Here is a 72,089-nt window from a genome sequence, read left to right as displayed (position 1 = left end):
GACTCCATCTCAAAAAAAATAAATAAGTGGGGAAAAAAAAAAAAAAAACTGGTACAAGGGAACAAATAAAAAGCAAACATTTCATTAAATAATATCTATAAATGGCCAACAAACATATGTAACATTGCTCAACTTTGTTTGAATTACAAATTCGAACTACCAATGAGATGAGTGACCAGATCTGCTAAAAATTACAAGGCTGTCAATAACAAGTGTTGATCAGGATAGGGAGGAATGAGAACTCTTACACAGTGCTGATGAGTTTGCACATTTTGACGACTGCTTTGAAAAACTAATTGGCCTTACCTACTAATATCAAACATATGCATATTCTATGAGTCATCTATTTTACACACACACACAGACACACACACACACAATGCTGCTATTTTCATAGCAGTGTTATTAATAACCAAAAACAGAGACTCTCGTACATTGTTGGTGTGAATATAAAATGGTAGACCACTTGGGAAAACAGTTTTTTGCAGGTTTTTATGTAAACAGATACTGTCAATGTGACTCTATTTCTATGTATTTATGCAAAAAAAGTGAACATATATGTTAATTTAAAAATATATAAAATGTTAGCAGAAGCCACAAACATCCTAGAAATGATCTAAATGACCATTGGGTAAAGAAATTGTGATAGTCATACAATGAAAACTGTACACTAATGAAATAAACTACAACTATAAGCAAAGGTATTTATAAATTTCTTAAGAGATAATTTTGACCAAGGATTCCATTTATAAAACATTCAACATGGACAAAACTTATCTATTGTATTAAACATGAAGATAGTGATTACTTTTAGAAAAAAAGAGAAAGAGTAGTTTTTGAAAGGGGTTATGTCATGGGATTCTTGGGACCTTCTTAATGTTCTGTTGTTCACATAATTGGTGATCACATAGATCTATTTTGATAATTCATTGAATTGTACTATACAATTTTTGTGCTTCTGTATATGTGTGATATATATAAATAAAATAGTTTAAAACATTTCAAATTAATTTAAAATAAGCTAATATGGGAAAATACTGTAAAAACCTCAGGACGTCAAAAAGTTTCCTGAATAAGTTACAGAAAACCCATATCACAAACAAAAATGTTGACAGATTCGACTTTTTACAAATTAAAAACTTTGATTTATCAAAATTGCATCAATATAGTAAAACCAAACAACAAAATGGGAAAAGAAACTCGCAACAATTAAAACAAACCTTGTTTTTGAAAATTGGTAGATTTTTTTCAAATTTATAATAAGAAGGCAACAGCCCAACTTAAAAATGAACAAAATTTTTGACATTTCAAAAAAGAGAAATTCCAAATGACCAGTAAACACATGCAAAGATGTTTAACGTCATTAGTTATCAGAGAAATTCAAGACAAAACTACAAAACCACAAGAAAATATAATTATATGCTCACCAGAATAATTCAAATTAAAAAAAAAAAAGCAAGGATCAGTGTTACTAAATTTTCCCCTGCCTCAGCCTTCAATATGAGTTGTCAGAGTTGGATTACTAATTCTGTTTTATGTAAAATTTTGATATTTTGATAATCATAGAATTTTAAAATTTTTATTTTAAGAAATATTTTATTAAAATATTCATCTTGCTTTTTGAGTTTTATCATGCCCCTTAAAACGTTAGTGTTTCACTTCCTTGCTCTAAATTGCAGCCCCTCTTGGCAGCAATATTTTGGCAAGTAAAGATTTAAAGGCATAACTATTATTTACAAAACAATTCCGAATGCTTTCTGAAAGACAAATAACAAATAGTAGAAGGATATGTCTCACAAGTACATTGCACTATACAGGACCTTAAGACAACATGTGTGTAATAATTTACAAAACACCAACACAAGGTATAAAAACAATTCAATGAGATAAAGAGGATGGTAGAGTAAAAAAATTAATTAAAAAGTAAAATATCGTCATCTAGAAGCAATAAATAAAAGAGGAAGAGAATAGGCACAACTGAAAACAAAATATAGACAAAGAGGGACAGCTTGAAGTAATCTGAGTGAATTCAGAGAAATGAAGAGAAAAAATTGAAAATAATAGTAGAGAAAATATTCAATATCTACAAAGACAAACATCTTTTTTTAGTTTACATAGTGAATTATATTAATAGATTCTCAAATATTAAAGTCACCTTGCAATGCCTGGATAAATCCCACTTTGTCAAAATGCATTATTCTTTTTATATATTTTGAATTTGATTTGCTAAAATTTTGGTTTTTTAGCTGTGATTATGAGAAGTTTTGGCCTGTAGATTTCTTTTTATATTTCATTGTCTACTTTTAGTATCAGGCTAATTATCAGGCTAATGCTAGCCTCATATAATGAGTTGGAAAGTGTTACCTTCTTTTCAATTTTCTGAAGAGTTTGTGTACATTTTATGTTATTTCTTCCTTAAATATCTATTAGAATTTACCAGTGAAGCTATGTAGGCCCAGAGTTTTCTTTGTAGGAAGTTTATTAACTACAGATTTAATTTTTCATTAATAATAGATACAGAGATATTCACATTACCTATTTCTTTTTTAGTGAGTTTTAATAGTTTGTTGCTTTCATAGAATTTGTTCATTTCATCTAGATTGTCACATTATTGGTATGATGTTGTTCATAGTATTCCTTTATCTTTTAATTTCTGTATACTGTAGTTATGACACTTCTCTCATTTTTATTATTAGGCATTGTGTCTTCTATCTTTTATTACTAGTTAATCAAGTTAGAGGTTTATCACCTGAAGACATGTGTGGAATAATGTAAAAATCACCAACATAAAGTATAAAACAATGGAGTAAGACAAAGAGAAAGATGGCAGAGTTTTAAAAAGTAAAATATCTTCATTTAGAAGACAATATCATACAGAATGGTCAAAAACTGGAAGCATTCCCTTCAAAAACCAGCACAAGACAAGGATGCCCTCTCTCACCACTCCTATTCAACATAGTATTGGAAGTTCTGGTCAGGGCAACCAGGCAAGAGAAAGAAATAAAGGGTATTCAATTAGGAAAAGAGGAAGTCAAATTGTATCTCTTTGCAGATGACATGTTTGTATATTTAGAAAACCCCATCATCTCAGCCCAAAATCTTCTTAAGCTGATAAGCAACTTCAGCAAAGTCTCAGGATACAAAATCAATGTGCACAAATCACAAGCATTTCTATACACCAAGAACAGAGATTCAAATCATGAGTGAACTCCCATTTACAATACTACAAAGAGAATAAAATACCTAGGAATCCAGCTTACAAGGGATGTGAAGGGCCTCTTCAAGGAGAACTACAAACCACTGCTCAACAAAATAAAAGAGGACACAAACAAATGGAACAACATTCTAGGATCATGGATAGGAAGAATCAATATCGTGAAAATGGCCATACTGCCCAAGGTAGTTTATAGATTCAATGCTACCCCCATCAAGCTACCATTGACTTTCTTCATAGAATTGGAAAAAAACGACTTTAAAGTTCATATGGAACCAAAAAAGAGCCCGTATAGCCAAGACAATCCTAAGCAAAAAGAACAAAGCTGGAAGCATCACGTTATCTGACTTCAAACTATCCTACAAGGCTACAGTAACAAAAACAATACGGTACTGGTACTGAAACAGATATATAGACCAATGGAACAGAATATAGGCCTCAGAAATAACACCATACATCTACAACCATCTGATCTCCAACAAACCTGACAAGAGCAAGCAATGGAGAAAGGATTCCCTATTTAGTAAATGGTGCTGGGAAAACTGGCTAGCCATATGTAGAAAGCTGAAAGTGGGTCCCTTTCTTACATCTTATACAAAAGTTAACTCAAGATGAATTAAAGACTTAAATGTGAGACCTAAAACTGTAAAAACTCTAGAAGAAAACCTAAGCAATACCATTTAGGACACAGGCATGGGCAGACTTCATAACTAAAACACCAAAAGCAATGGCAACAAAAGTCAAAATAGACAAATTGGATTTAATTAAATTAAAGAGCTTCTGCACAGCAAAAAAATATCATTAGAGTGAACAAGCAACCTATAGAATTTTTGTAATCTATCCATCTGACAAAGGGCTAATATCCAGAATCTACAAAGAACTTAAACAAATTTACAAGAAAAAAACAACCCCATCAAAAAGTGGGAGAAGGGTATGAACAGACACTTCCGAAAAGAAGACATTTATGTGGCCAACAAACATATGAAAAAATGCTCATCATCACTGGTCATCAGAAAAATGCAAATCAAAACCACAATGAGATACCATCTCACGCCAGATAGAATGGTGATCATTAAAAAGTCAGGAAACAACAGATGCAGGAGATGATGTGGAGAACATCCTGTTCTCCCACCAACATACACTGGAAATACATACTAGAAATACCATTTGACCCAACAATCCTGTTACTGGGTATATACCCAAAGGATTATAAATCATGCTACTATAAAGACACATGTACATGTATGTTTATTGTGGCACTATTCACAATATCAAAGACTTGGAGCCAACCCAAATGTCTATCAATAATAGACTGGATAAAGAAAATGTGATACATATACACCATGGAATACTATGCAGCCATAAAAAAGGATGAACTCATGTCCTTTGCAGGGACATGGAAGAAGCTGGAAACCATGAATCTCAGCAAAGTATCACAAGGACAGAAAACCAAACACTGCATGTTCTCACTCGTAAGTGGGAGCTGAACAATGAGAACACATGGAGACAAGGAACATCACACACCGGGGCCTGTTGGGGATAGGAGGCTGCGGGAGGGATAGCATTAGGAGAAATACTTAATGTAAATGATGAGTTGATGGGTGCAGCAAACCAACATGGCACATGTATACCTATGTAACAAGCCTACATGTTGTGCGCATGTACTCTAGAACTTAAAGTATAATTTTAAAAAGAAGCAATAAATAAAAGAGGAACAGAGTCAGAACATCTGAAAATAAAATATTTTGACTGATTTTAGGATCAATAAATATTATCAATTTTAAAGACCAAGTTTTTTAATTCATTGATTTTCTCTACTGCTTTTCTGTTTTCTGTTCCATTGCTTTCTGCTCAGATATTTTTTATTTTGTCTCCTGCTTACATTAGGTTTAATTTGCTCTACATTTTTTAGTTTCTTATGATGACATCAGAAGTCTCTGATTTGAGACATTTCTTATTTTCTAATATGTACATTTAGTGCTATAATTTTTCTCTCAGTGCTGCTTTAGTTCATCTCACAAATTTTGATATGTTGTATTTTTATTTTCATTAAGTGAAAAAAGTGTTCTAATTTCCCTTCTAATTCTGTCTCTGACCAATGGGCTAGGTGTGTTCTTTAGTTTCCAGATATTTGGGGATTTTTAAAGGGTTATTTTATTACTTATTTTAACTTAGTTCCATTGTCATCAGAAAACAGGCACTATATAACTTGAATCATTTTAAACTTAGTATCACTTATTTTATGGCCCAGAACATGATCAATTTTAATAAATATTTTGTGTGACTTTGAAAATGATGTATATTCTGTTGGTGGGCAGAGGGTTTTATAGGTGTTAAATCGACCAAGTTGGTTGATAGTACATATCAAATCTTCTTTCTCCTTATTGACTTTGTCTACTTATTTTAACAATAGTTGGGAAGGGATTATCAGACTTCCTAAAAACATTTGTGGATTTGACTATTTCCGCTTGAAGTTCTATTCATTTTGCTTCAGATGTTTTGAAACTCTATTACGAGGTAGGCATATAAACATTTAACATTGTTGTATCCTCACGATGAATCATGAAGTCAATATGAAATCACCTTCCTCATTATTAGAAATATATTTTCCTTGAGATGTACTTCTGATATTAATATCTTTTCAATTATTTTAAAACTTAGTGTTATAATAGTATGGCATATTTTCCCCATTCTTTTAGTCTATTTGTATCTTATATTTAAAGGGCATTTCTTACAGACAGCAAACAGTTAGATCTTGCTTTTGTATCCAATTTCAAATTCATTCCCTTTTAAATTGGATATTTAAATCATTTGTACTTAGTGTGATTACTACTGTAGTTAGTTTTGAATCTAACATCTTGCTGTTTATTTTCCATTTAACTCATCTGAAATTTTTCCCTTTTTTCTATTTGCCTTCTTTGGGGTTAATTGAACTTTATGATTCCATTTTATTTCCTTTGTTGGCTTATTAACTATAATTTGTTGTTGTATTATTTTAGTCGTTGCTTTATGGTATAGTATATATCTTTAAATTATTGTAGTCTATCTTTAAGTGACATAACCACTTTGTATATAACAAGTTTACAATACTATGCTTTCTTTACTCTCTTCCTGATTTGTGCTATATTTGTTATACATTTTACTTTTACATATATGATCTGAAAAACATTATTATTTTCTTAGTCAATTATATTTTTAAAGGATTTTTAAAAAATATATATTGTCTATTCACCCACATAGTTATTATTTCCAATGCTCTTCATTGTTTTTTGTAGAGCTATATTTTTATCTGGAATCATTTTCCTTACACCTGATGAACTTCCTTGTCGTGAGGGTTTGGTCCTGATGAATGCTTTCACCTTTTTTATTCCTGCAAAACATTTATTTCACCTTTCTTTTTTGAATATTGTTCACATGTATAAAATTATACGTTAATAATTTTATGTTTTCTTTTCTTATTTTCAGAAATTTTAAAAAATTTAATTATTGTGGGTATATAGTAGGTGTATTTATTTGTATATTATGAGGTACAGGAGATGTTTTGATACAGGCATACAATGTGAAATAAGCATGTCATGGAGAATGGGGTATTTATCCCCTCATGTACTTATATTTTGAGTCACAAACAATCCAATTACATTTTTAAGTTATTTTAAAATAATACAATTAAATTATTGACTGTAGTAACCCTACTGTGCTATCAAATAGTAGGTCTTACTCATTCTATTTTGTTACACCTACTAACCATCGCACCTCCCCTCCAGTCCCCTACTACCGTTCCCAGCCTCTGGTAATCATCCTTCTACTCTCTATGGCCATGAGTTCAATTGTTTTAAATTTTAGATCCCACAAACAAGTAACAACATGAGATATTTGTCTTTCTGTTTTCAGTAATTTAAAAATGTTGCTGCACTGTTTTATCATTTGCAGTATTGTTGACAAGCACTTTGCTCCCATTCTTATCTTTGTTCCTCCTTGTGTAATATGTTTTTTTTTTCTCTAGCTGTTTTTAAGATTTTCTCTTTCTCACTGGTTTTGGACAATTTGGTTTAATTTGACTTGATGTAATAGTCTCTTCATACTTCCTAGAGTTGGAATTCATTGATGTTCTTGCATCCCCAAGGTTGTATTTTTTATAAAATTTGGAACCCTTTCACCCAGAATTTTTTCAATTTCTTTTTGTTTTCTGCTTTCCAGTGCTTTAGAAATTCTAATTACGTGTATATTTCACTGTTTTAAGTTATTCTACATCTTACTGCTTCTATGTGCATTTAAACTTTTTCCTGTATTTTCCATCTTGTATAGTTTTAAATACCATATTTTCAAGTTGACTAATCTTTTCTTCTACAGTATATAATCTGCAATTATTCCCATTCAGTATAATTTTTATCTCCAACATTGTAGTTTTCATCTCTCTAAGTTTGATTTGGAACTTTTATTCTCTTTTTTAATTTTTTAAGTTTTACTTTATTCTAGATCCAGAAGGTACATATACATGTTTGTTTCATGGGTATATTGTATATTGGTGGGGACTGGGCTTCTAGTGCCCATTATTCAAATAGTGAACCTTATACCCAATGGGTAATTTTTCAGCCCTCACCCCCTGTCACTCTTCCCCTTTTCTGAGTCTCCAGTGTCTATTATTTCTATTTTGAGGTTCATGTGTACCCATTGTTTAACTCTACTTATAAGTAAGAACATGTGGTATGTGATTTTCTGTTTCTGACTTAATTTATTAAGGATAATGACCTCCAGCTCCATCCATGTTCCTGCAAAGGACACACTTTCATTCTTTTTTATATGGTATAGTATTCTGTGTGGATGTATATCACAATGTATATCACATTTTCTTTATCTAGTCAACCACTGATGAACACTTAGGCTGGATCCATGGCTTTGCTATTGTGAACAATGTGTAATAAGTATACGAGTGTAGGTGTCTTATTTATATAGTGATTTTGTTGCTTTTGGGTAGATACCCAGCAGTGGATGTGCTGAGTTGAATGGTAGTTCTATCTTTTGTTCTTTGAGAAATCACCATACTGTTGTCCAGACAGCTTGAACTAATTTACATTCCTACCAATAGTGTATATGCATTCCCTTTTCTCTGCGTCCATGTGGATATGTTATTTTTTGACATCTTAGTAATAGCCATTCTGACTGGTGTAAGATTTTAACTTGTGATTTTAATTTGCATTTCTCTGATGCTTAGTGATGTTGAGCACTTTTTATGTGTTTGTTGGTTGCTCGGTTGCTTGTATTTTTTCTTTTAAGACATATTTGTTCATGTCCTTTGCCCAGTTTTTAATTGGGTTGGTGTGTATTTTTTGTTGTTGAATTGTTTTAGTTTCTTGTAGATTCTAGATATTGGTCCTTTGTCAGAGGCATAATTTGCAAACATTGTTTCCCATTTGTAGGTTCTCTTCTCACTCTGCTGATGATTTCTTTTGCTACGCGGAAGCTTTGTTAAGTCCCATTTTATTATTTTTGTTTCTATTGCATTTGCTTTTAGGGTATTTGTCATAAATCTTTGCCTAGACCAATGTCCGGAAGAGTTTTTCCTAGGTTTTCTCCTTGAATTTTTAGTTTCAGGTCTTACATTTAAGTCTTTAATCCATCTTGAGATCTTGAGTTAATTTTTATATATGGTGAGAAATAGGGTTCCATTTTCATTCTGTAGTTCTCAGAATAACTGTAGAACATGCTGGGAATGCAATATCTTAAGATAAGAAGGAACTGTTTGGAACAGCCTGGGCTCTATTCCTGTCCACCCCAGAACAGGATGTCCTTCAATGCTTTACCCCCACTGTATCACTTCCCCCAGATCATAAAATTCAGGATAGGCTGCTTTCTGGGTTCTTTCACCTTCATTGCAAGTGGGGCACGTGCAAATGAGATTCCCTCTACTCTAGGCAGCTTTCCTGAGCACTGGGGGACTGACTAGTCGTAAATCCTAGGCTTCTGTTGTCCCATGCTGCCTATCTATAAGTAATAAACCCACTTCATGGAACCTGTGTGTGATTATTGTGTCTAACTGTACTTGTGCAAGCAGTAAAAGTATAGTCCAAGATACAGAAATGAAGTGGCAACCAGTGCAAAAGTGAACCCGGTTTGCACTTTTTTGTTGTACCGGTCCGTTTCTCCAGTGATATATCAGTCCCTTGCCTGGTGTTACAAACTTGGCTACGATGATTCTAAGGCCAAGTTGGAAAAGGAAGATGAAAGTCATAATTAAATGTGAAGAATTCATGTTTTTATTTTCAACTCAACACCTCACTTTACTGTGTTTGGGACTTCTAAGATCAAAGTCACTACCTCTCCATAGAATACACCTTGAATCTATCTTCTGCAAAGACAAGAGAATAAATATGTGTTTTCTAAGTGCTCCTAACAGATTGTAAATGAACTACCCTGTTTTCAAACCAACTTCACGTTGTTGCTTTCAGATGTGTGTGGAGCTCCAGCATATCCTTCAGTTACTGATCCTCTCTGGAATTCTCCAATGCAAATTTCCTTATTCATTATTGGCTTCTCTCACTACAGAGTGTGAAGTATTTCCTTTCTCCATTTTGCTTGTTCATAAAAATTTTATCTTCCAAAATTCAGTTTACTTCTTAAGTTTTCAGTCGTTTCCTTCCTGTCCTGTTCTTGCCTTTGTGTGTTCATTACATTACTGCCATTTTAGTACAGTTTGGGAAGCTTTTATACTGAAATGCAAATTATCACTTTAAAGTTGGAACAAAAACATTTTTTGCTTGCAAAACCCTAGTTATTAAGAAAAGGTTAAACAGATCATGAGAATTCAGAAGAGTAAAATAAACTAATGAATGTCTAGCACCCTCACGTGTGTGTGTATAAGTGTGTCTGCATGCATGGGTGCACTCATACGTGCACACACATATGCGAATGCATGTGAGAGAGAGTACAATTAGGAAAAACAGGTTTGTTCTAAAGGTTTGATCACAATTATGCATTGCCTCTCTGGTGTACTACATCTACTTAGAGACTTCATATTACAGTGGAGATTGGTCCCCATTCAGACTTCCAGTGGAGCTGGGTTCTTTCCTGTGCAGTGGAGAAACAGTAATATCTTTTCCTTAATCATTGCAAGGTTAATGGCTGAGACACCTACAATAAAAGACAGATTAACAAGAGAAAATCACATGTATTTATTTAATATATGTTTTACATAGCACGGGAACTTTAAAAAATGAAGACTCAAAGATATAAGGGAAACTATTTGTTTTGCTTAGGTTTAATAAAGAGTAGACAGTCATGCAAAAGTATGATTAGACAAAGGAGTATAATCTAATGGTAATAAGCTGAGAGGTACTTTGCAAGGCTTGGTTTTTCAGCTTCTTCTCTGTGTCCCTGTGTCCTTCGGAGACAAGGATATTCCTTTCCTCTGGTTCTACAGAGGGCACGTCTGAAATAAGAGTCTGAGGACCTCCATCAGGGAAAGACCAACTATGTTTTACGACTACTCAGGGGAAAAGGGGCAAGGGAAAGGTTAGAGTACGTTGTTGCTTTCATTATTTTTCAAATGCTAAGGTGCCATATTTTGGTGTAGCATATCCTGACCTCCATCACTTGTCTCAGAATTTAGTAGAAACTCAAGAATGGCAAACAGAAGGTAAATTTCCCTGGTTGCAGGGATTGGTTCAGGAAGGAACATGAGAAACCAGCAGAGCCTATGAAATATCAGGAAATTTTTGCTGAGATTGCTAGAAAGCCCCATGTTCCTTCCCACTGGACTTGAGATGCTGGAGCTGCCACAAACACTGATACACAAGAGGGCAAATATCTGCAAATGAAGCCATGTTAAACAGAAAACAAGGGTCCATACAGGAAAAGAGGGGCTGGTTCTAGAAACAGTGTTTAAATCCTTGTCTACAACAATGTCTGAGCCATATTTTCCCTAGACTGTTCAGTTGTTTTCCAATAAGCTTCCCTGGATTGGATTTTCTATAACTGGCATCTAAAGGAATCCTAATTAATCCATAATGCTCTACTCAGGAAGCTCTCAAGCTTCTCAAGACGAATTATTCTGAACAGAATGAAAAGGAAGTAAGTATTAAGAGAAATATCACCAAACGGTATAGTGTTAAAAAACAAAAGTTAAGGCTGGGTGCAGTGGCTAACACCTGTAATCCCAGCACTTTGGGAGGCTGAGGCAGGTGGATCATGAGGTCAGGAGATTGAGACCATCCTGGCCAACATGGTGAAACCCCAACTCTACTAAAAATACAAAAATTAGCTGGGCATGGTGGCACGTACCTGTAGTCCCCGCTACTTGGAAGGTTGAGGCAGGAGAATCACTTGAACCTAGGAGGCAGAGGTTGCAATGAGCCGAGATCATGCCACGGCACTCTAGCCTGGCAACAGAGTAAGACTCCATCTCAATTAAAAAAAAAAAAATGTTAAGAGAAATTTGAAACCCAAACCAGTGACCATATGGATAGGACCATTTAAATTCTGTCACCAGCAGATGTCCTGACCCGATCAATAACTGCCCAAGTGAATGTGAAAACCGTGGGAAGAAAATAGGAAGAAATCATTTGATCACCAGCAATAGTCTTTCAGGAACAATGGTGTGCAGTGCAGGCGACAAGAAATGGGGAATAAACAGAATGGTGCAGTGCACCATGTCAGTAAACTTGACATCAATTTGGAAAAGATTTGAGAACAAATTATTATGAGACTGTAAGGTCTTAGAAAGAAAAGTCGTAATCATCAGAAACCAGAATAACATCAGGAGGAATGAATTAGGTCAGAATAAAACTAATTATTTTCCATTTTTTGTGAACAAGATGTAGATATGAGGTCCAGAAAACAATATTAGATGAATGTTTATATATTTGAATAACATGGTGCAAGGAATGTTGAATAAAAAATACAAAAAAAAAAAAGTCACTACTTGACTAGAGATCACTAGTTTTATACTTGAGATTCACACCTCAACCCTTTTCTGTTAAAATATTTTATCATGGGCCTAGACAAAAAATGGACAACTTCTTTATCTCTTTAGGGGAGTAGCAAATACAGTCAAAGATGGAGTTAGGGCAATAACAATAACTACTCTCCATTGACCACTCACTCCATTCCAGATGTCCTATCAGTGACTGAGCATATGTCAATTCTATAAATAGCTCACACAATAATATTAAGCGATTTAGTATTACCCTTACTTTATAGATGAGAGAATCAAGGCTTTAAAATCCTATAACTGACTTTATTATACTGATGTCCCAAAGCCAGAAATATCAGAGTCAGGATTTAATCACAGGTCCTACAATCAAAATTTGTGCTCTGAACCCTAAATGTGTGTTCCTCTTAAAATGGACATACAGTATGTAAATAAGGTAAAAATATCTGTGCTTAAATCCAAAAAGAGGTCCAATATAAAAGTAAAAAGTGAGCTTAGAAGACACAGTACTGAAAGGTAACATGGGTTAAAATGATTTGGTACTTTGGGTTGACTTCAAGCTTAACAAAAATCAAGACAATTATGGAATGGCAAAAAAATTAAAGCTACTCTGAATTGACTGGACTACATCTGCAACATCACGTATAATTGTTGTAGCCATGGTTCAAGAAGCAGTTAGATATTCTTGAGCATGTTCAGGCTCATTTAACTAGAAAATGAGTCATGAGAAAAAAGAAGAGAGAATATGGGCTTAAAAGAGGAAATATAAAGAATGAGCACAGGTGCAGTCTTTAAATGTCGGAAAGGCTATCAAATAAAAGAGGGATTAAAGTCATCCTACATTGATTCAGCATTATGAGTACAGTGTACTGATTTCAGCTCAAGGGAATGCGCATAGAATCTATTTTAACCTGATTCTCTCATGTTGCAGAAGTAAAATGAAACTGAAAAATATAAGCAATTTGTTCACAGTCACATTAGATATTGGTAAAGCTGAGACTAGAATTCATGTCTCAAAAATTCCAGTTGAAGAGGCAAAATTTCCTCCTCATTAGACTATTAAAAGGGAAAATAGGCAACAATATCCTTTTCTAAAACCACCACTACCTTTGAACTTCTTAGTAAGCAGGGCCCAGGATTAAGGAAAGGGTAAGTCATTTAAAATAATTAATAAAAACTCAGTTAATTGAGAGAATTTATTTGTAGGTGGTAAATCAGCAATTTCCATACTTACTTCATTGTTTCATTTTAAAAGACTAGAATGCTTAACAGTGTATCTTAAATAAAGGTTCCTCTTCAGATATTAGAAGAACGTGGTTTTTTCTAATCCTACCCCTGGACTTTTACATGGCAAAACCATTCATTTCTTCCCCCCTGTACCTAAAGCTATAGGACTGACTGTCCTCCCTTTGAGGCCACTTCTAGGAACTCAGCCTTCCACTCCGCTCCTTTTGCGTGGGAGTAGGAGCAGCTGAGGGGAAGCAGCGATGGCATGGCTCAGAACACACCCACCCGATTGCCTTCCTGCTCCTGAACATCAGCTGTTGAGCGGGGGAATGAAGCCAGAATTATCACCAGCTGTTTCCCAAGCTGTTTTGGCAGAGACTCACAGAAGAATAGACTCCCCAGGCATATTCTTGAGTAATGTTACTGAAACTAAAGCTCTGTCTCCAGAAACATACAATACAGAGAAGAAATAAATGGGCTTCATCTCTTTATCTTTCTACATACCAGAAAGATTTTTCAAACACTGACTACCAAGTTTACAATCTCTAATATTTTCAACAGTCACCAACACTTTAGTGATCCTATTTTCAATCCTAATTTCCATAAATTTTGGTACCATTTTTATTAACTAAGACCAACTGGAATTGGTTTTGATATAGTGAGAGGGAGTCAAAACAACTGAAATCAAACCAGCTGGATTTTTATTTTTATTTTGTAGCCCCAGTATACTATACAAAGAATTACTTTGAATTTGACTAGAGAGATGTTATCCCAAGCAGTAAATGATGTGTCAGATTGCAAAGTCACTTTTCAATTTTGGCTTCCGTGTATGTAGCTTGAAGAAGATTGTAGAGCAGAGCTGCAGTACAATTGATGGCTTAAGTTGCTAATTGTAGTCAACCAAAATAAGAAATTGTATTTATTATGAGGTTCTAATTATACATGCACCTCCATGAACATTGCTATCCATCATGTGCCTCATACTATTTTTACACAATTGGGAGAAATGTCCCCAACATCATAATATATAAAATAATCATTGTTCAGTGTATATGAATTCATCTGAAAATCTAAATCACCCAGTTTTTTTTAATGACAAAGAACACTTGGAAAGTGAAGAATGTTTAATGAAAGTTCATGTAGAAAGGAAGCCAGTCAAGTAAAATGCAAATGTTGTACCAAAAGTTTATTGAGAAGTCAGAGCTAAGAGAAATGTTAGTAGCTCTTAAATTATTTTCCTTTGAGGGTTTTTCCAAAAGGATTCAAGATATCTCACATGTTTTAGTGCATGACTGTTTTCTTGCCAAATCTAACTTGAAATATTATATTCTAAATATACATGTCACATAATCATGAATATCCTTTCCCTTACTTGAATGAGGTCTGGCCAAACATTTTCCTGGCAGTTATTACGTCTATAAGAATATACTAGATATTATAGAGCTAGCCAAAAAATTGGTAGGCTAACTGCCATATAAGAATATGAAAATACTTATTTGATCAATATTAACAGGCTTTATGAAACAGGCTGTATAACATAGATATTATTTGACATCAGCCTTTCAAAAGCATTCACTGGTAGAAGGAAAAAAAGGTTGATTTGGCAAAGTACCACTATGAAGTTCATTTATCTCTTTATTTTATCTAATGAGAAAGAGGAAATTTAAACATGCAAAAATAAAAAGAAAACTGCATTCATCTTCCACTAGAAACAAATTAGGGTTTCATTAAACAAAAGTACTTGCTATCCTTATGCTCATTTCTTTAAGAATGTTGATACTCTGCATCTGAATGCCTTCTATTTCTTTTAATTGTCTTACAGCACCAGCAAGGACCTTCACTATAATGGTAAATAGAAATGGTGAAAGCACACTTTCTTGCCTTGTTCCAAATAGTGACAGAAAGGTTTTAATCTGATCATGTATAACATTTGTAGATCCCATTTATCAGATTGAGGAAATTCCCTCCTATTCCTAGTTTACTGAGAGATTAAAAAAAAGAGTGGATATTAAATTTTCTCAAAAGAGTCTCCTGCATCAATTGAAATGATCTTATGATTTTTCTCTTTTAGTCTTTTAGTATAGCGAATTGTATTGATTGATTTACAAATGTTAACCCTGCCTTGCATTTCTGGGATAGACCCTACTTGGTCATTATCTATTATTCTTTTTATATATTGTGGAATTTAATTTAATATTTTGCATCTAGGTTTATGAAGGATATTATCCTATAATTTTTTTAGACTTATAATATCTTTCTCTGGTTTTGATTCCCAGCCACATGTGGGCTCTGCCTGATCCCTTCTGGTGGGTCTTTTCCATGCCTCGTGTAATTTCTTCACATGCATGTGAAGCATGAACAATATTTAGCTCAAAACTTCACTCCAGATTTCAATCTCTCTCTGTGCAGCTCTCTTCTTTTCAGTACACTGCCCAAAGTCTAGCCGCTGTATGCATTTTAAACTCTATCTCCTCAACTTATAGAGAACACTGAGCTTTGGGGGTTTTCTTCTCCTTGGATTGCTGCAGTTCTAATGCAGTGAGAAACTGAGGACAGTTTATCTGAGGGCTCACTCTCCAGAGTTGCCTGCTTTTCACTATCTAAATCCACTTTTTTCACAAATTTTGTCTGGGTCTTTTCAGTTGTTTAATCCAGGAGGATAAATCTTATCCCCATTACTCCTTCCCTCAAAAATTCTTAACAGTCTTTAAAATGCTTAGCAAAGTTCTGGTAAGCAAGCCAAAGTGTATAGGGTCAAGAAGAAATGAAAAACCTTTTCTTGTAGCTTCTTTTATGTAATTTTTTTTTTTTTTTTAAGACAGAGTGTTGCTATGTTGTCTAGTCTGGACTGGAACATCTGGGCTTAAGCAATCCTTTTGCCTCAGCCTCTCAAGTAGCTAGGATGACAGGCATGTGCCACCATGACCAGCTTACAAAATTTCACTTTAGAAAAACATATTTTTAAAAATTATTCTTTAGACCATAAATTTACAAAATAAATCTCATCTAGTTTCTCTTTACATATTTTAAAGTCATGCCTCAAGAACAGTTATAAAAACATTTGTCCCTTAAAACAATACACACATTTTTTTTTTGAAAATGCAGCATTCCTGAAGAACTTTTCAAAAATAAATTATTTTTCAATTCTAATAGGTCTCTTTGAAACTTTGCTCAATCACATAATTTGTTAATTTGAAACTGATATTATACCAGTGTTTCTCCAAGCTTGATTCAAAGCTAATTGTGGTATGCTGAACAGTGTTATGAGAAATTATACTGATAATGCAGAGTGTGTAGAAGCCAGTTATCAAATGGTAATAACTGTACTCATTTTACAAGAAAAATATTAGTTTTAATAATAATCTTTTCTATAAACTCAAATGTGAAGTGAACATAACAAAGGTCTTTGAGTATATTAACATTTACAAGAAGCTTAGATGTCCAGTTTCTAATGTTGAACAAGTTTTATAAACAATAAGATGCAAGAATCTTTTAGTTACTAATTAAACAGTATTTACATTATATTAGACAATAAATTAAGTAATTAAATCATTGTTCTAGTTTTAATTCCATACTTTTCCAAATATAAATTCTGAATTTAATCAGCTCTAAATGATTTTGGTTTAAATTTCACTATCTTTTCATGATTGCTAGATAGTTAGATATTAATCTAACAAACATTCAGAACAGTATTTCCAAGAGTACTGGAAAAGTACAGATATTCTTCCATCATCTATAAAATTAATACTGCTGAAAACCAGGACAAGTATATTTCAAGACTTCTGGTTAATGCTTAAGGGTTATGGGAGTAAATGAGAGAAGTTGACCATATAAACACCAAAAACTGGTTTTCATTTGCTCTAACACCACAACCAGCTTAGGGAAGAAGTTCAGTTATTCCTGGTTCTTGGGGGAAAAGTCTATATAAAAGTGGGCTAAAAATTATCTTTGGAAGATGAAGTTGAAAAAAGCTCAGCAAGTAATGTTGGAAGTATGGAGACAGTATTCTGTGAAGTAAAGAAATATTTAATATTTTCCTAACTTGCAATAATTTCATAATTAACAGTTAGGCATTAAACCCACCAACATGACAATAACTGAAACTTGAACTTAAACATTCAATAAAATTTGTTGTAAGAGTCACTTGCCTTTCAGGAAAAGAACTGTTTATACTTTTATCCTCTAATAAAAAGTGCTTTACATTTTTCATTATAATTGGGCTATTTTAAGAGCACTATCACTTGGCTAATTCCTTGTCACTTGCTGAATTTAAAAGTTGCTCCAATAACATAAAGTTAATTTAACCTAAAAATCTCATTTTAACCTGCAAATACTCAGGCACACTTCCCATCTGAGAAATGTTGATCAGATTTGGCAGGGAGGGGTGCTTAGGGAGTGGGGAGTGCATATTCTAAAGGTACTCAAACTCATATTTGAGTCCATGGCTTCAATGGGAAACATGTTGAATTTTCTAGAGAAACATATGCTCAAGCACCCCATTCACAGCATGCACCCTGGGGCTGAAATATGTTTTCTGGTGGATTGTAAGCAAAAGAAACGTTAAATATTATTGACGGTAATGGAGTAGTCAAAGATAACTTTTATCACAGTGTTTTGCATTTTTCTCATATAATTTACTATCTAATAATTATTTTGCTTTCAATTATTAACCTGTTTTATTGGATTCCTGTGCATTACTTCAAACGTTCTTGGGATCAACATTCTTATCCTACCTGCTTCTATGGTGATCAATTATACATCTGCTTTGACTCCTTTTACTTAGATCTAACCTGACAGCACCTGATCAGATGCATCTTGCTTGTTTCTCTAGAGTTTCACTGGTGCCTTGAGAACCTTTGACACCTATTTGCTGCTCAAAAGTCCATGGAGCACCTTTATGACCAATAAAGAGAAGGACCAATGTATAAATATTTTTTTCTTCTCTGAGGATGGGCAATTCTGAGATGTATTGCATAAAGCATCAAGTTAATATTTAATCAGTTGAAGTATAAGATATTGCAACTCCTACATAACTGGCTTAAGGCAGGATGCAAAGGCATAGAATAGAAATTGAATCTGAGAACATCCAAAAAGATGTCATGAGTCTCATTGTTTTATGGACTCTGGCCATATAACAATGAGACTCGTGAAAGTATAAAAATCATGAATAATTTTCATAATTCTCCTTCTCCAAGGCCCCAAACAAATCTTTTCACTTCCTAAAGGAACCAATTGACTTTTTCTTTTTCTCAGGATTGTCAAGAGAGATTTCTATCCTCTCAGACTTGAATGTCTCCTGATTAGAGAAATATCTGCCAAAAAAACGTCAAAAAAGGAGAAAAAGAAGAACCTAAGGAACATGAACGTGTCATAGAAATTTCTCTTGGTGGTAACCCAGCCTCAAACGGACCAACTGTGTGCAAAGCTGTTCCCCATTTTCCTAAAGGAACAATGCTGCTCTTAATAGTATTTCTGTTTCAGGGGGCCCAATTTCAGATATGTTGGATTTGGCAGGCTTCTGCTCAAGCTGTATTTTTTCCTACTGAATTACAGTAAGAACTAAGTATTAGAGGCTATAATGAAAGGTTGGTGAGGCAAAACTAGAAATGTGCTCAATGACCTACACTCAGATCCAACTGATCCAGATACATCAAAATATTGGTCAAAACTTGCTGTTTATGAATCAGCTCAGTTCTGGACTGAAGAGAAGCTTTTGAGACCCTCTGGATGCTCTCTCCCGGGTTCTCTGTTATGGGTTAAATTGTCATAGGTCTTCATAAAGGTTATTAAGTTTTAATAAGGCCAATAGGGTGAGGCCCTAATTCAGTACGTCTAGTATTGCTAGACGTAAGAACAAAAGACACCAGGATGGGCACACACAGAGGAACGGCCATGTGAAGACACAGGAAGAAGTGGTCATCTGTGAGCCAAGGAGAGATGCCCCAAGAGGAACCAAACCTAATGACACTATGATCGTGGACTTCTAGTCTTTGAACTGTGAAACAATAAATCTTTGTTGTTTCAGCCACCCAGTCTGAGGTAGTTTGTTGTGGCAGCCCTAGCTAACTTGGGTAGTCTCCCATGGTGAAGGTGCCTTCTGGGTCAGGCAGAGATTCTTACAGTTCTCTGCATTTCCTGGCATGGCAGAGCATGGCACGGCCTTTCCTGTCTACTGGCTTTTGCATGTGATACTCATGTCAGCAGGAAACCCTCCTTTATTTCTTCACATAACCAAATCCTACTATCTTTCCATGGAAAGGGAAAGCCCCTACACTACTGGTAAACTGGTAAGCATAAGCTTTTATAGACCTTATGAGGAAGAAATTTGATAATACCTATTAAGAGCCTTAGAATGTTTATCCTCAGATACAGTGACTCCATTTTCTGGAATTTATCCTAAAAAAGTATTAAAGATATGTCCAAAGATTATATGGATGCTCATCAAAACATTGTTTTGAGTACTGCAAAACTGGAAATATCTAAATGGTCAACAGAAGATAAAGTAACAAACTCATTAAAATGATGCTGCTTAAATGTATTATTGCAGAAATATGCTAAATAAAACATAGTATTAAGCAAAAAAGTAATATAATTTTAATACATATATTCATATAGAAATAGTTCTGTAAAAATACATGCTATCAACACTTTGTATGTATAATAAACATCACATTTGATTTTATTTATTATTTATTTATTACATTTTTTGTAGCAACAGGGTCTCCCTATGTTGCCCAGGCTGATCTCAAATCCCTGAGCTCAAATGATCCTCTTGCCTGAGCCTCCCAATATGCTGGGATTACAGGAAACAAATATACATCAAGTTATCAACAAAGATAGCAGTAGCTTGGTTTGCTTATGAGGTTTTTGTTTTGCTTTGTTTTTGCCTTCCTTGATATAATTTTTCTGCAATAAACATTTGTTGCTTTAAGAAAAGTAGTTCTCCTTTCCAAAAAATAGAAAAAGATTTTCTGTCTTTCAAGTCTAACTTACTTCATTACTACATTTTTAAACAAATATTATTTAGAGTCTGCTACATATCAGACACTCTTCTAGGTACTTGGCTACATACATCAGTGAGATAAAGATGCCACTGTAGTATAATGTACATTCTAACCGGGGAATAATATTATAATAATAAATTACATCATATGCTAGAAAGTTATTAGTGCCATGGAAAAAATAAAACAATGAATAGAATAAAGGGAATTGGAAATACTGTGATCAGGTTACAATTTGTTTTATTGAATAGAATGATCAGAGTAAACCTTATTGAGAAGGCAAGGTATGGGCAAAGAATGGAAGTATCTAAATGAAGATATGTGAAGAAAGAGCATCCCAAGCAGAAAGAACAGTTCCAAGGTGAGAGCATGTCTAGCCTGCTGGAGGAACATTACAGAAGGTTTGGTTAGAGGAGCTGTATTGTGGAAAAGTATGAGAAGAGGAGATCAGGGAGTTGACAGGAAGAGAAGATCACAGAGGCCTTTGTAGATCATTGCTAGGAGTTGGTTTAACATCATCTCACATTCCCAAAAGAATCTGGCTGCTGTGATGAGACTGGATTGCAGAACGGCAGGGGCAGAAGTAGGGACACAACTGGCAAAATCAATGCAGCATTCCAGGAAAGAGACGATTGTGGCACAGCCGGGGAGTTGCAGAGGAGGTAGTACAAAGCTGGTTAGATTCTGGAGTTTTTCCTAACATTTTTAATGTAAATTTTAACACATAGAGTAAATTTCAGAAAATTTTGCAGGAAATATTCATATATGCATCACTAGATTCTCTGATTAAAACTTGATATACTTGTTTTATCACATATTCATACATCTGTTTATACTTCTATCCATCTATCAATGCACATTACTTTAATGCTTTTCAAAGTTTCAAGCATCAGTACATTGCCCCAAAAATACTTTTGCATTTATCACAGTTTAATATTTTTACAGTACTTTTTTTGAAGTTAAATTTATATAAAATGAAATGCACAAATTTTAAGTGTACCATTTGACAAATGTATACATTTGTGAAACTAAATTTTAATAATGATAAAGAACATGACTGTAACCTCAGGGAGTTCCCTTATGTCTGTTTCCAGTGATTTGCTATCCCTAGGCTCAAAGCAGCCATCATTCAAATTTCTTTCACTGAATATTAGCTTCGCCTCTTTTAGAACTTCATGTAAATGAAATATATCGTATGTGTTATTTTTGTAAATATTCAGAGTAAAACTTCTGATATTCATCTATATTACTGCATATATCAGTAGTGCTTCCATTTTAGTGCTAAATAATTGTCCACTGTATGAATATACTACAGTTTTTTCATATTTTCTCCTGTTGATGAACAACTGGGCAGTTCAGAGTTTGGTGCTATTATGAATAAAGCTTTATGAACATTTTATACAGGGGTTTCAGTGGATACATTTTTTTCATCTCTCTTTGGCAAATACATAAGGGTAGAACTGCTAGCTCAAAAGATAACTACATATTTTATAAGTATATGTTTTATAAGAAACTGCCAGATATATTTTCCAAAGTGTTTTACCATTTTACATTCCTACTAACAACATATAAAAGTTCCAGTTGCTCTAAATCCTTGCCAATATTTGGTGTTATCGGTCTTTTTTAATATTAGCCATTCTAGTGGGTACATAGTAGTATCTCAATTTGTTTCAAGGTGAATTTCCATACATTTATTTTTAAGGTCATTTTTCTGTATTAACTCTTCCCAGAGCATTCCAGGTCATAGTGTTCTCTCTCTTTCTACTTGCATTTATTACATTAATGAATGTGCCTCATCTGACCATTTTTCACCTATTGCCTCACATATTTAATTTTTTTACTATAGTAACCCTTGTTTTTCAATAAGTTTATATTTACCCTGAGAGTAGAGTCTTTTTTCTTCTTCTGTGTTCCCTGTAAAACTAACACAATACTGGGCTTAGAATAGCCACTCCATAAATGTTGGTGGATGGGAAAAAGTTAAAAATCAACCTTGGAGATGAATGAGCTGTGGCATATTTATACAATGGTATGCTGCTCATCAAGAAGGAACGAGCTAGCAAGTCAGGCAAAGACATGGGTGGATCGTAAATGCATATAGGTACGGGAAAGAAACCAGTCTTAAAAGGCTGTATACTCTATTTTGCCATTAATGTGAAATGTGGGAAAAGCAAAACTATGCAGAGTATACTCAGATCATTGGTTTCCAGGGCTCAATGTGGGGAGGTAAGTCAGTGGGAAGAATGAACAGGTGAAGCACAGGGGTTGTTTTGACAGTGGTATAACTGTTATGTATGATACTATAATGGTGGATACTTGACACTGTGTATTTGTCAAAATCCACAGAATTTACAACCCAAAAAAATTGAACCTTAATGCACGCCAATTTTTTTTTTAAAAAAAGCATTTAGGATGTCAGAGTAACCCACAATGGAATGAAAACTGTGATAAAAGATCTAATTACATTAGAAATACATGAAACAACCAACAACATGGTGCTGGGAAAAGTAAGTGAAGTCTATATGACTCTTATTTATTTATTTAAAGCCACAAAATAGCATGTTTATTTCACTTAAATTCTTAAAAATACTTTTTTGGCACTTGTTCCATAAAATGTCCTAACATTAAAAAAAATTCAATGAAAAGAAAAGTATTTTTTAAAAAACCCAAAATGTTAAGATTTTATTTACAACACTTTTTTATGTATAGCAAGTAAAAACGCTGTTACAATCTTGTTGTAAGTGGTAGCCACTATCTACAATGCATGTAAACACCATGCTCTACTTGATGAAATTGTTTGCAATTGAGGATATGGGTTAATATTTCTCAAACCACTACATAGGCACACAGGAATTGAACAATTAAGGAATTGAAAGATGAATGGTGGAAGCCAGGTTTCTTACTTTTGGAGTAGAAGGCTGTAGACAAACAAGATGGGAAGGTTAGAATGATCCATGTTGTAATGGATTAGAGTTGGAGAAATCAGTATGAACCCATGTTTAGCTTCATATAGATAAAGATCATAACATATAGGCATACTTATGTTTTTTTGCTTATACATGGTTCATACACACACATACATTCCTTACTCTATCAATTAATGAGGTCTAAAAGCAATGATAACCCAATAGCAATGGGCATACCCGTCACCCGGATCTAATACCATTCTCCAATAAAATAAACCAGGGCTCCCAGGGGAAATGGCTGATTCTAAGATTAGAGCAAGAAATATGCACGAGGAGCCTGAGGCATCTTGTAGTGCCAAAAATAAAATTCTCAAACACACACACACACACACCAATGATGATATGTCAAAGGGGCATAGAAGCCAATTGAAAAGACTTTTAATGTACCAATGATGGAACAATTTCAGTAAAAAAGTAGCACTGGATTATAATTCAAAGTATAAAATAAATATTGTTGGCTTCATGCTGAGATGAATAATTGAATCAATTCAATAAATGAGGGAGAATAGACAGAGTTCTCATACAGAAGAATTCCAAAAAATTTATGAAGATATTTTACCCTCGAGGAGGTGGATAACTCCCTACTCCTTAAATATTGACTGTACCTCCTGACTTCCCTCCAAAAAGTACTGTATTGAAAGGAGGGGAGGGGAAGAAAAACTTCACAGTGTAGAAACCTGGCAAATGCTACCCCTGCCAAGTGATCAACATTAATATCAACAGTGATAGGTCATTTTGAGAGTATGTACACTTGGTATGATGTGATGAGAATGAAAATTTTCTTCTGTGGTTTTCCTCCCAAAAACCCATAACCCCAATCTCAGCATGAGAAAAACATCAGACAATTCCCTATAGAGTAGTATTCAACAAAATACCTGACCATTAATCTGCAAAAATGTCAAGATCATCAAAAACAAGGAAAGTCTGAGAAACTGTCACAGACAGGAGGAGTCTAGGAAGACATGATGACTAAACATAATGTGAAATTTTGGATGGGATCCTAGAACAGAAAAGGGATGTTAGATAAAACTATGGAAATAAGAATAATAATAGGCTTTAGTTAATAATAATGGGTAAATATTGGTTCATTAATAGAGACAAATATATCATAATGTAGGATGATAATGGGGGAACTAGGTACTGTGTATATGAAAAATCTCTGTACTATTTTTGTAACTCTCCATAAACATAAAACTGTTCTAAAATTTTTAAAGTGTATTAAAACGAGTAGATTAAAGCTATGTGCACTAATAGGAATGAAACCCACAAATACACTGTTTGTTTGTTTGTTTGTTTGTTTTGAGACAGGGTTTTGCTCTTGTTGACCAGGCTGGAGTGCAATGGTGCAATCTTGGCTGACTGCAACCTCTGCCTCCCGAGTTCACGTGATTCTCCTGTCTCAGCCTCCCGAGTAGCTGAGATTACAGGCATGCACCACCACACCTGGCTAACTTTTTGTATTTAGTAGAGACGGAGTTTCTGAGCTGGTCTCGAACTCCTGACCTCAGGTGATCCACACACCTCAGCCTCCCAAAGTGCTGGTATTACAGGCGTGCGCCACCGCAACAGGCCCGGCAAATACACCATTGAATGAGAGAAATAAAAGAGAAAATGATGGATAATGTATGACATTGTTTACTTAATTATGAAAATGGACTTATACATGCTAATTGATTTCTAATTACCGGGCACAGTGGCTCACACCTGTAATCCCAGCACTTTGGGAGGCTGAGGCAGGCAGATTCACTTGAGGTCAGTTCAAGACCAGCCTGGCCAACATGGTAAAACCCAGTCGGTCTCTATTAAAAATTCTAAAAATTACCTGGGTGTAATGGTGGGCACCTGTAATCCCAGCTACTAGGGAGGCTGAGGCCGGAGAATCACTTGAGCCCAGGAGGCGGAGGTTGCAGTGAGCCAAGATCGCACCACTGTGCTCCAGACTGGGTGACAGAGTGAGATTCTGTCTCAAAAAAAATAAAAATAAAAATAAAAATTTAAATCTGCAAAAAAATTTTAATTTTTAAAAAAATTACAAAATAAAAAAAAAATCAAGAGAGTGGTTTCCTGGAGAAATAGTCCTAGACAGGAAGACAAGTACTTCTAAGGTGTTAGTGATACTCTGCATTTTGATCTGAGTGGGGGTTACACTAGCGTGTTCACTTTGTGTTTATTATTGAGCAGTATACTTATGAATCACTCACTTGTATGTATGTATACATTTAATATGTCAATACAATATTTTAATTAAATGTTGTACATGTTCTGATATCTCCAGGATTTCCACATAGTTTGTTTTCAAGCATTGTGATTGCTGATTTTTAGGAAAAAAATATTTTTTATACCTAGTATTATTTCATTAGCTATTTTTGCAACATTCTATTTTTTAAAAGATGAAGGTTGTCTTTCTACTATGATTTATGGATTGTCTCATTTTTAGAGGAATTAGTTCCAAATTGTAAGTCAGAATAGATCAGAATAAAGTTCTTTTTTTTCTTATGAAGATGTGAAATTATGAATTCACAAAATAAAATTTCTGAAAAAAAAGATCTAATATAATCAAAGACTAGATAAGAAAGAAATCTGATTTCCAATGATGAAATTTGGCTAATGAAGAACAATAATAACATAATGGTTTCTTACACATTTCTAATGAGTTCATGTAATTTAATGCTTTATTATTTTCTTTAGCCATCCTTGCTCTTGTATAGCCACATATTGACTGACAGGGCTTTGAAAGCTAGTCAAGAACTTATCTATAAAAAAAAAAAAAATGCCTAGACATTTAAAATAGAGTATTAGCATTTGTGAGAAACATGTAAGTAAAACCACTAATAGTATGGATTTTTATTATACATGCTATTTGTATGTACCTATTTGCCATGTTAACTAAGTGAATCAGTCAGCAATGTTTCCTCTTCTGGTAACTAAAGGGAAGTTTCAGTGGCCAATACAAAGCTAAAGATATCCCTATCACATAGATATTTAACCTTTGCCTAGACTGTTTGATGTCGACAAGCATGTCATTTTAAAATGCCTCAGTTTGGCTGGCATGTCATCAATTGATGTCCAAGAAACAGGCACAATTATACTTTGTCACTGTTTATCATTTATCCTCCTTTCTGCCCAATGATTAACAAAGGAGTGGTTTTCACTGTTTAGTCTCTTGTTAAGATGGGATGCAAGATCTAAAGCCCCAGGGTAAGTGTTCTCCAATAGACTCTGTTTAGTCCACTGGTGAAATTACAGTATGTGGTTTAAAAAAAAATCTTTGAATGTTCATCTTTATTCAAATATATATAATCTCCTGCCAGAGAAGATTTGAGAAAGTGCATTAAAGAGAAAGTTCTCAACATTTTCACAAAGAAAAAATAAAATGTTTCTAATTCAATATTTTTTTCCAGGTTGAATTGCATTTGACTAGTTTCCTAATATTGAAAACCCTGCTTGCTGACCAAAGAACAAGGAAATTTTATTTACAGTAATTTTATACATAAAAAATTGGGCAGAGAATTAATAATTTAAATAATTCCATCCAAACTGAAGATACATAACAAACAAGATTGGGACTTAAAATTACACTGTAGGTCAGAAAATATTTTTAATGTCATTTCCCATAATTTTGGTTACAAATAGCATATGATTTGAAGTCCTCCACCAAAACTTTGTTGCTTAGATTCAAAAGAATACCAACAGTTTGTTCCCTTCCCAACTAGTCATTAGAGTTCCTTCTTTAGAGAAAAAAACCTTCTTCTTCAAGTACGCTAGTGTCTCCCTTCACTATAAAAATAAAATGTGCATCTTTTTTATCTCCCAAGGAGATGTGGACAATATAAGAAGGGTCAGAGTTTCTTGGTTCTTCTTGGAAGCATTAAGTAACTGTGGCTTACACAATTCACAAAAAAAATCTATAATTTTTTCTTAATAGAAATTAAATTTGTAGATCACAATAACATTGTTACACACAATATTGGTTACACACAATATTGGTTACACACAATAACCTTGACTATAATGTCACTGGGAACAAAGAATGCTTCAAATGAAGTAATTTATTCCTAGCAGAAAAAATAAATAAATAAATATCCCATTGCAGATGGGCTTTTTAAAACAAAACGCTTTGTGCCCCAATTCTCACTTGCACAAGTCTGCTGCAGCATCTACATATTTGATATAAGGACAATTCCCATGGATTCAGGCAGTATTTCCCAGTGTTTTTCTGTAGACTGGTGCCTTGGGGTTAAAAAGAAAGTTTTCAGGCTCAAATAAATTTGAGAAACACCACATATTATTTGTAATTCTTGTAACTCTTGGAGAGTCAAACTGTACATTGACATAATATGAGCTTTAAGAAATATTTTAAAAGAGAAATCTTTAATTTGGTTTACATCAGTGGTTCCCAAATTTAGGGGGTCTTAGTAAGTTTATGCACATATGTGTGTCTATGTATGTATGTTTTTGTGCATCTGTGTGAAAGAAACACTTATTAACATTTCATGGCAATCAGTGCTTTTTGGGAGGCACTAGGGGAAACAGCTTAAGAAATTATAACTCCAGAAAGCCAATGTTAAAACACAAGGAGGAGTAAATACCCATTCATGTCAATATCCATTACTAGGTGGGACAAGCATGAAAGCCCAGAATGAAGTTCCTTAGATAGCCAGGAGGGAATGCTAAGACAATGGGCACCCGCTTCAGGCAGGAAGTTCAGCAACTTGTGAACCCCTTAGAAAGATGCAGAAGACAGAATTCTTAAAAAAAAAAAAAAAAAAAAAAAAAAAAAAAAAATCATCAGTAAGTTCACAATCTGCCCTAAGATTACCACAACTACTTCCACATAAGGAACACCCATTATCCTGTGAAAGAAAAGTTCTCATTCTTATCAGAAGTTGAGAATATACATGTTTTACTAGGTAAGAGGGCTGTCATTAAAATATTTACAAAGACTGGATTCTGAAGTTATTTCATCTGAAGCTCATACTGTAATATAAAGATACTATAAAGGTAAAATTTAATGAAAAATGTTCAATATCAAAACAATAAGCAGTTTCCAAATCCAAGATGAGTGCCTATAGTAGAAAATATCTAGTTTTCCTATTTTCCTTTATTTTAGGAATACAACTAGACATTTCCCAGCCTCCCTTATCAGTAGGTGAAGATGTAAGTCCAAGTTTAGACCGATTGAACGTGGGTGTAGGTGATAAGCCTCTCTTGTAGGCTTGGTCCATAAATATCCTCCCATAGAATCACACACTCTGCCTCTTCACCCATTTGTTGGCTGGAGGTAAAGGATTAGGCAGAGGCCTATGAGACTCTAAAGGATAGTAGCACCAAAGATTAGAAAGAAGTTGAATTCCTAAATCAATATATAAAAGGCTGCCCCCAAAAAACTTACATTAAACTGTCGTACAAGCAAGACATAAAATTGCATGATCCTAATTAATTGAGATTTGGTACATGTTGTAGCAATTAGACTACCCCAACTTATAGAATGCCCAAAGAAGAGATTAAGAAATTGAATATAGTAACTTTTAATCTTCCTCGAGAACTGGGCTTTTGGAGTATTTCTTACAATAAATATAGAAAGCACTTTACTTTGAAAAGTCTCCTTTAAATTTGAAAGAATAGTTATTAACCATAACAATGAAATATCAGTTAACACTGAAAATATCAATATCACAAAAAGACAATTTAGATAGCATATGTCAGCCAGTAAGCTTAACATTCTTGAATAATGTTAAAAGGCCTGCATAATGTGCCTTGATGTATTAAAGAGTATACATGAGGAGCATAAGAGAAATCTTTTGAAATTATATATTCCATAGTTACAAAAATACAAACAATTGAAGGAAGGCTTTATGGAAGGCAGAATGGCAAACTAGAATAGCAGCTGGAGAGAACACAATCATCTTCATAACTGGCCCCGAGGAGCTTCTGTCACCTAGATGGCTGTTGGAGTAACCTGGTGCAGGTGCTATTTGCCAGAAGTCTAACCCACATGGCTTCTGCAACTTGTTTCCTATGATTTGGCCTGGTTAGGATTAGAAAAAGTATACTTGACTGCTAAAGACAAATTGTGGCTAAGAACAGATTTCCCACTTCTATAATAGTCAATAGCTTCATATAATCAGGCAAAAGATGATTATGTGAAGTCAGTTGGAATTAGTCTCTTTCTGCTGTATGCTCCAATATAACTAAGTTAACACTTCAGTGCTAGCATGTATCACTTTTGGAGATCCACTGCTAGATTCATGAATAGACTGAAAGTTCCTGGTGGTCAATTAATCCCTGAAACTTCTGAATCAACATATCCTGACAGCCGTTAGAACTTCTTGCTTACAGAAAATTGCTTTATGTAACTTCTGTAGCATGTACATCTCCTTTAAAATTACGATTTTAAAACCCACCTTAAATTTTTTCTTGAAGAAACCATATCTATTCAGTTTTCACAGAAGGTGACCTTCCCAGCAAGATTATGGCAGTTGCAAAAAAAACTAAACATTCAGTTCTTGAAATGATACTTGGCAAGGTTGAATGTGTACAAAGGAAAAAATATATCTGGACATATATTGCTCAAACAGTCCTTTGTAGAAAAGGTTCTTAAACTTCTCGAAGGGCTCCGGAATCCCACAGAAAAGTAAGGTAAGGCTGCCTTGCTCAGGAGATCAAATGCTGATGGTATCCACATTATCAGCACTAAAGGAAATAGTAAAAAAAGGGCTTCAAATAATTTCAATAGTTGAAATGAGGACTCTTGCTCTTTCCAAGTATAGTAATATCTAACACCTCTTTTGCACTTCGTGGCTACAAAAGTTGCCAAGGGAGATTTTTTCAGTGCCATTATATCATGCTGTCTGCTTTGCAAAGGACTGGAATCATCAGTCTGATTCATCTCATGCCAGTTGCTGATGCTACAATCCCACAGAAAATGACTAAAATTTAACACATTTTTATACAAAGATTTACCACTGAGCAACATTCATCATATCTCTTAAATGCATATTTTTTAAGTCCTTTATAGAAAACAGTCCTCAGTATCTCACAATAAAGGCCAGGAAGAGAGTATTCTTTGCAATGTCCAAGTTTGTGAGATTTTTGGCTAGGACAGAAGAAGAAGGCATCACACTAAGAGACAGAAAATGAGGTATAGCATTTTCATTTCATCACAAGTTAAATAGAAGAGGCTGTTGCCATTGGAAACTGTGACAAATGTTAACCTGAATTTCCTGTGTTACTTTAAAGTTGCTTGGAATTGGCTTTATGTGCATACATATCTGAGGTGTAGACTATATTAGGCACAAATTATGAACTCGATCCAAATAGCGTAGCTTGGGCATCTTTTTATAAAATCAAGTTGCTTCAAGATATAGAATGTGAAACCAAAATTATCCTTTTCCTCATCTTTGATCTTTCATCAACCAAACAACCGTAAAATAGATAATATGGAACTAAATTCACCTTCCTCTCAATGGAAATGAAAAAATAAGTGAGAGATAGGTAAGAGAATAAGAGAAATGTGTTTAAAAGTACATAAACTCATCGTAATTTAGGCTAAACTTCACTTTCCAAATATATTTTTCATTTGGTTCTACACATAAGCTCTCCTACCACCAGGCTTGTCTATTCATGGCCCTCAATATTCCTTCTCTACCCCAACCTCTAGTATCTTTCTGCTTCCCTTCCCTATTTATCTAATTCTTCACTGCCCAATATGAGACTTAAATCTTTGACAGTCTCAGTTTGCAGTGAACACTTTTTCCTTTGAAACTTGATAAATGCAAGATTGTCTTACTTTAGATAAGTGACCTGACCTCCTCCTGTGGAAATGAAGGTACATACTAACACCAGTATTTTACAAATATTGTAATAATTAAATGAGATAATTCAAGGAGAGATGCCTAGAATATTAACAAGCACACAGTAGCTGCTCAGTAAATGCTAAAGAACTTAGTTCTTACTTTTATAACACTCTCTGATTAGCTCAGTGAAAATACTCATGCACTGACATATATAATAAAACAGAAGCCATTTATTTTATACATTTTTATCTCTCACAGTTTTTATTTATAACACATAGATGCTCAGCAAATATCTACAGATTGAGAAATGGAATAATTTTGCCTTTTTCATATGTAGGCTATATCTATCCTTTAATCTTTATTTTTACTGCTAAATTTCAGAAATTGAGTTTCTCATTGCATCCATTTTCTGGGGCTCATCTGGCTCTCAGAAGCACTGAAGATTCAATTGTCCACTGTCATTGCCAAGTGCAACAGGTACAGCTGCCCCAGACCTGCAGCTTGGTCTCACATCCAGGCATATTCCAAACATATCACCAACACATCTTGAAAGATACTCTTTATTCTGATAGATTTCCTTAGTTGTTCACATGTCCTAACACTCCTGACATTATCAGTCACTGGAAGTCCTAAACTTTTTAACTCTAAGACAATCTGTAGCTTCAGGAATTTTTCCACTCGCTTGTAGTATACTTATGACAGAATTATCCATTATTTTATGCCATTCACTTAAAAACCTCTTATCTTCACCTTTATCAAAGTAATAGTATATTTTTCAGGAGTATTTTCCCATGTCTATTTGAGCAGAGATATGAAGAAACATCTGACATGGTGATTTTATTTTGCCTCTCAATGCAAATTTTTATTGATATATTACACCTACAAGAATCAATCACTCAAACTTAAAGTCTTTTTTCATCCCTAATGCACTAAAAGGCCTTATCACTTTTACCAGTCCCAAATGTCAACATATTTACTTCTTTTATGTACATCATCTTTCTCACAAATAAATCATGTTGTCATTTTCTCTCTATCTACCCTATCTAATGATTGGATCAATACATGGCAGGGAAAGTGTGAACAGGGAGAAATAAGAACAACTTTGTATGAAGAGAGTTAAAAATAATAAGCAAAAGAAGGAGGGAAGAATTTCTGGAACAATGTCTTTTGTAGGGAAGAAGTCATGAATTGGTTTTAGACAGGAGCAGGGGAAGTTCATATGTAGAAGAAAACAAAAAGGTAGAGCATAGGGATAAAGATAAGTTTATTTGTTGGAGATTGTGGACAAGTATTTAATACTTGAACTAATTGTTAGTGGCACACATTAATTACAAAAACAAAAACAAAAACAAATAGTTGTGCATGACCAAGTTGGCTGATAACAACTGGCAATACAATCTAAGTTACTATTCAATTGTTATAGTCAAAATGATATCACCCTATCGATATCACCCAATATCAAGGGCGACATTATGACACCTCACTGGAGCCCTTCAAAACAATCTTATCTTTTTGATCTTGCCCGGAAAATGCTCCCTCACTCTTCCATAGAGGACATCCCTCTCTTCAGCCCACCTTAAATCATGCTTATACAGTTTTCTTGGTTTCTTCCACGAACTTTTTGATACAAGCTTCTAAAAGATTAAAACACCTTAGTTTTCCATTGTGTGTGTGTGTGTGTGTGTGCATTGACAGAATATCCACAGCATGCAACTCACTAATTATTAAACAAGTCAAGTTTATGTAATTCGCAGAATCTTCTTTTGCCCCATTGGAAATGCAAAAGGCAGTTGCTGCAGATTATTTTGATTATGGAATATAATTTAAATCGCCAGCCCCATTTACAAATAAGGCTAACACAGCCGCTTTCTTCACGAAAATGAATTTGAACTAAGTTTAGATTTCTAAAAATGAGAGATCTACAACTAAATTTAGTAGGAATTCAGCTTAATGTAATTAAGAGTGTGCATTTTCAAGTAAGATAATCCTAGATTTGAAGTCCAACACCATTATTCACTAATTTATGTGACCAAGCCTCAAGTGCCTTGTGGATAAAATGAAAATGACACTACCTTATAGGGTTATTATAGCTAAATAAGTACACACACACACACACACACACACACACACATAAAACTTATAATACGTAATATTACAGGGTACCTGACATGATCAATACTATCACCATTTAGCAGCACCCTATATATAGTTTTCTGTTGGAATCTCATATAATTGTGTCCACTTTGACAGCAAAAACCTATATGCCAAGCTGCAAATTTAACTAATTTCTAGAGAAACAGGAAATTATTATGTAAGACTATTTTCTCTTTTGACAATAAGGAAACTCATTTATAGCAAGCCTAACTTAAAACTGCAGACCTCATGGTTTAGGACCTGACAAAGTGAAATGATTGTTGGCCCATTATTGAGTGCATTCCTTTCATGGGCAGCGGCTTTGCAGTAAATGTATGACATTGACTCCAAGCTGAGCTAGGCTCTCACGCTATCAAGTGGAAGAAACACTGACTAGCTACTTCAACTCCATAGATAGAGCATATCTACCATTAACCTTTGCCTTAGATTGCAGAACTATATCCAAGAGATATATGTTCCTAGAAAGGGAGCAGGAATGTTAAGATGAGAAGGAGCACATGTGGTAGAAATAAGACAACCCTACAAATGATGATAACACAAGGCAGAAGATATCATAGCATATACAAATTTGGGGTCATATTGAACACAGATAACAGGAAAGCTCCTTAAAGGAGGTGAATTTGAGATATGCCCTGAAGTATGTACCCAAGATGCTTCATATTCTAATACAATCGTGGTGGTATAGAAATGGGCCTTGACTCTCAGTATGAATGTATGTCAAGCATATGGCATAGAGTGCATGACAGAGTAGAAGTTTATCTACTGAAGATGTCATTTAGCCATGTTCATTGAACTTTATACAGGCCCTAAATCACTGGAAAGGATGCATAAATAATGTTACTAATGGCATCCATGAGTTAAGGAATGATAACAATGGGAGTTTTCTTGTTAGATGGTTTATTCTGCATGCTTGTTCATCTTAATGAGCCCTTTGACAGACAAATGCCCTGTAAATTTTGTTTTTCCTTGTTTGACAGCTATAAATTAGACACAAGCATTGCTAATATAGTGGAGGAAAAAAATCTAAGACAGCTAAATACTGCCTGTTCATATGTAAGGCATGCAGCTGTTTCACTTTTTAAAATCCAACTCTAATACAACTTCAAAAAAAAAAAAAGAAAGAAAGAAAGAAAAGAGAGAAGAAACCCGAATGTTTCATCAAATAAAAGCCCAGAGCTCAAAGACAAAATATTTGAAGACAATGTACAATAAAAGCTTTTTTCAAGCATAAAAGCTGATTTATGAAATTAAGCTGGAAATATTATAAGTAGGAAATGGCCACAAAATAAATAAGAACCTTTTAGAAAGACAGCAAACATGTGTTATTTATTTTCCTAGTAAACAGAAGTGGCAGATTCAATCAGCAAGAAACACTGGATAGTTATGACCGTTTTAATCATGTAAAAAAATTCATAAGATTTGTTTATGGTGCATTAAACATCATCTTCAGGTTAGTATTAAAGAAAGTGAATAAATTCTATTTATCTGATAAAAAGACCAGAGATAAGAAGGAACCAGTTCTCTTATGTGGCTAGTGATGTAAAGGGACATACAACATTTCAGCATCTCTGTGGCTACGTCCTTTTACTCTTTATAAACATATGGAAATAGTTATACTCAATTGCATAAAAAATATTTAAGACTATAAAACAGTTCCAAAGCATGTACTGTGCCATATTTCATGTGGAGAGAGACTGCCTTTAGTTCCGTTTTGAAAGGCCTAAAAAGTGCAAAGCAATAGTACTTTAAGTATTTATATCTACTTAGATTCTCTAATGTTTAAAGTCATGTTGAAAAATGTTAATTTTAGATGTTAATTATAGAGCTGGAATAAAGCATTGGTTATAAAATAGCTAGCTGAGGTTAAATCTCTACATAATGATCAGTTTTCTGGTACTCCCTGTTATTTAAAATACTACCAAAGAAATACATTACAAAAAACACACTAGCATGTGGCATATCTCTTCATTCGGAATTTTTATGAATGATAAAACTAAACACAAGGAAATCAAATATTTATCTGGCCCCAACTCTACTTTATTCCCTAACATGTGACATGGATAAATCTTATAATTTATTTAGAATTAATGATTAAAGACAATTTCATAACATAAAGATATCAAATGTTTTTTGAAGGATAGAGACTCAGTTCCACACAACTCTTAACTTAATGTCATTTTTTGCCTTGAAACTTATTATGGAGTTTTTGAAAGAGGGTTATACAAACAAAAAATGTTAAGAACCACAAAGAGTTGGTAAAATTCTAGAGAACTCTATATAAGTAAATAGTTTCTCTAACCATGAACCAGTTTACTTCAGAAAGTCAACGTACAGAATTTCCCAATACACTGATGTCTCCTTGACAAAGCAGACTGAAACGGGTCAACTTACTGATGAAGAATTCTCCCTGGTGTTCTATGCAATACAGTTATCAAAGAAGGAATTTGATTTCCTTTGCATATGTAGCAGAGTTCAGTCTAGTAAATTCACACTCACCTTATTATTTTTACACCAATATATGAAGAAAGATCTAAAACAATATTGACTGCTTTCCAGTTTCTATCCACTGACATTTTTATCTTTTAACCTTTTTTCTTCCTTTCCACCCCAAATTACCCAAGTCTCATGCCATATTTCTTACATGCCAATAATACTTACTTTTGAAATATAGTCTGTGAGCCTTTAGTCTACCTTTCTCCTGATTGAAAATATAGCTGAGCAACTTTGCAAGCCATTAGAAACTTCTCTGCCCATTTTCTAATATAACAGCTATAATAGCAGCCTCATTCATAAAATTATTGTAAGACAATCACAAATAATAAAGGCTTACTATAGCAACCTTCCATGAATACACATACACACACAAACATACACACACACATATATATATATGTAAAGTTTTTCTAGGCACTTAAATTTCAGTGCCTAATCTGAAAGTCACCTGTCACTGGACCTACACAAAGCCTCGCCCCACTGCTAACAGTACAGAGAATGCCATTGATTTTAAGTCACATCATTATTTTATGAACCACTAAGAAAGAAAAAAAATTCTGCTATTTAAACCATGACATGATGCCTTAATGATAATCCTGTACAACATGAATTGAGAATATCAGTTCCTCATTGCTTTGAAATGATTTCATCTATTCCAAAGAATTTGGCAATCTACCCTACCTTCAGTTGCAGTACTTGGAGTGTGAGAGTAAGCTCGTTGCAAGTATTTTAGGAACAAAATATAACACATCTTCATCTAGTTGTGGATATCTTCCTTTTTTAGGTCCCATAAAACCCTTGTTGTTAATTTGCAAGAAAATATGAAATTCTGATTATTTCTACAATGATGCTTTATTAACATCAAATTTATTTTTCACCCAGGGATATAAAGAACTCAAAAGAATGTCATTTCCACCCATATAATGTAACAGAGACAAATAAATTCATGATTCTTGAAACCATTGAAAGATGAAATTGCAGGGCAACCAACTAGCCCCAAATCAAAGAAAAGACAGGTGCCTGCAGGAAGTGATAAAACATGTGCAATGGCTCACCTAAGACAGATGCAACTGTAAACCAGTAAAAAGGGTTCAACTGATGGAGTTGGCAAATTGGTGGAGGCCAAGTATACTCTAGAAAGAGTGCGAAGTTCCTAAGAGATGATAAAATTAAGGAGTTCTATATTATCCTTATGGTTTTTCTCCATGAACCAAGGGCAATCACAAAAATGATTCAAGGAAGGAAAGGGTTTCTTATGGTACACATCAGCCCCTGCTGGAGGAACACAGAGCCCTACCTGCACCCTACTACTCTATCTCCACTGGGGAACAGAGCCTTAAACTACAGAGGCAAGTGCAATCACACCCTTAACACACCAGTGAAAATCAATTGCAGCTAGAAGAAGAGAACAACAATTTTTAAAATCCTTCCCCTGAGAGAGGGGCAGCATTGCATGCAGAGTCCAGGCCTAGAGCCTGAGGAGGGAAACCACTCAGGAGTTTACACTGCAGGACCCAGAAACATAACACCATGCCAGCCTAGGACTAAGTTTAATGTAAACAAGAAAGAATGCCCAGTACCACTCCTTGCTGACAAGCTAATAAGAAGTAGTAAGTAACAACACTGGAATATGACCTGGAGTGTCATATGACCTGGAGTGGCATAGGAGAGGAACCAATGCATGAAAAGAAATTTTCTGAGGTACAACACAAAGGAAGATCTAGAATTGGTATAGGATAACCCACTAAGTTAAAAAAAAAAAAAAAATCCTCTGGCAAACCAACCTAACACAAGGTATTGCTGGAGGAATTTGAAGCCAGTGGTGCCCTAAAGGTCACCATAGCAACAATAAACCTAAAACCAAGATGATACTCTTACTACCTAAGGGTATTACATTAACTTAACTTAAACTTAAATCTCCTACATAATAGTTCTAATAGAAAGAGAGACATTAATTTCCAGGGATAAAAATTATATAAAATGGCTGACTTTCTTTTCCAAGATGCCTGACTTTCAACAAAAATTACAAAGCATACAAAAAGGCAAGTAAAAACAACACACTCCTAAGAGCCAAAACAGTCATAAAAACCAGACTTAGGTATGACACAGGTGGTGAAATTAAAAAACAAAAAAGTTAAAATAACTGTGATTCATGTGTTAGAGTCTCTAATGGAACAGGCGGACAATATGCAAGATCAGTTAGGTAATTCCAGGAAAGAGATGAAAACTGTAAGAATCAATTGCAAATGCTAGAAATTAAAATATGACAGACATGATTAATGTCCGTTACAGGCTCATCCTTAGACTTGTCATAGGCAAAGAAGCGATCAGTGAACTTGTTGATATTTTGATGACAGGTCAATAGAAACTACCTAAACTGAACAAACAAACAAAAAGAATGGAAAAGTTAATAAATAAAACAACAACGTACAAAAGCAGTGTAAAAATATCAACATATCAATTGATCTAAGATACATATTCATTAGAATTCATAAGTCTAATCCCAAAAGGAAAAGAAAGAAAGAGAAAACAGAATTTTAAAAAATTTGAGGAAATAATGGCCAAGAATTTTCCAATGTTAATGACCGATACCAAGCCACAGATTGAATAAGCTCAAGACTATCCATCAGATAAATACAAAGAAACAAACTATGTAGGAATTTTATATTAAAAATACCAAAATCAAAAGCTCAAGAGAAAACTTGGAAGGCAGCCAGAGCAAAAAAGACAAATTACTAACAGCAGAACAAAGATAAAAATTACAATAACCAGATGTGGTGGCTCGTGCTTATAATCCCAACACTTTGGGAGGCTGAGGCTGGATCACTTGAGCCCAGGAGTTCAAAAGTAACCTGGGCAATGTAGGAAGATCTCATTTCCACAAAAAGATTTAAACATTAGCCAAACATGGTAGTGCACACCTGTGGTTCCAGCTATCTGGGGGCTGAGGTTGGAGGATCACTTGGGCCTGGGAGGTCAAGGCTGCAGTGAGCCATGATTGCATGACTGCACTCCAGCCTGGGTGACAAAGTAAGACCCTGTCTCAAAAATAATGATAATAATAATAACAAATAATTATAGCAAGTTTCTCTTTAGAAATCTTGCAAACTAGTAGATAATAACTACATCTTTAAAATGTAGAGTTTTAAACAACAACAAAAAATGTCAATCAGAATTCTATATCAAAAAAATATATATTTCCAAAAAAGAGTAAAAATTATTTCAGGTAAATAAGTACTGAGAAAATTCAGTGCCAAGAAGACCAACCTTATAACAATTATAAAAAGTAGTTTTTCAGACAGAAATATACCATTGTAATTCATTGTATTTTTATGGAAAATACACAACTAAAATATATGACAAAAGTATGACAATAGCAAAAAGAATAGGAGAAAGAAATGAAGTATACTGTTATAAGTTCCTTACAATATACATAAAGCAGCATAATATTCGAAGATAGACTCTGATTCATTAAGTATATTTATTATTAACTTCAGGGCAACCATTAATTTTTAAAAGAGATATAAATATTATAAGTCAATAGAGAAGATAAAAATCATGAAGATGTTCAGTTAAATCAAGTTTTCTTTTTTAAAAAAAGGAAATAAGAAAGAATAGATGGCAGAAAATAGAAAATAGCTAGCAAGGTAATTGTTTTAATTCAATTATATCAATAATCACATTATATGTGAATGGGTTAAACTACCAGTTTAAAGATAGAGATTACTGTCAGATTAAATAAAAATGTAAGATCCAACTAAGTGCTGACTACAAGAGACCTATTTTAAATATAAAGATAAGCTAACAGTAAAAGAATAGAAATATATACATAGACATATATATAATGAGCACAAATACTAATAAAAGAAAGCTGGAGTAATTAATATCAAATAAAATGACTTCAGAATAAGAAATATTATGAGAGACAAAAATGGACATTACATAATGACAAAGTGGTCAATTATCCAAGAAGTCATATGAATCCTACATGAGTATGCACATAATGATAGAGCGCTAAAATATGTGAAGAAAAGACTTATGGAACTTAAATGAGAAATAGACAAATTCCAAATTAAGACTTCGATAATTCTCTTTAAGCAATTGGCAGAACAAATAAAAAGAGAATCAGTCAGTTTAGAGATGATTTGGACAACACAGTCAACCAGTTTGTCTGATTGATAATTACAGAGTACACCACCTAAAAACATCAAAATATACATCTATTTAAGTGAACATTAAACAATAAGTAAGATAACCCATATTCTGTGCCAAAAATAAAATACCTAAAATATTTCAAAGAATAGAAACCTTACAAAGTATGTTCATGGACTGCAATATAATTAAACTAAAAATTATTAAAAGAAAAAGGAAGTGAAAATTTTCCAAATATTTGATGATTAAACTACATACTTCTAGATAACCCGTGGATCAAAAATGAAATTTGTAGTATAAAGTACTCACCTTAGGAAAATGGGGGTTTCAAATCAGCATCTGTTCTAAGAAAATAGAAAAAGAAGAGCAAATTAAATTCAAATCCAACAGAAGAGAGGAAATAATAAAAGTAAAAATCAAAATTCATGAGAGTGAAAATAGACAAAAATCAATGAAACCAAACACTGATTCTTCCCACTGCACTATTCATTGCTAAATACACAATAACTTTGCATTGTAACACTAAATCACAGAGTAATCTTTTAGAAGATATTTTAAGTGGTGACTAAACTCAATATATGTAGTTTCAACAATGCACATAACTCAATCAAAACAGAAAAAATAGATTCACAGATAGTTCAGAAAAAGGAGTCATCAGATGGGGGGAATTAAATAGCTATGATTAATATATTAAAACAAATTTAAAATATGTATAATATAGATGAAAACATGGAGAATTCAAACAGAAAATTTCAGTTAAATGGAAATTCTAGAACTGGACAACAAAAAATCTGAAATGTGGAACTCACTGAATGAGTTTAACAGCACACAACAGAAGACTGAAGAAGTAAGCTCAAAGACAAGCAAATAAAATATTATTTTTAAGAAGAACATAGCTTAGGTAACACATAGAATACAAACTTTAACCTTCATTTATTCATTTCCTGGAGAAGGAAAGATTGAGATACAAGCAATATTTAAAGAGATAATGGCAAAGATGTGGATCAACTGGAATTCTCAGGCATTGCAGGAAGGATTATACATCAGCCCAACCCCTTTGGAAAAACTGTGTAGCAATAGTTACCAAAATTAAACAAGTATGTATTCCATAGCCTAACAATTCCATTCCTGGTTATATACTCCAAAATGAGTGCGTATGCTCACCAAAAGCTTGTTGCAAGATGTATTATAAAAGCTTTATTCAAAATAACTTAAAAGCAAGAACAATTCAATTGTCCATTAACAAGAAAATGGATAAATAAATTGATATATGTACAATGCAATACATCACACTGGTAAAAGAGAACACACAGAAAAATCAATATATCTCAAAAGATGTTCAGCCAGACACACAAAATTTCATTTTGCATGATTCCATTAATATAAAGTTCAATAATGGTTACCTTTGCAAGGAGTATTAACTGGGAGAAACACAAAGAAGCTTCTTAGTGCTAGAAATGTTCTATATCTTAATTCAGATGATGGCTACACTAGTTATATCTATATTTATCTATCTAACATGTAAGATTCACATACTTAATGTATGCAAGTTATATTTCAATTTCAAACAGTTTTTAAACATATTGTTAAGATTTCTATTTTGTTCCTGGTTTCAGTCAGGTTCAGTCAAGAGACAGAAACCACACCAGTTTTTGTACATATAAAATTTAATATAAAGAATTGACAAAGGTACAAAGTTGTTAACTACATAATTGAAAGAATAAAAAGAGAACTGTATGGTATCTCAGAAACAGCAACTGTAGAAAGCCGCTATCAGCCTAGGGACTGGGGAACAAAAATTTAAAGGTTGAGATTATTAAAATCTTAGAGGAAGGACCCAGTGGGGCTCAAATGCAGATGTCTGTTGAGGAGTGCTGTTTAGCTGAGGTATCTCTGCATTGGGACATCCAAAAGCTGGTTCTGTACGTGTTGGAAGAGTTGCAAACTGGATTTGGATGTTACTAGAGCAGGAAGCTCACAGGGAAATAGAAAGTTCCTTCCCTCCCCTCCAGCTTCCCGGTCTTCCTATAGCACCCTCTACAGGCAGAGTCTTACAGGGCAAAACTGGGTATAAAGCTGAGGGACAGGAACTTCAGTAATAAGCACACCTTATTTTTAGTTTTTGTTAAAATATATACAACTTTTTGATTAGGGGTAAAATTTTCCACTTTTATGCTTTTATGGAAAAATTTAAAAGCAAGTAAAAATTGTGGGATGGTCTATGTTCTAGTGGCCATAAACACAACAAATCTGGATTTTCTCTCATATCAATCAACAAGACTAACATTTCTGAAGAATAAAATAAAATAGTATGTTTTTGTTTTAAATATGATTTATTTTCTCTTTCTCTGCTGCCGCTTCTTGGTCTGTGTCCTTGTTACCACAGATTTTACTTCTTTGTCTTCCCACTGCACTGTAGGTACCCTATGGGAATGGGCTTTTATCTGTTAGTCCTCAGAATCTACCACAGTATCAGGAATGATGTAGATCCTCAAGAAACATCCCAAATACATATTATATTCCTTGTCTTTGTATAAAACAGTGTATTCTTACTTAAAATATTATCACTGCTATTCTTTCTCACAAAACTACTCACCATTTAAACTTTCTCACCATTTAAACTACTAACGCATTTTAAAAAGTCATTCATTAACAATTGTGACATGAGATCAGTTTGCCTATTCAAAGTACTTTGATACTAAGGTATAGGTTTAGACATAATGAATTTTCAAAGTATGCAGCTCCTACAGATCATCTTGTTCAACCAAGACCTCACTTACTGATGAAGAAACTGAATTCCAGGGAGGCTCCACGGTTGGCCCATCGTCATACAATCTGAATCTGGGTTTACCATTCCCTATAGCCCACTATTCCTATATTATTTAATGATTTTGCAATTGATACAAGCCTTTGAAAAATATCTAGAAAATAAATAAGCAATTGATCATGGTCAGAAAACTCACCCCTATTTGAAGTTCTATATTGTGTTCTGAAGCTTGCTACATAGTAATGACTTGATGTTACTCTATTTTATGCCTCACCTGTTACACAATACTAGCTAACATTATTGACTGCTTATTAAGTGTCAAAACTCATCTAAGTACATATAGATGGATATAGATATAGATATAATTTCCTCATAATTTTCATGGCCATCAACCATCAATAGGTATTCCAATTTTACAGATGAAAAAAGGAATGATAGACAGATGATTAAGTAAATTGATCAAGATCACACAGCTTTTAAGGTTTGTAACCAGAACTCTAGCCCATATGATTTTCCTCTAGAGCCTATGTTTTACCAAGACAATACACTGACTCTGAAAATTCTCTCATTTTCTCAGATTATTTTATTCCTTTTGAAAATAAACTTACTTTTAATTTCCATTTCAACTTTTCACATGTATGCCTCTCCTCTACTGAAAATTGTTGAAAAATATAAAATGTAAATTCACTATGTACTTGCAATAAATTGGAGACTTCACCATAGTCTTGTAGAAAAATTAGCCACTGTATCAGTCACCTATTGCTACAATAATACTGTGTCCTAAGCATTATGGCTTAAAACAACAATCATTCATTATTTTTCACAAAGCTATGGCTCTGCTCAGAAGTTCTGCTGATCAAGGCTTAGTTTAATAAATATTGGCTGTGCTCACTCTTGTGTCTAGTCAGCTGAGGGTGGACTGGCAGTGGCTGGTCTGGTACAGCCTCAGCTAGGACAGCCCTGACCTCCTCTACCCTCTAACATCCTCCAGCAGGCTAGTCTAAGTGTGTTCTCTTGGTAATGACAAATGTCCAAGTGAATACATGGAAATCCACAAAGACTTTTCAAGCCACTTCTGTCAAATTGTCTCACTGGCCAAAGAAAATTCTGTGGCCAAGTTCTAGATAAGTGTGGGAGAGTGGTTTTGTGGATCGGATATTTGTCCCCTCCAAATCTTATGCTGATATGTGATTCCCAGTGTTGAAAGTGGGACCTGTTGGAGGTGATTGGATCATGGGGCAGATCCCTCATGAATGGTTTAACATCAGTCCCTCAGAGATAAGTGAGTTCTTGCTCAGATAGTTCACATGAGAACTGGTTGCTTAAAAGAGTCTGGAACTTCCCTCTTCTTTCTGTTGCTCTCTCTCCCACCATGTGATGTGCCTGCTCCCACTTTGCCTCCTTCCACCATGAGTAAAAGTTCCCTGAGGCCTCACTAGAAGCTAAGCAAGTAACAGCACCAGGCTTCCTGTACAGCCTGCAGAACTGTGAGCCAATTAAACCTTTTTTCTTTATAAATTGCCCAGCCTCAGATATTCCCTTATAGGGATGTAAAATGGACTAACAGTGATGACAATGGGTATGGCTACAGAAAGATGTGGAAAATTAGGGTCATCAATTCCATTGATCAACTGCATATACATTTCCCATTTTCTCTGGACTCTATCTTCAAACCTATTAGAAGAAATCCTTTATTTGAATAACGTGTAAGATGCTTACATCTCAAAGCTTACACCTTTCCCTTGAGGAATCTTGGAACTCAAGTGGTATATCCTTAAGGGAATTAGCAAATGTCTCCTCAGTAATGAAGATTAATGCTTTATAAGGCTTTCTGTAATACATAACCACTTTAAATTTTTTCCACATATAGTAATATTTAACTCGGCTTTATTTTGTGATAAAGTAAATGAGCTAAGATAAATGAAAGGCAATGTCTGCAAATATTAATGTTAATTTGAATCATTGTGAATTAACACCTTCTGCGGAACAGTCTGTACATGGTAAGTTCATTTGGTTGGTGAATGGAGCTAATACAGATAGAATTATGCATTTAATTCTTATTTATTTTGCCTCATGGCCAGAGAAACAGTTCCTCATTCTAAATATTCATTATATTAATTAATAGAAAGAACAGACAAACAAGTCTCAATTAACTGATTGGTGGATTATTCCACTTATGCAGGAAATATTTAACAAGTTTTTGCCATGTCCTTAGTTCTGGGAATACAAAGAGGCTTCAGGCTTGGTCTCTACCTATTCTCCCCTTGAAGGAGAGAAGGTGGTGCATGGTGAGTTCTGCAGATGCCTTCTGTGGTCGGGTGTGAGAAGTTAGACCAGTGACCTCAAGTTGGTCTCCTGTAGTAACAACTTGGGCAGAGCCAACTGAGAAGAGTCCAAGCAGTTGCCAGGATGAGGTCTAGGTTGAGAAGTTTTGTTTTGTATTAGCCTCTGATTCATAGGTGAAGTAGACCAATGACAAAGCCAAATTAGGTCAAACAGACCTACTCTTCCAAAACTTCTAGTGCAGAGTCCTGTAAATGGCCAGGTGCTCTAACAGTGATCTGAACAACACGCTATGAGAACGCTGAAGAAATAGGAGCAAAAAGAAAAGACAAAAAATAATAATTAAAAGTTCAATTCAAACTAACAAGACCTGGGAGCCTAAGAGGTATTAAATCTGCATATACATAAGGCAATGAGCTATGTCACTAGGATTTTAAAGCTAGGGAAACTCATTTAAGCCCCTGTCTTCAAAAGCAAGAATAAGAGGCTGGATGTGGTGGCTCATGCCTGTAATCCCAGCACTTTGGGAGGACTAGGCAGGCGGATCACCTGAAGTCAAGAGTTCAAGACCAGCCTGGCCAACATGGTGAAGCCCCATCTCTATTAAAAATACAAAAATTAGCTGGGCCTGGTGGTGCTTGCCTGTAATCCCAGCTATCGGGAAGCTGACACAGGAGAATTGCTTGAACCCAGAGGTAGAGGTTACAGTGAGCCAAGATCACGCCAATGCACTCCAGCCTGGGTGACAGAGTGAGACTCCATCTCAGGAAGAAAAAAAAAAAAAAGCAGGAATAAGAAAAGTAGGAAAATGTGTGTTAAAAACAAACAAATCTCAATAATAGAAAGGGCTTTATGGTTTTAGGGAAGTGGCTCTTTCAATTGAGAGGATTAAACGGGGGGAAACTTCATAGAATGATGGTTTTTGAAACAGGAAAATAGGAGAATAGTCTGGAGAAAGTCTAGGTAAAGAGAAGAATGTAGCAACAAAGGAAATGTGCTGATTCTCTTTTGGGGCACAGTCAAGAGTCTCGTAATTGGATAAGTTGTTTCCCCCATAAGACACCCATGACATGGATCCAAGGACACAAGTAACTCTTTGTTGCTTATTTATTTTTGTCTGCAAGTGTGTTTCAGTAACAATAGGCATTTGAAGTGACCCTCACAGTAAGGAAATTGGCCCTCCTTTTGTGCCTGTCTACTACTGAGAAATGTCAAATCTGACTAAGAAAAATCACTTTTTAAAAATTGCTCTGGTTGAAAGCTCAAAAACCACATGAAATCCTAATAAAAATCTTTTGATCAAGTTACATTTTTGAAATAGGAACACATTATGAAAATGCTGACATAGTTTTAACCGTAAAAATCTTGACTTTTATAGTACCTATACTATTATCTATTTTATACATGCATTTGGAATTTTCATATAATGTTGATACATTTCATCAGAGTAAAACATATGTATTTGGTTAGTGTGAATTTTATGTGAATATGAATCACAGTAACAACTATGTAATAACAAGCTAAATGTAAGTCAGTTTATCAGAGCAAAAGAAGTCTAGTGATTTAAAACACCTTAATATATTTTACTCTTTAAATCAGAAAATATGGGCGCAACAACTAAAAGAATACCTGAGACCAAAAGGAAAGGGCAAAGTTTCTGTTTAAGTGGCTTCAATTACATTATAATTATACAATTGTCCTAGATATTTTGAAACATACATTTTGGTTAATAGCATTAATTATGTTGCATTTGTGTATTGGGCTAATTACATGACTACTATTTATAAACCATGAAAGCTATTTTCAATATATATCCACTTCCCATTTACTTTCTTTGTTTTGCATGTTGCACTGTGTTTCAAATGCGCCCTTCAAATCAGAAAAATAAATTTGTTCTACATTGAGCTATAGCTTCATTTTATAACCATAATCAGATATGATCACAAATAACAAGCATTGGATTTAAATAATTAAAAGGCAGAGAGCTTCAAAATATTTGGAGATTTTCATTCTCGACTGCAAGGCCTGTTCATGTCCCACAATCATGCCACCATCGAACCTTGGGAAATGTTCTTCCCATTCTGGAACCACTCTGGGCATCAGGAAGTCACACCTTTACCCCACCCAACCCCCAAAGTTTTCTGTACTTCCTGCACCATGGTATGTTACAGGGAACTCTGAGAAGCAGAGCTGTACCACATATGCGCACTCCTGCCTCATCGTCATTACGGTGCAGTAAAACCGGTGTCCTTTTCGTTCCACAGACCTCACCTGGGCAAGCAGAAGCTGACTCCATCTGACATCATATTCTGTTTTTACCCTGGCTCAGTAATGCTTAGGCTTCTTTCTCTGCATTTTTGAGACAATGGAAATAAAAGTCTTACCAAGATAGAGGTGTGTTAGAGAGTGGAAACAAACACCAGGAGAAAACATATGAGTGCATCAAAAATATGTTTGTGGAATTATGAATAAAATGATATGGTTGCTCTCCTTTACATAATCACAATGCATGCTGTGAGGAGAGTCACTCTATTAATATTTACTCAGTCCTTGCTTCAGAACACTGCATTCAACATCATTGGTATTTCTGACTTTGATTTTGAACTTGTACCAAAAATAAGTCCACATCCCTACAGTTGAGCAGCAGGATATTACCTAAATGTTATCAGGAGTAACATCCCTTCTGGTGTAAGGGGGTGGAAAGGACACTATATCTTGGACCAGAGGCCAAGCCTGGGAGAAAGAGCTTGAACCCCAAAGGCAGAATGAGGTAGAAGTAGGTGTTGGGGTTGGATGCTGAATGAATGGGGGTCCCTGGAGGGCTTTTTTTTTTCAATTCTAAAATTTCATGTGGTTGGATAGGAGCCAGTTAGCTGTGGAAGAATAAGAAAGACAAATTTCCAGACTCTTGTATGTGCTTTTTCAATCCTCTTAAGTATTTAGTAAAGCCATCTGATGTATGAGGTACCTCAGCTACAAGGGAAGAATTTTAACCCCAGTTAGATCATAATCTACATAGAAGAAACATACCACACCCCTTAAAACCAGCATGGAGTCGACGCTGCAAGGAGCCCAAGAACTCAGGAGGCTCAGAATTATGTTTATTTCAACTAGAATTTCTCCCTCTAAGGCAAATCTGGGAGCAGCATTTCCACAGCTAGGCCTCCTTTTCATAAATGTAAATACTATATGAACACACACACACACACACACACACACACATACATACACACTGCCTGTACTCAATCTCCTATTCTGTAACCTGTCCAGTGTGGCCTACCCTACTGAAGACACATCAGGCCACTACCACCACCCAAGATAATTTGTCAAACTGCACCTTCTATAATTTTCATCTTCTTCACTTTCTAAACATAAAATTATGTTACAACACAAAATATGCCCCCTTTTTTTTTGACAAGAGTCACATTCTGTTGCTCAGGCTGGAGTGCAGTGGCACAATCTCAACTCACTACAACCTCTGCCTCCCGGGTTCAAGCAATTCTCCTGCCTCAACCTCCCTGGGATTACAGGCACCCACCATCATGCCTGGCTAAGTTTTGTATTTTTAGTAGAGATGGGGTTTCACCATATTGGCCAGAGTGGTCTCAAACTCCTGCCCTCAACTGATCTGCCCACCTCAGCCATTAAAAGTGCTAGGATTACAAGCATGAGGCACCGTGCCTAGCCAGAATATGCCTTTTTAATACCACAAATACTTGTCCATCTACCACCTACTAAAAGTTGTTACTTTAGATCAAAGCCTTTAATCCACCTTGAGTTTATTTTTATATATGATATAAGGAAGATGTCCAGTTTCAATATACTCCATATGGCTAACCAGTTATCCCAGCACCATTTTTGAATAGGGAGTTCTTTCTCATTGCTTGTTTTCATCAGCTTTGTCAGAAATCAGATGGTCATAGATGTGTGGCCTTATTTCTGGGCTCTCTATTCTGTTCCATTGATCTATGTATCTGTTTCTGTACCAATGCTAGGCTGTTTTGGTTAGTGTAGCCCTGTAGTATAGTTTGAAGTTGAGTAATGTAAAGCCTCCAGCTCTGTTCTTTTTGTTTAGGATTGCCTTGGATATTTGAGATCTTTTTTTAGTTCCATATAAATTATAAAATAGTTTTTTCTAGCTCTGTAAAGAATGTTATTGGTAGTTTGATAGGAATAGCATTGAATCTATACATTTCTTTGGGCAGCATGGCAATTTTAATGATATTGATTCTTTCTATCCATAAGCATGGGATGTTTTCCATTTGTTTGTGTCTTAAATGTGAAACCCAAAACTATGAAAACTCTGGAAGACAACCTAGGCAATACCATCCTGGACATAAGAACAAGCAAAGATTTCATGACAAAGATGCAACAAGCAATTATAACAAAAGCAAAAATTGATAAATTTGATCTAATTAAACTAAAGAGCTTCTGCACAGCAAAAGAAACTGTCAAAACAGTAAACTGACAACCTACAAAATGGCAGAAAAATTCTGCAAACTATGCATCTTACAGAGGTTTAATATCCAGCATCTATAAGGAACTTAAATGAATGTACAAGAAAACAACAAACAATTCCATTAAAAAGTGAGCAAAGAACATGAACAGACACTTTTCCAAAAACACATACATGAAGCCAACAAGCATATGAAAAAAAAGCTCAATATCACTGATCACTAGAAAAATGTAAATCAAAACCACAATGAGATACCATCTCACACCAGTCAGAATGACTACTCTTAAAAAGTAAAAATAAATAAATAAATAAATAAATAAATAACAGATGCTAGTGAGGTTGAGGAGAAAGGGGAACACTTAAATACTGTTGGTGGGAATGTAAATTAGTTCAACCATTGTGGAAAGCAGTATGGCAATTCCTCAAAGAGCTAAAAAGAGAACTACCATCTGACCCAGCAATCCCATTACTGGATATGTATCCAGATAAATAAAAATCAATTTACCATAAAGATACATGCATGAAAATGTTCACTGCAGCACTATTCACAATAGCAAAGACATGATATCAACCTAAATGCCCATCAATGACAGACTGGATAAAGAAAATGTGGTACATATACACAATGGAATACTATGCAGCTATTAAAAAGAATGAGATCATGTCTTTTGAGGGAAAATGGGTGGAGTTGGAGCCCATTATTCTTAGTAAACTAATTCAGAAACAGAAAACCAAATACTGCATGCTCTCACTTATAAATGGGAGCTAAATGATGAGAACTCATGAGCACAAAGAAGGGAACAACAGACATTGGAGCCTACCTGAGGGTGGAAGATAGGAGGAGGGAGAGAAGCAGAAAATAAAAGGTTGGGATCAGGCTTAGTACCTGTGTGACAAAATAATCTATACAGCAAACTCCTGTAACATGAATTTACCTATATAACAAAACTGTAGATGTACCCCTGAACCTAAAATACAAGTTAAAACAAATGAAATTTGCTTCTATAGGGGTTCTGAGTTTTACCTTATTAAGGGTTCTTTTAATACCCAACAATTCTATTCTATGTCAGACAGTGGGGACATAAAATTAAACAAAACTTGGTAACTACTTTGAAGGAGCTCAGAGTAGAGTGGTAGAGAAAGAAAAATGTAAACTAATCATAAGGATTTCCTAATAGAAATTATGGCAGAGTGAAGGAAACAATTAACTTTGAGAAACTGGAGAAGCCACCTTAAGAAGGAGCATTTAATTTGTGTGTTATTTGTTTGTTTGTTTGTTTGTTTATGAGACGGTCTTGCTCTGCAGCCCAGGCTGGAGTGCAGTGGCGCGATCTTGGCTCACTGTAAGCTCCGCATCCCGGGTTCACGCCATTCTCCTGCCTCAACCTCCTGAGTAGCTGGGACTACAGGCACCCGTCACCACGCCCAGCTAATTTTGTTTTTGTGCTTTTAGTAGAAACGGGGTTTCACCATGTTAGCCAGGATGGTCTCGATCTCCTGACCTTGTGATCTGCCCGCCTCAGCCTCCCAAAGTGCTGGGATTACAGGCGTGAGCCACCGTGCCCAGCCGTTTTTAATTTAATGTAAGTGATTTTCTGATTATAAAACCATTTGCTAAAAATATAAAAAAGCAAAAAAAGAAAAAAAAATGCCACCCAGAAATATCCATTGAAAATATTTTGTTGTATCTTAGCATACAATCTATTTTTGAGAAATGAATTTGGCATATGTATTTTATAACTTACTTTTCTGTAAAAATAAACTGTGGATCAATTTGAAGAAGGTATCCCTTGAATATTCTGCTCAGTGTGGATCTGCACCTGTGTTTGAGGAAACTACATGAGCATATGGAAAGAACTACCAGAAAGGATTAGAGAAACAGTGTCCAGACCCCTACAAGACTAAGAACAGTATCTGTTCCTAACAGCCATCTCTGAGAATCTCATGGTTCTTGGAAATTCGACAGAGAAAACAAAAGGATTCTGACTCAATAGTAACAATCAGTAACAGACTGAGCACTGGTCAGGTCCTACCTAACAAGCCTTGAAAGCAAGAACCACACCCAGAAGGATCAAGTGGTTTCCAGATAATATATGTATACCAGAAGAAAGCTCAAGAATGTCTGAAGAAATATGAAAATATTCAGCACCCATAAGGCAGAATCTGCTATGTTTGGTATCCAATAAAAAATTAGCAGTCAAGAAAAGAAGCAGAACTGAAACTATGATGACAAAAATAATCTATCAATCAAAAGCACCCAAGAACTGACACAGAAGCAGACAAAGATAGTTAATCATTTATTATAGCTATATTCAATAAGTTCAAAAAGTTATACAGGGATATAGAAGATATAAAAATGACCCAAATCAAACATCCAGAGGTAACTACTATAATGTATGAAATTTAAAATGCACTAGATGGGATCAATAGCAGACTAGACATTGCAGAAAAGAATAGTTAACATGAAGACATAGTATTGGAACCCATACAAAATAAAAATCAAATAAAAAAGAGTATCAGTAAGCTGGAGAGAGAGAGAAAGGTGAAGACTAGAAGAATATTTGAAGAAATAATGGTAGAAATTTTTCCAAATGTGATGAAAATTATAAACCCATAAATCCAATTCAATGAAACTCAAACACACACAAAAAAAAACTACATAAAGGCACAGCATAATTAAACTGTTCACAACTTGTGATAAAGAGAAAATATTAAATTTGACATCCAATAATAAATCACTAGCCAAGAAAAAAGAGAAAAAACAATATTATACTAAGAAAATAAATAATATAGCAAATTTTATGTCAGAAACAAGGCAAGTGACAAGACGGTAGAACAACCTCTTTAAAATTATTAAAATAAAAATGTCAACCTAAAATTCTATACCCAGTGAACATATATTTCAAAAATGAAGGTGAGGCCAGGCATGGTGGCTCACACCTGTAATCCCAGCATTTTGGGAGGCCAAGGTGGGTGGATCACTTGAGGTCAGGAGTGTGAGACTAGCCTGGTCAACATGGTGAAACCCCATCTCTACTAAAAGTATAAAAATTAGCCAGGTGTGGTAGTGGGCACCTGTAATCCCAGCTACTCGGGAGGCTGAGGCAGGAGAATTGCTTCAACCCAGGAGACGGAAGTTGCAGTGAGCCGACACAGTGCCACTGCATTCCAGCCTGGGTGACAGAGTGAGACTCTGTCTCAAAAATAAAAATAAAAAATAAAAAAATAAGGTGAAATAAAGACTTTTTCAGATGTATAAAAGCTGAATTAATCATCCACGAACCTATCCAATAAGAACTATTAAAGGAAATATTTCAAATAAAAGGGAAAAATACTAGATAGAATATAAATATAGACAAAGGTATAGAGCACTAGAAATTGTAACTACAGAGGTAAATATATAAACATCTTTAAAAGACAATAGACTCTTTAAATGAAAGCAGTAAGAATGTGGTTTATAACATATGTAAAAGTTAAATATGTGACAATAGCACAAAGGTCAGGAGGAGAGAAATGGAAAAGTACTATTATAAGTATTGGAAGCTGTACATGAAGTAGTATAGCATCACTTAAAAGTAGATGTGATGCTAAATATAAATACTACAAAGCTCAAAGAAACCACCAAAATAATAAAAGAAATAGTTATGGCTAATTAGTTACTCAGGAGATAAAATCAAATAAAAAAGAATTAAAATAATCTAAATGAAAACAGAAAACAGGAAAGGGAAAATAGAACAGAAGCGACAAATAGAAAACAAATTACAAGATCATAGACTCAAACATAATCACCTTAAATGTGAATGTAAACATTAATACTCCATTAAAAAGCAGAGGCCTTCAGATTGGATTTAAAAAAAAAAAAAAAAAAAAAAAAAAAAAAGAAGCAATTATATGCTGCCTACAAGAAATACGCTTCAAATATGAAGACACAAACAGGTTAACAATTAAAATAGGGGTAAAGAAAAATCACATGTACAATAAACAAAAGAAATCTGGAGTGTCTAACATAATATCAGTTAAAGCATATATCTGAACAAAGGATATTACCAAGGACAAAAAGATCATTTCATAATAATAAAGAAGTCACTTCATCAAAATAACCTAACAGTCCTAAACATTTATGCACCTAATATCAGAGCTTCAAAATACCTGAAGTAAAAACTGATAGAGCTGAAAACAGTGTAAATAGATAAAGGCCACATTATAGTCAGACACTTTAATACTCCTTCTCAATAATTGATACAACAAGTAGATAGAAAGTTGTTATGAATAAAGAAGATGGAAATAACGCAATAACTAATTTGACCTTATTGACTTATAAAGAACACTCTACCTAACAGCAGCAGAATACACATTCTTCTCAAGTGCACACAGAACATGTATCACGGTAGATCATACTCTGAGCATAAAGAAGCCTCAATAAACTTAAATCATTCAAATTATACAAAGTATGTTCTCTGACCACGATGGATTTAAATTAAAAATCAGCAATAGAAAGCTATCTAGAAAAAACTCAAATATTTGGAAACTAAATAGTATACTTCTTTACAACCCATGGGTCAAAACAAAATAAAAAAGGAAAATTATAAAATATTATGAATGAAAATGGCAACACAGCATATCAAAATTAATGGGAAATCACTTAAGAAGTTTAGGGAGAAATGTGTTGCATTAATTAAATGTATATATTCCTGACTGTAGAAAGTTGGAGACTCAGAGGTCTTTTTACATTTCAAACAGCCAGTCTGTTTTCTGTTCCAAGCTTGTGGTGATGTTGCTTATACATCTCTCTTAAAACTTTTGTGGATTTTTACATATTTGCTTTCTATCAACTCCATGTACCAAAGCCATACCCATGATTCTTTTTAAGCCATATTCTGTATTTATGGGCTCTTGGAGTGAGTCAAACATTTCTGGGACCATTCCCTTGGGCTCTCATGGACCCCTTTTGTCCTGTGAGAAATCTACTAGATATCATTTTAATCCTTTTGGCAATCTTAACAAAGGGTGTTTCAGCCGCATTCTTGGTTTGATCATGTCTAACTGGCCATGTCTTTCTGGCAGCACCCCAGATTTAGTCTTCAACTTGTGATTGTGTTAAAATACCCAATTTTGTTAAAATTGATTTGGTGAGAAACAATCTTCTATTTTAAATTTGCAATTTCTTGGCTCTTTACATTCCCTCTAAATTCTGCAAGAAAATTGACCAGTCCTTTTCTAAGCTCTTTTCTTTCTTGTAGTATTTTATCAAATTCAGTTCGCAACAGCCAGTTGATATCTTCAACACTTCTCCTGATACCTTCTAACCAAACTTTGCAGGTTCATTAGATACATTTTCTTCATATGACAGACAATAGTTTTACCAAAATGCTTGCCACTACAAAATATGGATTGCTACTTCTCCGTTTTATAAAAGTTTCCATATCATTCCTCCACCTAGACCTCAATTAAATGCCATATATTTCAGTGTTTTTATGACAGTATCCCACCTCTTGCTATCAGTTTCTGTATCAGCCACCTTTTTTGAATGAAAGATACTACAACATTTTAGTGGCATTTAGCAATTAAAGTTATTTCTTGACTGTGCATCTGCAGGTGGCTGGGCAGCCCTGCTTCAAGAAGCAGGTGTATGTGTTGGTTTGGATGGCTCTGCCCCACATGACTCATTCTGGTATCCAGGGAATGCCATCCTCATGGCTGTATCAGAAGTACAAGAGAGCAAACCCAACTGCATCAGTACAATTCAAGCCTCTGCTCACATTGTACCCTTAACGTCCCAGTGGCCTAAGCAAGTCAGAGGACAAAGTTCAAGCTTAAGGGGTGAGAAAGTATATTTCACCCACTTTGAGGCCTAGACCAAAGGGATATATGATATTATTACAGTGGAGTGAAGATTTAGGGCCAACAATTTCATGAGTTGTGAAGAGAGGAGGGAAAAGAGAGTGGAAGGAAATAAGTAGAAGAGGTTGGCTGGAGGGGGACAGTAGAGACAGAAAAGGGGAAGGAGAGAAAGGATATGAGGGAAAGGGAACAAGTTTTCTATTAACGCCTCTGTTCAATGCTAGCTCTTTTTCTTGTCCCCCCTTTTACCTGCTATATCTGAACCTGGAGCCTCTTGGGTTGTGGTGAGATCATAGGCCTTTTTCTCTGCTTAAAAGCCTCTTCTACGTGTTCTGCATTGCTTCTTGCTCAAACGATATGATATGCCAGGAGATTTCCAAAGTCTTTCCATATTCCACGTCTCCGTGCTATTTAACCAGGGAAGACCAGGAGGCAGTTACACCTGAACTGATTGTATAAGAGCACCAGAATTGAAGGAGGCAAAGAAAATTACTGGAAGATAGGTAGATAAGGAGCAGATCATGAAGTACTTTGAAAAACATCTAATAAGAATTTATATTTTACTCTGTATGTAGGCAAGGCCATTGAAAGTATAAGACCACAGATTTACAGGATATTTGTATTTTAGAAAAATAGTCCTGAAGATATCTAATTAAACATGGCAGCATAAAACCAGAAATTTACCTTAGTTCTCTCCCAAAACTCTACTGAAAGAAATGAAACTGCTATAATCACAGAAGATCAAAACAACTGGAGAAGCAATGAAAGATACTACAAAAGATGGAAAGAAGTTCATCAAGTGGTTGCTGTCTTAACAAAAAGGAAAGGGATTGAAGGGACAAAGAAGAAGCGCACAAGGTGAAAAGGGACCGGCACTACAGAGCCTGGAAAGGACATTAAGGAAAGCAGCCAGGTACTTCTAGGAAGAGGAATGCAGGCTGCAAACAAAAATGGGAGGATTGGTGGAAATTTGGAAGACAGATCCCCATCCACCATCTCATTGAGAGCCAGTAAAACAACTCTCAGACAAACCAACCAACTAAACAAACAAAAAACCCAAGCATCTTGTATCCAGAAGAGAGAAGATCAACTCCCTGGAAAGAAAGAAAAGACAACTCCTATCTTGGAGACACTAGGCATGCAGAAGGCTACAGGGAGGCAACATACTAAAATAAAGGAGACTGAATAAAAACCTGTTTTCTAAACCCTGGCTTATATCTTCTAAGGATGAGTTTGAAAGGTTAGAGAAACCAGGACTATTTAGAGAACACAAAAACTCAAGAAAAAAAAAAAAAAAAAGATGCACTCAGAGTCTCAAATTTGGCAGAAGTCAAGAAAGAAAATTTAAGAATATCCTTGGAATGTGAGAGTGAGAAAGCCATTTGCACCTTAAAAATAAAAAGAAAGGGAAAGAAAGATAAAGAAACTGGGTTTTGGGGACAATATTTTAACCCTAAGGAATTTCTAATATGGCATGTCTATCACTGTGACTCACGGGCTGCAAAAAAATGTGAGCAAGAAGACATTCCTGGAATCATCCCATCATGTAACACAGATGACCACCCACTCTACATATGTGAAAAACAAGTCATAGGCAGGAATTCTAGTGAGCCAAACTTTTTTAAATTTAATCTTTAAACAACCTTGAAATTGATAGCCTAAAATTTAGATCCTAAATTATCTAAAGATGCAGAAATATATAGATAAAAGACCACCATGTTTGAGGGGACTTAATGACCTCTACTCTTGAAGATAAATAGTAGGAACTGTTCAGTCTTGTTATTTAAACAGTTTTATGATAACATTATTGCGACTATGAACTTTAATAATAATAACCTAAAATGTAATGGAGATAACCTCTGTAAAATGAAGTTTTCATATTTTACGGCCTTCTCAGTTACAGATAGCACAAACTCAGTCCCCATCATTTTTTACAGAAAAATCAGTACAACTAGAATACGGGTATTATTTCTTGTCACATTCCTCCCAGTACTGTTTTCCAACCACAGTGATCATTCTTGTAGTATGCTATACACTTTCCCTTCTCTATCCCTCTCTGCTCTTCTGAGAATGCCTTCCTTTTTTCTTTTTCACCTTCCCTACCTGACACACTTACCCATTTTTAAATAGCAATCCAAGAGTCCCATCTGTGGAGTCTTTCCTAGTTCTCTTCAGGCAAAGCTAGTAGTTTCCTTCTTTATGTACCAAAGTACTTTATCAATTACTCTTCTATAACACTTACGACATTGTATTATAATTACCTGTTGATATGCATGTCTCAACTCTACAATCAAATAGAAACCATGTCAATTTCAGTCCTATAGTTCCAGATTCCAAAAAACCTTCTGGAACACAGTCGGTGTTCAGTGGTCAGGCAAAATGACTATAATTATTGGATTAAAATATTATTATATCTCAATATTTTCCCCATTCCTATGATTTTTCAAATGGCTATCAATAAAAGTATCTCATGAATCTTTATTATGAAGTTTTTTAATCAATTTACTTTTATTTTTTCAACAAAGTAGTCAACTACAGGTCTTGAATCAGAAGCTCAATGTGTGTTTGACCAGAGGTCTTAAGAAAGGAAGCTCGGGTCTAAATGTAAAATTATTTTAATGACCTAGTCCCACCACATTTGCTTGATCATTGATTATGATTTCTAAATAGTTGTGAGACCCTAAAATAGAAAGTAGCACATAATTATGGAGCATTATTATATAAGCATGTAGAGTCAGGGATCACCATTATCTAAAGAAAAATGTATAGAATCTCTTTTGAGCATATATATTTTTAAAAAGGGAAGATTTTTACTGAATATGGTATAATATAGTGGAGAGAGGAAATGTAAGAAAAAAATACCACTTGTTTCAAGATGAATTTAGTATAGACTTCATTTAGCAGCTACTAAATGCCAGAAACTGTGCTAGACACTGGAGACTCAGCAGTGAGCAAGACAGACATGGTTCTCTGACCTCATGGAACTTAAAATTTAGTGGGGAACTTAGCAAATTAACCATATATATGTATATGAAAAAACAAAAGTAAGTATAAATTATCATAATTCTCACATAGGAAACAAACCACCAGGATTGTGTGTTGAAGATGAACAAGGGTGTATTTGCATTACCTAATGTAGTCAGGGAAGATTTCTCTAGGGTTGGACATTAAAACTGAGACCTGGAGAATGTGAGGTCAGTTCTGAAACATTAGGAAAAGATCAATCAGTCTGGGTATAAGGCCAAGCATATACAGGCTGAGATGAGAAAGAGCTGATGTGTTTAAGGAATGTAACAGTAAAAAAGTCAAAGTGAGGAAAGTATAGTGACCAAGGAAAAGAGCTGTAGACTAACATGAAACCCTGGAGTAGGCAGAAGTCAGATCACTCAGGGTCTCATTGGCCAAAATATTTTATTTCAGAGAAGCAGAAAAACATAAAAGGTTTTAAACAGCAAAGCCACATAATCTGATTGGCATTTTTTAAAGATCCCTCTGACAGGTTACATGGAAAAAGAAGAAAAAACAAAAGGGAAAGTTGGCCACTTCTGCAGTCCAGGTGTTCAGGTGAAAAGTGAGCATGGTTTAGACTGCCAGGATAGAGGCAGAAATGTAGAAAGAAGAAAGGATTCAGGCCGGGCACAGTGGCTCATGCCTGTAATCTCAGCACTTTGGGAGGCTAACGTGGGAGGATCACAAGTCAGGACTTTGAGACCAGCCTTGCCAACATGGTGAAACCCCATCTCTACAAAGATACAAAAATTAGCCAGGCATGGTGGCATGTGCCTGTAATCCCAGCTACTTGGGAGGCTGAGGCAGGAGAATTGCTTGAAACAGGAAGGTGGAGGTTGAGCTAAGATCACACCACTGCCCTCCAGCCTGGGCCACAAAGGAGACTCCGTTGGGAAAGGAAGGGAAGGAGAGGGAAGGAGAGGGGAGAGGAGGGGAGGGGAAGGGAGGGGAGGGGAAGGGAGGGGAGGGGAGGGGGAGGGGAAGGCAGGACAGAGAAAGGGAGGAAGGAAGGAAGGAAGGAAGGAAGGAAGGAAGGAAGGAAGGAAGGAAGGAAGGAAGGAAGGAAGGAAGGAAGAGAGGAAGAGAGGGAGGGAGGGAGGGAGGGAAGGAGGGTATCCAAGAATGTAGTTTGAAAGTAAAATCAACAGGGTTTTCTGATGACTTAGAGGCGGAAGTTGAGAAAAGCATGATGCTCTTGTCACAAATGAGGAAGAGTGGAGGAGAAACATGTTGGAGAGGTGACTGGGTTAAGAGGATCAAGAGTTCAGTTTGGAGTATTCTAAGATGTCCATAAGGTATACAAGTCGATGTGGGAAAGACAAATAAGTCTGGACTTAAGGAGAATCTAGATTGGAGATGGAAACTTAGGGAGTGTTGGCATATGGATGATATTTAAAGGCACAAAAGAGATGGACTTTCCAACAGGATGTAAAGAGAGAAGACAGCAAACCCAACAGAGCTCCAAAACTTACTAGTAAATTTTGGAGGAGGAGCTAATAGAGGAAATTGAAAAGGAGCAACCAAGGAAATGAAAGAAAGACCCAGAAGTGACAGGGTCAGTGAAGCCAAGAAAGGTGAGTGTTTTTAAAAGGGAGAGATCAGTCAACTTGTTGAATGCTGCTAAAAGGTTACATAAGGCAACGGTAGAAAGTAATTTGTGTTTTGATAAAACAAAATTTACCGTAACTGTGACAAAATCAGTTTTGAGTTGAGTGGTGGAGGCAAAAGCCACATTTAATTAAAATAGGAATTGGGGTAGCAGGAAGGGACCGCTGATATACAGTTTCTGAGAAGTCCATCTATGGTCGTGAAATAAGTTAGTAGCTACATGGAATATGAGGACCAAAGAAAGTCTTCATTGATTTGTTTTAGTTGGATTGGAGGAGAACTCTTGAGAAGAGAAATCCTAAAATGTACTTGAATATCAGTAGGAATAATTCACTCTATATGAGAAAATGGATGATGCAGGAGAGAGACGGAATAACTGAAGAAGGGAAATATTTGAAAGGTGAGAGGTGGCATTTCCTACAGGACAAGTGGAACAATTTACCTTTGGCAGCTGGAGGGACACTTCTTGCACTTTAAATGGAAAAAGAAGAGAAAATAGATGCAGATGTAAGATTTGTACATTTGCTCTTAAGAAAATGGGGCATTTCAATAAGATGGCTATTTTTTTCACCATGAAAAGGAATAGGGCTAGGTAAACATCTAAATGTCTGGGGGTAGGGGTATTGAAATTTTGAGAAAAGGAAGAGGGTATAGAAGAGTCATTTTGGGGTATAAAAATAGAATTGAGGGAGATGTTGACTGTATATTTAATGGTTGTGTTCATGACATTGGAGTAAAACTTCATCATCCGAATTTTGTGATTTATTTTTTCCCATATTCCTGCTGCTCCTCAGATTCAGGCACAAAGAAATCAAATGAGTGGGTTTTTACTTGCCTGGATTTTCTAGATGAGTGCAATGAAGAAAGAGATGGACAAGGAGTTAAGGACATGTCAAGACAGAGCTCAAAACACTGGGCCACAGGAAAAAGAGAAGTGAAAAAAGTGTCCAATAAACAGATGTAATAGTAGAGATAATGCATATGAAGTCTCAGAGATGATGAATTGCTGCAGAGTAATTGAGCAAGTAAGAAAAGGAGAGGAGCTGGTATTGATGTAAGATGTTTAAAGCCAATAATTAAGAGATGCTGCAGACTTGATGTTGAAGTCCATGAAGCAACGACAGCAATTGACTGAAGAGAAAAAGGCACAGGAGATACGGCTGTCAAGAAACCAAGAGGCCAGGAACTGGCCTTCTCTTTACCAAGAAGCCATAAGAAAGCAAGCTGTAAAAAGTAGTTATAGCTACCCTATTAATATTTAAATAGCTCAACAAGATAATTAAATATTGATTAATCTTTAGAAAACAAGAAGAAATACAAAAAAATTGGTGATTTTGGGGAGGAGACCTTGGGAATGAGGTATAGCGCTGGAACATGGAGTTCAGAGTAGCAATGGGTTGTGCCAGCATGGATTAAACGTGAAGAAAGGCCACTAAGAGAAAGGTGGACGCCTACTTTACCCAGTGACCCTGAGGACATGCTTGAGGGGGCTGTGAAGAAAGTGGTATTATTGGAGAACATCAAGTTTTCAGTTAAGATAGTAGATGGAGTTTTCTTAAGAATAAGAATTGAGGAAGGATGGGAGGTTACTGGACATAGAAAGGGATGTTCAGCAAACAAATCGGAAGAGTGTGGGGATGAGCATGGATGAAGTCAGAGCGGAAGCATGTGCATAGCAATGTAAAGTTGAGACCAGGAATAATAACACAGCTGGGACTGGAAAGTGGACTGAGATTAAGACAGGCACGAGGCATGGTGTTGTCTCTCTTAGTCTCTTAGATGAGAAAGATGGTCTCGATTCCAGTTCTGTAACTAGATCAAGAGGAATTCCAAAACATACTTGGTCATCTGTCCATTGCCAGAGAAGTAGCTGTTCCTTTTGGCCACTGGCAGAAGAATGGCAGTGATAAGAGCATCACCGACTGCCATTTAATGGTGGCTTATTACTCTACTACTCAAAATATACTGCCTTTTTCATTTCCATTCAGTTGTGCATCACTTAACAACGGCAATACATTCTGAGAAATGCATAGTTAAGTCATTAGGTGATTTGATCACTGTCTGGATGGCAATGCCTTCTACACACCTAGACTGTGTAGTAAAGCCTATTGGTCCCAGGCTACAAACCTGTACAGCATATTTCTTTACTGAATACTGCAGACAACTGTAACACAATGGTAAGTATTTGCATATCTAAACCTATCTAACCGTAGAAAAGGTACAGTAAAACATACGGTATAAAAGATTTTTAAAAAGGTACACATGTATTGGGCGCTTACTATGAACAGAGCTTGCAGGATTGGAAGTTGCTCTTTGTAAGTCAGTGAGTGGTAAGTGAATGTGAAGGTCTAGGACATCACTGTATACTCCTGTAGACTTTATAAACCCTGTATACTTAAGCTACACTACATTTATTTATTATTTTTCCTTCAATAATAAATTAACCTTAGCCTACTTTAGCATTTTTATTTTATAAACTTTAATTTTTTTAACTTTTTGAATCTTTTATAAAAACAGCTTAAAATATATATTGTACAACTATGCAAAAATATTTTTTCTTTATAATGTTATTCTCTACACCTTTTTTTCTACTTTTCTTCTTTTACACTTGTTAAACTTTTTGTTAAAAACTAACATACCAACACGCATATTAACCTAGGCCTATGTAGGGTCGGGATCATCAGTATCACAGTCTTCCACCCCCACATCTTGTCCCACTGGAAGGTCTACAGGGCCAGTAACACTCATGGAGCTGTCATCTCCTATGATAACAATGCCTTCCTCTGGAATACCTCCTGATGGCCTGGCCTGAGGCTGTTTACAGATAACTGTTTCTTATAAGTAAGTAGATTACACTCTACAATAATGATAAAAAGTGTAGTTTATTGTGAATACATAATCTAGTAACCGTCGTTTATTATCAAGTATTATGTACTATACATAATTGAATACTTTTTTATGACTGGCAGTGCAGGTTTGTTTACACCAGCACATCACCAGGAACATATGAGTACTGCATTGCACTGTAACTGACATTCTGATGGCTACAACATCACCAGATAGCAATGTTTCAGCTCTGTTAGAATCATATGAGATCACCATCATATATGCAGTCCATCATTAACATTATGTGGCACATGACTGCACTTGGCTCAGTCTGAGAGAGTGTTTTAAAAAATAGAATCCTATCTCTAATGTGTCCTTCCTGAATTTTCTGCTCATGTCTGTGCATGTCTTATAGGCTCGTGAAAATAGTCACAGATGGGCTTGGCGAAACTTTCATAAGAAATGCACCATAGTGACCGTGCACTGAGGAAAAGTCCTAGTGGATGATCTGTCTCTGAAACAGTTTCATTTTCTTGGGCTGGCGATGAAGGAGAAGAGGACCTTTGAACTCATCAACCTCATCCTATCTGGTGAAGTTTTCAATGGGAATGCATAGCTTTTTCATTTGTCAAAGACAAGCGTATTTCCCAACCATGTTGGGACTGCAATAGAAAGACAGAGAAACAAACTATAGCACTGAACAGTCCCAGCTACAGTAACCCTTCCCCGTGTCACTGCCCTCCCACAACCTCTCTTGGACCCCAATCCCAAGGGGCCAGAGGGAAGCAATAGGATCCGACACAGCAGCAGTGAGGAGCTGGCTATGATGGAGCCCTAAAGAGAGAAGGGAAAAGGGGATCTTCAAAAATATACAATAACAAATGTGATGGGGGAGGCATGGGTTTCGTTTTGTTTCTTAATAAACTAATAGTTCTTTTCTCAAACAAAAGGAAGTGGTAGTTTCTCTGAGAAAGATACCAGAATCAGGCCCAGAATTAGACTTACGGAGAAAATAGAAAATGCAACGCACCCAATCAAAAATTGTGCCACTTTAATTTCTCTGTCTCCTCTTTGAGGAATATGAACTTATTTTTTCACTAGCTATCTGTTCAAATTATGGACTATCTGTTTATCAAAGGAGCAAAAGATTTTTATTCTTGAAGAGAAAAAAGGAAGCCTCAAGAAGAATTTAAATATTTTAAAACTGCTTTTAAAACAATTGTGTGTTTGTGTATGTATATTATATATATATAAACATACACATATGTGTGTCTCAGTATGTGTGTGTATATGTATGTATGTATACACACACACATATGCACACTGAGATTTTTTTTAATGAGAAAATATACAATGTGTTGTTTGTTACTTCCCTGATATTAAGAGCTCCTTCTCCTCCTCCTTTCTCTCTCCCCTTATTCTTCCCCTTCTCACACTTCCCTCTTCTTCCCTCTCCTTCCCATCCTCCTTTTTTTGTCTCCCCCTCAACCACCATTCTCTGTACCCTAAAGGTCAGAATTGACATAACTAAAATATAGCATGCAATGGTAAATGGGACCTAACAGCACTGGCTTGAGGAATTAGGGGCAGAGCAATTGATTGACCCCTGTGTTATGTCAGAGAGAGACAAAATATTCAGTCCCATTAAAATAGCCTTGAAATTCCCAGGCACAATGGAGTAGGAGAAGCCGCTCCTGGGTTGGGGGTAGTGCATGTTAAATCTGTAGGAGTACTGCACTGGCAGAGAGCAGATGACCAAACATAATTCCTGGGTTTCCTTTCCAACTCCTGCTCTACAAAAGAGTTGGAGGGGCCCATTCTTGCTACAGTATGAGCCAGACTGGAAATTCCTCTCCTGGTCCCTGTCTCTGATTCCTCACTTTGTACTCTGTCACAAACCTGGTACGCTTGCTCCCAAAGCATGTTCCCTGCAGCAGCAACTGCTGGTGCCTTCACCTAAGGTCTTCAGCAATTGGTCTGACCCCAGCCTCTCTTGCCATGGAGCAGTTTCTCAGAACAAAATACACAGAGTGAGCTAGTGTGAAGGAGTGATCAGTAGAATTATTTCTGTATTCTAATAGGCTTATTTCTTTCTTCTGAAATTTTTCTGAAACTTCCTGGCTGTAGGCTCTGTCTTCAACTCTGCAGTCTATAAATGGCAGGTTGCTCATCTTTTAAAAAAAATTTTGAATGGACAAAAATTATATATATTTATGGTATATAACATGATATTTTGATATATGTATATATTGTAAAATGGCTAAGTTGAATAATTAACATATGAATTACTTCACATGCTTTTTTTGTGATGTGAACATTTAAAATCTATTTTTTTGCAATTTTCAAGTATAAGATACTGTTTTTATCTGTAGTCATTATGATATACAATAGATATCTTTGTTTATCTAAAGCAGTAATGATACATCCTTAACTATGAAGCAATAATGCAGTATAGATAAGGCAAATTTTAGGAAATTGAAGCAAAGAGAGAGGAAAATAAAATGTAAAGGAAATAAACACAGGCAGAGTTGGGTGAGGGACGTACAAAGAGTGGGAAAAAAATACTTTTTTAAATGAGTTGAAGAGTCGCCTCCAAAATTTTCTACAAATACAGAAGTTCCTGAGGATGTGTCTGGGTCCAGCTGCAGATTTTATGTATCGGACTTGATTGTCACTCCTGGTGGCCTTGCCACTTTGGTGTCCCACCTGGTGTCCTGGCAGCTTGAAAATGTGCCCAGCCTGTCTGGGCTGGAGACAGGCCTAGATGACAGGGTAGTTAAATTGAACCATGAAGGAGTGATTATTACATGGTTCAACTCCTCCAATTTATTTTATTATTACTGTTGAAGGATAAGTATAGAAAGGAGAGAAAGCCACTCTAAACTTTGAAAAGAAAATCCAGTAATTTCTCTGTGGTATGTTTAGTCTCCTGCATTTGGCCCAAGTTTAAATGCAATTAAATATCTGTAAATCTGATTTTTAAAATAGTGATAATGCTGAGATAAGGTGTGCTTTTAAATTTTTATTGAAACCATGTAAATTATCCTGCTGTCAACTTCTTCTATTTAAATCTTTTAAAAAGTATTCCACCGGTCATTAAAACAATTTGAATTAATATTTATTGAACTAATATTAATATTTAAATAGTAGTATTGCTCCTAACCTTGAAAATTATGTATTTTTACTAATATATCTTGATTTTGTCTTATCTAAATGGAAATGAAACAGACAAAACATAATGCTATGTGGGTGTCATTCGGACCATTATAGCCATCTTCACAACTGGCACCAAAACTGTGACTAAATAAATCAAGCAATAGCCTGCCTTTATTCTTAAAGGTGGTTATAATCAAATTGGTCATGCTGCGATACAATTCAATAACAAGGAACAAATGTGGTCAGAGCTAGCGTTTTACATGCAATACATACATTCAAGCAGAGTATGAACCATTTTCTTCATTTTCATTCATCTATTATACTTATTGATTGCCTACTATGTAAAGGCATAGTACCTCCTGGTAAAAGGTTTGCTGTGTATCTAAGTCCATTCAGGCCATGAAAAAAATTTTAAATAAATAAAACATAGACCGGGTGGCTTATAAGCAACAGAAATGTATTTCTCCCAGTTCTCAAGTCTGAGAAGTTCAAGATCAGGGTGCCAAAGACTTGGTGAGGAACTGCTTCCCAGTTCACAGATGGCATTTTTTCCCCTGTAACCTCACACAGTGTAAGGGACAAAACAGCTTTCTCAGGCCACTTTTATAAAGCCTCTAATCCCATTCATGAGGGCACTGCCCTCCTGACTTCATCACCTCCCAAAGGCCACATCTCCCAATACCATCACCTTGGGTGTGTGAAGATTTCAACATACAAATTTTAGGGGGATACAAACAGACCTTAGCACTATGGTAGCAAAGCCCAGGGCCTTCCCTCAGGGGCTTACAGTCTAGAGGTGGATTTAGAAAGACAATTACAGTAGACTACAGCACCTTACACACAGGCAAGACTCCTACCCTGGGCTGGGGTATCCCATGTAGTCTCCAAGAAGGTCTAATCTCTTAGGTGATATTAAAGGAGAATAGGGTTTAACCAGCCAAAGGCAGGCTGAGTGAGAAATGGGAGAGAGGCAATTGTGGACAGAGGGACCATCATTTGCAAAGCAGAGGAAAGAGAAAGACCCATTGTTTAGGGCAAACATAGGGAGCACATGATGATTGAGTACTGTGTGAGGGAAGTTAGAGAAAATAAGTAGAAGCCAGTGATCATGAAAAGTGTTTTTGGGAGGCAGAGGTGGGAGGATCACTTGAGGCCAGGAGTTCAAGATCAGCCTGGCCACATGGTCAGACCTCATCTAGAAAAAAAGAAGGGAAGGGAAGTGGAAAGGGAAAAGGGCAAAGAGGAAAAGGGAAGGGGGAAAACAGAAAGGGGAAAAGGGAAGGGGGAAAACAGAAAGGGGAAAAGGGAAAGGAAAAAGGGGAAAGGGGAGAAGGAAAGGAAAGAAAAGTAAAGGAAAGGAAAGGAAAAGAAAGGAAAGGAAAAAGGAAAGGATCTTTTTTTTCTGACAGTGATCATCCTCCAAATATTTTCTTAATAGTCACCTTAAAATGAAAATGTCTCACAACTATTTAAATAAGTTAACACCATATAACAGACATTTTGTGACAAGTTTTGAAGACAAATTTATATACCCCATTAATCTACATTTAGCAACAAAGCTTGCAGCGTATTTAGAATAAAATCAAACCAAGATTTCAGAAATGATGTTTATGCCTACTTGTGTCAATTATTTACATGATACATTCCACTACTGATCAAGTGAACAAAACTTTAATTTATAAGTTCAGTTCTGAAATTCTAGCTGACTCTAAATTTATTTTATGAAACATTTCTCAAGCACCATTCTCTCACTCCTCAACATGCAAATTTAAAAATGTTTGGCATCAGATCTTTAATAAAAATCTAAAATATTTATAACAGTTGCTAATGATTAATGAAGATCTCTTTTGAAACCCATATGTTGATTATTCATATCATCCCCTAGTTTTCTAATCTGTACCAGACTCTGCTCTATTTTTCTGATTTATAAAAATTAATTAATTTCTAATTAAATATATGATGAATAATAAATTTTAAATGACTGTCTTCTCTGTTGCCACCTGTTATAATGACAGCCAGATGAATTTAAAATTCTAAGAAAAAATATATACTTCTGAAAACTTCTAGAAATGAATTTAATAAGACATTGTGTTTGCATTAAATTACAAAATTGGGACTATAAGATAAAACTTAAAAATTCACAAGATCCTAATACATATTATATAAAAGTTAAATACCAATAAAACAGCTATACCATTTACAATTCCATATGGAATCAGATGAGAAGCTAGTTAAGAAAACAGCTTAGTAATCAGTATTAATGACAGTATGTTAAGAAGAACCTGATTGTACTGACATTGAATCATTTTGAGTTTTAAGAAAAAAAAGGAAAACAATCAGTTTATGTAATGCGTGATAATCAGAGCACATCTAATTTAGTGACAATTTTCAAGGTAAACATTTTCTATAATACAGCATAGGAGGCAAGTAAGCAGAGACATTTTGAGGGTTCAAGTATCTGACTTTTGGCAACAGGTGCAAAACTAATACCAAGAAAAATATCAATAGCAATGCTTAAGCAAAATGCCTCTTTTAGTTCTCCGGATCAGCCTGGCTTATTTCATAATTTTCCAACTTCTTGTTCTTAGAGAAAGGCAAGGAGAAAATAAGAACTAACATATGTCACTTCTTATGTTACCTCATTTAATCATTTAATATTCACAATCAATCAGACAGTAGATGCAGCCCCTTTTTCACAAAAGAGATGAGTTGTCCATGCCACACCTCTGGGAAAGGAATCAAACTGCTATCTACTCTTTACTACAGGTATAGCCTTCATCACAAGGCACTACTTAAGTTCAAGAACTAAGAAATGATATTTTATAATGAGTCCTTTTTCTATAGCCAAAGATAACACTCTTGGGAATGATAACATTCTCACTCAGCATGTTTTAACTGACAAAAAATTAAATATCTTAATCCCTTAAGCGGACCTAGTATGTCTATAGTATTTTTCTAAGTCCCAAAGGGGATTAATACAAAATGCTTTAAATAGCCATTGTGCTAGTAAGGGTTAGATTTGGGCACATTCACTGGCAATCCTAAAATAAGTGAAACTTATCCAATATTCAAGTTTCTTTCTCTCTCACATGAGGAAATGCAGAAATTAGCAGCCAAGGCCTGGTAGGTCAGCTCCATCAGGGACCCAGACTTCTATCTTTCTGTCTCAGCATTCTAGGCCACGAATTATATCATCCAATTGCCTCATAGTATAAGATGGCTTCTGAAGCTCCAGCCATCACATCGGCATTACAAGCAGAATAAAAGAGAAAGACAGAAATGCCAAAGACTTGTCCCTTTCAGCTGAGACAGCTCTCTTCAGTTAGCCTTCCCAGAAGTCTCATACTACCTCCACTTACATCTTATAGGTCAGAACTATGTTGCATGGTTACACCTAAATGCAGGAGAATGGGATAGATAGACTTTTGGTTCAGCTGGCCAAGTGTCTAGCTAAAAGTCAGGGTTCTGCTCCTAAGAAGCAAAGAAAGAATGAATGTTGGAATGAGAAAATGTCCAATCTCTACCACAGTCTCTATGCTAAAAGATATTTGGAAATTAACATACATGCAATGTCAAAAGAAAATAATAATCAAATTAAGCAATTTTGTCTATAGAATTAGGTCTATACTTAGGCTAGCTTTCAAGATCCCTAACATTTTGGCATTTTATAAACTGTGCCTCCATGACATGCTCCATATTCCTTCAGTTCCCATCACACCCCAACATCTCCTCAGGAAAATATGCTGGCCCCATGCCTTGCACTGACCCAGCAGTAATCACTTGTTTTTATTTTGTGCATCTGAGTGCCCAGCACAGTGCCTTGCACATAGCAGTTACACATTGTTTCATGAAGGATGCACCCACCAGGGGCAAGGCAATACATTATGTGCAGATGAAAAGATAACAAAGACAACTTCAGCATCCTTAAGGATCAATATATCTCAATTAGACATGCAAAATAGAGACAACACTGTAATGTTATTGGTAACATTTAACTGTAATGTTAAAGAAATAATGGGTTATTTCTTTTAACAACTTTTTTGAGTATGTTCTTGGAGAAAAGCACGAGGCTGAATGTTACAGAGGCCACAGAGAAAGCGAAACAGTCACCTGTCCTCTAAGGGAGTTTATAACAAAGAAGGGAAGATAATATGCACATAACTAAAAATAATCCTGGGTAGAGAATGAAATCAGAGAGGATGTACAAAAAGTGCTCTGAAACTTAAGAGTGTAGATGGCAAAATACACACACACACACACACACACACACACACCAGGAAAGAATGAGATACTCTAAATCACTAAGTTAAAAAAGATGGAATTCAAGCTCAGTTGGCCTTTTCTTTTATGATTCATAAGCCCATGTATGGAAGGTCTGAATAAGTAGGAAAGACCAAGTTAGCCTTAATTTTTTTTTTTTTCTAACTTGACCAGTTTGATGACTAATCCATCTCTAAATTGTATGGTTTTTATAGGTACACATTTAGGTTATACCATGCCACATTAAAAATGGCTATTAAGTTGATTAAGACTAAACTCATTTTCAAGATCCATTGTAAACAACTTTTCATGCCTGATGTACACTTAGAGACCCTATGAAAGGTATTATAATGTGAGCAAAGGTCAAAAGAAAGTTAGGGGGACACGAAATGCACTAAATGTGAATCTGCCATGCAAGGCTGCAGGTGTGAAAGTAAATGCTTTCCTGGAATTTTATACCTAGTGGCAAGTAAGGAAAAATGGCCTTATGATCTTTAGTTAATCGGGCCCTCTTTAATGTATAATAGCTCACAAGTAAAATGAGGTATGGAGGATTTAAAGACATACACACACACATACACACACACACAAAACTGTTAAAAAAATTTAAGACCATTCTTTATGGGGTTAAAAAAAAGGAAATTGACTCATTTTCTGCCTAAAAACAGCTGAAAGAGAACATTTAACAATTTTTAAATATATGGAAAAAATGTTGAATGCTTCGACATGAGTCATTCACAGCCAAGAGCATGAATTCCTCCTGTCTACTCTCCTTGCTACCTGGCTTCTGGCCACACCTTGCAAAAGCAACCATTTTCTCACACTTTCCTGTCATGTCTCATCATTGTAAAATCTAGTGATCTTTTTTTTTCAGTCCTCATTCTAAGTTCCATACTTGAACTTTCTTTGCTGCTCTCCTGGCCTAACTGCTCTAACTAGGTGTGTCCCAGATTTGTTCCTTATACATTTCCACAGGAAAATATGCTGCTCCCACCCCTTATACTGCCTCTAAGTGTTTTTTTCTCAGTCAGCATCATCGATTCCTCTTCTTCCACCTGTTCTTTCAGGGGTTTTTGCTCCACCCCTTTTTCTATTGCTATAAATTTTCTATGTGGCTATGAGGCATTAGAATAGGGTCTGGAGTCAGGGAACCTAAAGCTGACTCACTTTGACTTCCTAGACCTGAATCAAAAGGAACCCCACCCGCTCCACGTCCAAGCAACAAAAGGATCAGAGGCTACTCCCTTTGCAAACCCACCCCTTTCCATTGCTTTGAAGATGAAAAATGGAAAGTACCTCTGATTGGTCCCCTCCTACCACCGATCAAACTGGTCACAGGCCAAGTCTGTTCTTTCCCTGGGTTTCAATGTTCAGATCTATGCTATGACTTTTAAATCTACATTTATATCCCCTTATCTCCTAAATTTTGTGTCTGAATTTCCAATTCTCTACATAGCAATCAATGTCCATATTTCATATTCCATGACAGAATCTGGATTAACTCCCACAGATTTCCATCTTCTCACCCTCCTGTGTTCCCCATCTCACCTTTTCCCTGTTCTCTCTTATCGTCCACACTAGAAATATGAAGAAGATGTGCCAATACTTTGAGGATCAAGAACCCATATTGGTCTACCTCTGCCACATCTCCAAACCCCAGTCCTCCTCATTCTCCTATTTATTGTCTCTTAGCCTAACCCATCACAGTAGACTTAAAGTACTTCTCTAGACTATGTTACTATAGCCTTGGAAAATAATTATGAAAATTTTAACAAAATAATTCCCTTTTTGTCTGCTGTGCTAAAATGATTTCACAATGCAATCTCTCTCTATATCTAGATAGATAGATAGATAGATAGATAGATAGATAGATAGATAGATTTTATTAATTCATTTCCCAACTGGTAAACCCTCCAAGGATCTCAGGCACCTATAAGTCTATGCTTTTTAATGT

The sequence above is a fragment of the Chlorocebus sabaeus genome, chromosome 10 (assembly GCF_047675955.1).
Source record: "Chlorocebus sabaeus isolate Y175 chromosome 10, mChlSab1.0.hap1, whole genome shotgun sequence".
In the NCBI taxonomy this organism is placed as follows: domain Eukaryota; kingdom Metazoa; phylum Chordata; class Mammalia; order Primates; family Cercopithecidae; genus Chlorocebus; species Chlorocebus sabaeus.
This window is presented reverse-complemented; position numbering follows the sequence as displayed.